At 31.2% G+C, this 72,089-nt stretch overlaps 3 protein-coding genes across 3 annotated transcripts; all 3 read right to left on the bottom strand.

Moving 5' to 3' along the window:
- Positions 1 to 12,144: 12,144 nt before the first annotated feature.
- Positions 12,145 to 12,685, bottom strand: LOC148197754 (uncharacterized). The gene is made up of 2 exons (XM_088091562.1): positions 12,611 to 12,685; positions 12,145 to 12,532 (listed from the first exon to the last, which is right to left on the bottom strand). The coding sequence occupies exons 1-2, from the start codon at positions 12,611 to 12,613 to the stop codon at positions 12,155 to 12,157; spliced, it is 381 nt and encodes a 126-aa protein (XP_087947688.1). The 5' UTR covers positions 12,614 to 12,685; the 3' UTR covers positions 12,145 to 12,154.
- A 7,785-nt stretch (positions 12,686 to 20,470) lies between these two features.
- On the bottom strand, positions 20,471 to 21,502 carry LOC148197753 (uncharacterized). The gene has a single exon (XM_088115626.1). The coding sequence runs from the start codon at positions 21,500 to 21,502 to the stop codon at positions 20,471 to 20,473; it is 1,032 nt and encodes a 343-aa protein (XP_087971752.1).
- A 9,075-nt stretch (positions 21,503 to 30,577) lies between these two features.
- LOC124846570 (putative 2-isopropylmalate synthase) lies at positions 30,578 to 67,052 on the bottom strand. The gene is made up of 14 exons (XM_088091377.1): positions 66,998 to 67,052; positions 57,274 to 57,598; positions 52,042 to 52,254; positions 43,123 to 43,336; positions 42,366 to 42,446; positions 41,651 to 41,743; positions 41,463 to 41,549; positions 40,586 to 40,686; positions 38,228 to 38,261; positions 37,439 to 37,513; positions 36,532 to 36,615; positions 36,310 to 36,444; positions 30,776 to 30,918; positions 30,578 to 30,683 (listed from the first exon to the last, which is right to left on the bottom strand). Exons 1-14 carry the CDS (start codon positions 67,050 to 67,052, stop codon positions 30,578 to 30,580), a joined length of 1,746 nt encoding a protein of 581 aa, XP_087947503.1.
- Between the last annotated feature and the right edge of the window lie 5,037 nt (positions 67,053 to 72,089).

Here is a 72,089-nt window from a genome sequence, read left to right as displayed (position 1 = left end):
AATTAAATGTGCAGCTGTGTGCTATCTCTCCAAAAATGAAATCAGCGTGCGTAGTACTCCCCAAGACGTGACAACGTTCGCTTCAAAACCAAAATGAATGCACTGCACCGAGCTTGCTTATAAAATATAAAGAAATGAGAATGTGCTTCCTCTGGACGTGACATTGCTGGATGAAACATTCAATAAAAAAAAGCATAAAACCAAATGGAAATTTCAATCAACATTCAGCAAAAAGAATAACATTTCAACTCTTCATCCTTTCCATTCAAAGACCACGTTCAACTCTCCAATTGAAAAATTAAACTCCATGTAACAGTAGCTGAAAAACTTGTGCACACCAACGCTAAAAATGTAAACCCGAGAGCCCCCTAAAGAGAACCGAGAGTGTATGGGGCTCCTTTGCAAGTGGCGGCTGTGCTCCTTTTCTAAGGGTCGTGTGTCCTCTTTTTTTAGGGTAGGGTCCACACAATAAAATCCTAGGGTGCCAAGTCACTAACTTCTAATTTTTGGGTCTAAACTAGTTTACCAAAAATTGACCCAAAATGTAAGAGTTGATACAGAAATTCTAAACTACTGAATTACAATTTAATTAATTTCTAAAATGTCTGTGTGGAGAGTCTTGAATTTATTTGGCATTCTTCCTGATGTCCCAAAATATATTTCCGAAATTTTCCTGCACTTCAAAAATGCACTTAATCAGCTCAGAAAATCCAAATTAGCACAATTACAAATTTCCGATCAAATTGAGCACAATTAGGAAAAATGGAAAAATACTAGACAATTAAGTACAATTTCCTGATTTATTTAAGTGCAATAAACTAAATATAATTCAAGAAATAACGACTCATCACACAGTTATTTGCTGAATGCTATAAGAAAAAGATATTGCTGATAAGTAAAATACTGCATACCCTTTTCAAGTGAATGCTTTGATCCTTTGTTGTTTCTAATTTATATATTTAAACCATTTTCTTAGTTTGTATACAATCTCATAATTATGAAAACTTGGTCAAACGTTCACAATAAAGTATATTCCGAAAAATAACATATAGATTTCAATACGAGCATGTGAAATGAAATTATGTAAATAAAAAGTAAAAGATATACAGAAAAATGTATTAATGATGTTCAAATCAATATATTTTAAGGTTGGAATGCGAGAACATATATTTACACATACGTAAACTTTGTGTTAGAAAATAAAGAAGTAAAAATAAACTGTTATATAAATAAGTTTTTCGACTCGGATTTTTTTTATCTTGAAATTTGTTTATTTTTATTTAAGTTAATGATGGTTTGGCAGGTTATTTCACTTGTAACAGAAGGATTAGACATGGAAATTCTCTTTCATTTTCTTTTTTATTTTGTTGAAGAAGTTTTGAATAAGACATCTTAGATATTATTTTTAAAAGACTTAAGCTTCCTATTATTGGTAATTGAAAGATACAATTTTCTTCAAATACTATATTTATTCAATGAGTTTAAAAACTTTCTCTAGTTAATGAATAAAATTAAAAGTCACTTTTACATTAGTGATATTTTCTCCTAAGACACAATTGTTTTAACCTTTGATTGTTAAGATTTGTAATAAGTTTACTTCTTGAAAAGGAAAATTGCTTAGTATGATTGTTGACTTATGGTCTTATAATTTTCAAGTTTACAAATGACCTATTAAGCTTCTTCTTTAGGTGAAACAATGGAGTTGAAGTTTGGTTTAGACTAGAGATACACATAAACAAAGATTGTTCATTGTTCAATGGTTTATCTTGTGTGGTTCTAAGGTGAATGGTGATTTTATAGGTTACTAATATTTAGTTTGAGAACAAAGCATATATGTTACGTTTAGCTTGGAAGTTTGATTATGGCAAATTGACTTAGATTAAAAACACGCATATTTGATTTCTTAAGTATTAGAAATATATGTTCTTTAAATTGTCATCAATTTAGCATGCTATTAAGGATGCATATGATGTTGTTCTTGAAAATACTTTTTTGATACTAAAAAAGGTGATTGTATTAATCTTTGGAACGATATTTGGTGTTCTGACATTTGCATATCTAAATTCGCTAGAGTTCCTTATTTTGACAAAGCGGGGTTATACTTTATTGTTCATTCAGCTTGGAAAGGTACTCACTAGAACTTTCCTTGTTTTGCTATCAATTTATGTTAATTTTCTTCTTTAATAGTTAATGAGGATGAAGATGTACCTAACCGGATTTTTGACGATAGTAGTATGCTTTCTCAAAAAGTTGCAAAAACGTTTTACTCTTTCGGTATGGAATGTATGGATTGGGGGAGCTTAACGTGGTTGAATGAGGTTCCACCAGCTAAAACATTGGTTCTTTGAAAGTTGTTGTATGATTGGTTACCTATTAATTTGGAGGTTAAGAAAAAGGAAGTGATTTTATGTTCTGCGTGTTCTTTGTGTGGTAACAATGTTGAATATTTCTTTCATTTGTTCTTTTATTGTTTTATTGTTATACGATTGTGAGATTTTTTTTATGGCTTAAATATGTTTTTTGTCCTTAAACTATTATGTGATTTTGTTTTTCGTCCCTCTCGAAACCGTGATCCATTTTCATTCTTCCCCTTTTAAAAAGTCCCAGATTTAGTCCTTCATGACCAACGATGTTAATTTTTTTCTTAGGTATTAACGGTGTGCCACATCACATTTTCTTTTTCTAAAACCTGTGAACCCTCTTTCTCTCTATTATCTTCACTAATAAAAAGATTTCAAAAAAGGGTTAATCCAATTTACATATATCTCAAGCCAAGGGGGGGGGGGGGAATTGGATTAACTCTTTTTTGAAATCTTTATGAGTTCTTAACTTCTTGTAATCAATAAACAAAGAATAGTGAATCAATAAGTAGAGAAAGGTCAACACACAAACAATCTATATTGGTTTGGCTCATAAGCCTACATCCTCCTTCAACAACTTTAGTTGAAGGGAATCCACTATAATGATTGAGTATACAAGAATACAGAGACAACCCTCTTAATGCACTCCTCTCACCACTCAAAATCAAAATAGCAACACAAGAGATGAACACCCTCAATTTCTTACAAATACAAAGAGCAATCCTAGCTCTTAAACCTGGTTATCTCCACACAAGTACACAATACAAATTATTTGAAGAACCTGATCTTGAACACACTCTTCAAAGTGCATAATTAATCAGAACTAATGTAGTCCAATTTCCTTGAATGAATCCTTGTAGATTTATCACCAAGAAAGCTTTGTCATTTTATTGTGCAAGAAACCATTATTAATCTTTTAACCATTCATCATAAAAAACAAAGATATAAAGTGACAAAGCTCCCCCTATCAACAATCTCTCCCTTTTTGGATGATGACCAACAAAAATCATGTTTTCCTTTTACTCTCTTCCTTTGGACATTAACAAAAAAATGGCAGAACAAACAAGTAAAATGGTATACATTTATGCTAAAAACATCAAAATCACTTACAAACCATTTAAGAATGTGATGCTCCCCCTGTCAAAAAGAGTTAAAGCAATATGGAAGTATGTGAGCAATATATGAATAATATCAAAATAAAGATTAGCTCAATACAACTAATTCAAAACAATATATCATAGTAGTTTGACTTGTATCAGATCAAGTATATTGATTTCAATTGATATATCAATTGATATCAGGGTCATTTTTCAATACTCATATAAAGTAAAAAATATAAACGGAAGTAACAAGTATAATAGTATAAATGACATTTATTATGCAGTAGAAAATATGATATATGTATCAGCATAGCTGCAGTAGAGATAGAAATACATGGTTTATCTTAAAATGATGCATATTTCATAATATATAATAGATTTCAAAGTGAATTTGTGTTGTATGAAACATATAACATGAATTTTACTCAGCATGTATTTCATGGCATTTTAAACTTGTTCAACAGACTAGAAATGCAGTTGTATGCTTATAAAACTAGATTCAGTCACTTAATCAATTACATTATCAGTGTAACAAATTAAAATTTGCAGTAATGGTCATGGTGGTTTTTCATTGCAGGTGCGTGGAGGAGACATGATATTGTGGTGGTCTTCTCTGGTGACACTATGACGCCTTGAACTCGCGATACATGATATTGTGGTGGTCTTCCTTTTCGATTTAGGGCTCTTTGCTCCAGGTTGTGATTTTGAACAATAATGGCTTACAATGACTTTGTGTTGTTATGTGGTGGTTGACAAAGATGGAAGGTGCAAAGATGCACCGACAACAATGGAAGGAAGCCATGATGATTTGGTGGTGAGGAGTTGAAGATGATGAGGTGGAAAGAACCCTGAACAACCACGTAAAAAAAATGGGTCACGACACTCACTAAAACTCATGTGAATATTATGTCGTTTAAATGTTATTAGGAAAAAAAACTAAATTGAACAGAAATTTTAAAAAATAAACCTATTTTAAACAAAAATTAAAAAATATGGAACAAGTAATTAAAATATATGGAACAAGTATTATATTTAAAATAACTATATATTGAAAGATTACGTGGAAAACAACTTGTTTAAAAAGTTCTTTTCGAAACACGAAATTGGAAACTAGAAAATATAGCAGTAGACAAATTCAAATTGACTTAAAAATCCAAGAGAATGAACAAAGAAAAATTGTCCTACTTAAGCTTACGTTTGAAAACGAGTTAACTTGGGAACCAAGCACATCGAAATCCTCACCACGATGCCAAATCAAACACGTTATACCACAATTATTTATTCTTATTGTACATAGAAGTTTTGCCATATAACATAAAACTCTTGCATAGGAAGAATCAAAGGTCAACACATTTTGAAGCCCTTAAATTTTAATATTACAAGGACCCAGAAAAACATGGTTATTCATCTTTTGCTAATTCCTCGAATATACTTTTGATTAATAGTTGCTCACATGAGATCATAGTAAGAATAATAAACAACAATTGTCATAAGAACTAAGGTTGTAATTAGAGAAATGATTTTAGAAAGAGTAAATGAAAGAATTTGAAAAAAATAAAAAGATGATTGTGATGTTGTTTGGATTAAAGGAGAGATAGTGTGATTTTAATAGATTTTTGATGAAAATTTATATATATGATATGATGAATATAATATATTAAAAAATCTATTTTAATGAATAAAATTAAATGATTACCATTTTACTTGAAGATAAAAATGATATAAATTTAACTATAAATAATAAAACTTATATTAAAATAAAATAAAATTTATTATTTAAAATTACAAAAATATAATTTATTATTATTATTATTATTATTTATTATTATATATTATATATATTGTATTAAACAGTTTTTTCTCATAACGTGACTTCTTATTCCACCAAACCACAAACACATAATCTGGGTGCCTCCTCCATTACTAATGTCCACACACCACAGCTTCATAACAGCAGTGACCAAACGAACTACGTTCATTAGCACCTCCTTTAAACGCATCCACAATTAGGTCTGAAAATTCAAGGAGCATTTTGTAATTTAACTTTCAGACCCTAAAGTCTGCTCAATTCACAAAGGATTATTCCTATTCTCCCTCTCGCATATCCACGCCCGCAATCTCCCCCAAATCAGTTGAAGCAAACACGAATCATGCATCGTTTTCCTTCCTTGCCAATAGTACTTACCCTGAACCAAACACACTCTTAAATATATTTACATTGGTAAAGTAATTAGACATTCAATCTTTACCTTCTTATGAGAACAAATTATGGAGTGAAAAATTGTGTTTTGTAAGTTTCAATGTCACGTTACCTTCAACTAGATTCGTCTTTAATTTAATGAGTTTGATTCCTGTCTTTTTTGGTTTGCCGCCCATGAATCATGTTTTGCTCTCTATTCGGATGAATTGAATGTTCAAGCTATGCATAGTGGTGATTCTGTTTTGAGTCTAAGAACCCCAAAGTGGGCCTTATTCACCAACAAGTCTTCTTAAGTAGAATCGTTCGATTCACCCATTTATAATTCAGAGACTACTAATTCTAAGTACATTCTGCCACTTTAGATTCCATACATGCATTGTAGTTCTAATTCTAAGTACATATTTTTTTTCATAGATCTGAAGCTTTGATCATATTTCCTTACCATTCCTAGAGAGCATAAGTCTGCATTTGCACATTAGTCCAACAGTTGCATACATTCGCATAGATCATCATCACTAGGTTGGAGTTTGACCGTTGGTTTTGCCTTAATGTTCTGTGATTAGATAAGCTCCTTCACATCTTCGCATGAGGGCTAGCTCTTGCATTTGGATACCATACATGTAGGCATTGTCTTTTAGTTTTAATTTTTTCCCCATTTCATATTTTTTAGCAAGGTTGATTATATTATGTAAAGGCTGGAAAAGTTATAGGTAAATTATAAAAGCCTAAACACAACACAGAGCCACCGCTATTAAAACCGAGGCTCAACACTGCTAGGACTAGTGTCCAGTGCACTACTAGCACCTGACACCCAAAACAAACCGTCTGGAGCTACCCAAAAAGAACAAGCCGACAACGAAACAACAGAAAATAGAGTAAGAAAACCACTAGATCCAACCAAAGAAAGGAAAAGAACACGTCTAAGGCAATAAACATCACAAAATGCCGCTCTTAAGTGTCAAATTAAGCATTTTTATAGTATCCAAGTTCATTTCTTTAGGGGTGTTTGTTTGTCCTTATTTTCTTCGTTTAGATCATTTTCATATTTTCTTGTATAAATATTAGTTGTTTTAAATATGTGTTAATAAGATCTTTTTAGACTGACTGTAAGACTCATGAAAAATATTTATAATAGTAAATTTTAGCAATTTATTAGTAATAATAATAATTTTAATGGATAGAAAAATTTAAATTTTTGGATATAAAATTTTAGTAATTCTAGAAAGATAGGTTCAAATTTTTGATAACTTATTTAGGATTTTTTTTAGAAAAGTGAATAGTGAATAGTGAATAGTGAAAAAAAAATTGAAAGGATAAAAATTCCTACGTAGCAGGGAAGGAGTTAGGATCAGAATTGATCAAGTTGATGATTAAAATATTATTTTTAAAATAATATTAAAATAATAAATAATATTAAAAAATTAATGAATAGTAAAATTTTTTACCTATAAATAGCCATGGGAGGGAAGGGTATTCTGCACGAAAAAGAAGAATCAAGTGAGAGCTTGAGAAATAGAGAAGAAAGAGTTAGGGAGAAATTTTTAGTTGCAAGAAGAGTAGAGGTTCTGAAGAGTTTTCGGGGAAACAAATTCGGAGCAAGAGAAGTCTGGAATAGAGGTAGGGGAGCTAACTTTTCTAAGCTTTTATATTCTGATTTAGTACTATTTTATTACTATTCATGTCTTGAAATTCTGTGTAAATACTGTTAATGCTTACTATTTATTTATATTGAATTTCTGTGTCAATATTATATGCTGTTATTTTGAATCTGTAAATAACAAATTTGTTAAAACTAGTTGAGGAACACTTTGGCTAAGGAAAGACTTGGTACTTAAGTTGTCCATTGTGACGCACCTCTCTCTCTTGGAAGTCTACTCGACAAGCTTTTAACTTAAATCTTGTTGAACAGATTATGTACTGTTAAACTATTGTGCAATATATCTCGTTGGAGTGAATTCATGTTATTGTGGTAGATACGAAATTATGAATTTTAATTGTGTTGATTGTAATTTATTATATTGGATTTGAATTTATGCGCCTGAACATGATATGAGTATTATGGGGAGATTTCGTAATGGTATAATGTGAGTTGAGGAATGTGAGCATTGTATGAGTCTCGTGGAGAGATTCTGTAATGATGTGGTAATTGTGTATATGTTGATGTTGAGGGTCCTGTAGTTGGAGGTTATCCTGATACTCTAATAATCATCTAGTCTCAAGTAGAGAAGGATAAATTATGTGGTGAGAGGAGCAGGAAGTCCTGGTCTATGTGCCGTTTTTGGACATAGTGTTGAGGACTAACCTTGTGAATGGTGTGGAGTATTTTGGAAGTGTATTTGTAAGAAGAAGTAGAAGTCATCACAAATGCATAACCTCTCGTGACCGCTCATCAACGTATCATCCGGATGAGTGTCTTTTGGGTATTGTGGAACAAGTGTTTAATAGGAATTGTGGTATGATGGTTTGAGGGTGTATGACATAATTATTATATGATGTTAGTATCAAAGCAATTATGCATGTTTTATAAATGATTTGTTGCATGTTAGCTCACCCTACTTGTTTGTGTTTGGGTATGTACGATGATCGTATAATTCGTTATACGGGAGTAGATGAAGGAATGTCGTCTGATCTAGTACCAATGAAGAAAGAGATTGAAGAATAAGTTAGAAGAATTCGAGTTATATTTAGGAGTTTATAGTTGAAATCTGAGTTTAAAATATGTATAGACATATATCAACTATAAATTTTTAAGTGTGAGATTTCGAGATGTTACCGTGAATGAAATGTTACAATATATAAATTATGAATTATTCAGTGTGAGATATTGGGATGTTACACTGACTTTTGGTTCAATATGTTTTGTATGATGATACTTCGACTCTATTTGATTAAATCTTTCTGTGGCTTAAATAATTTGAGTTATGAATATACTTTTTAATTGACTTGATATAGGACTTCAGAAAATGTAAAACTTAGAAGTGATATTGTAATAAGATTTAAGTATGTTTGAATGGGAATTGCATGTTTTTATAAGATGTGGTATAACTTAGTTGGTGAGAGTTCTTTGATGGGTTAAGTTGTTGTCTTGACTAGAGAATATATTTTATGTTATTTATTAGATTTACGAAGACCTTTAACTATATTATTGCTAAGGGACTAAAATGTTTTTTCCCTTTTATTGTTTTAAGTTTGGAAACTAATATTTAGTATCTAAAGCCACATAAGTACGTAAGTTAGATGAAGTTAATAGGCAGTTACGAACGTTGAACTTGGAAGAGAGCATAATCTAAACCGTAAATATCAATATGTCAACCTATGTACTCCAACCTAGTACGGTTTGGCCTGCCTGATTGTATTCTCTTGTTATTATCATGATGTGTGTATCTTAAAGTAGGGGTTAGTTTGGCATTCAATTTTATAGACAGTGTGGTCTGATGCATTATTTCTAATAGAAGATGTTGTTTAGGTAGGATAAGTTTCCTTGGTTCATGTTATTTGATGATTCTGGTGTTGATGGGTTCCAATAGCTCTTTTGGCAATTCCAATATGATTACTTATGTTAATTTTGTAGGGCTAAGTCAATAAATATAATGTTATAAGGTTTTAGTGTGAAGCCATTACTACAAGGCATATTCCTTTCATTCAGATGGTTGTAGGGTCTAACCCAAGAGCTAGTGTTGTAATAGGGTCGGGTAGGGTTGCCAAGTGAAAGAAAATGTTATCCTTATTACTATGTTCCCTTTTTTCTTCTTTGGATTGCCTACTTCTTTGGTTTGAAATAAGAGCTTCTTGTTCATAAATTAGACACAAAATAACGAGGATTAATGGTATATTTAGATTAGTGTAATCCAAAATATAATTATTTACAAAAGTAAGATAAAAATGAAGACTAACTAGGCTAAAAGTTAGAAAATGGTTAATCTTGTTTATATAAGATAGCAAAAATAATGGTAAAAATTTAACGTTATCATATGTAAACCCCAAAGGTAATTTGTTTGGTAGAATATTATAGATTGTATACAATGAATATGTGTCCTCTAAGAATTGACCTATGTTATGATCTATATAAAAAAATTTAGAGAAACTTAGTACCTTATTCATTCCGACATTGAATATCAGTACATTACTTTATCAAAACCTATTTATGTCTAACAACTTGTCAACTTACCTATTATTTAATGTTTAACCACTATTTATTTACCATTGATCATGTTTCGCTCAGGTTCATTATCTTTAGTGACTCTAGCCCAACTCCATGCTTAAAGCATCTCTTCTTTGATCCCACGTTAGACATTTATAATTTGACCTCATACCTTGATATATTATTTATTGACAATTATCTAAGCATGTGTAGCACGGTTTTCAAAATAGAGCATCTCTAGCTTAATTTCACGCCTTGATAATTTATATCTTAATTTCACACCTTGATCATCATAGCTCAACACTAAGTTAAGGTTCTTTAACTTAGCTTCTCACCTTGATTATTTCAGACCTTCTATCTTGAGTAAAGTGATAAGCAAGAAAATGTGCTTTTATTAACCTCAAAACTAAAGCATCTCTAACTCTACTTTAGGACTTGAGCATCTTTATCCTACCTCTGACAATTGAGGATCCTTAGCTTGACCTTATACCTTGAGCATCTCTAATTCAATATTATGCCTTGATCAATTTTTATTAACAAACACGAAAACATGTTTAGCTTGACTTCTCATCTTGAGCATCACAAGTTTAGCTCCACACCTTGAGCATTTGTATATTAACTCCACACTTTTAGTATTCCTATAGCTTGACTCCATTCCTTAAGCATATCAACCTTGGCCACATTCCTTTAGCATCTCAAGCTTGGCTTCTTGCTTTGAGAATTTCAAGCTTGGTGTCTTGCCTTAATCATCTGAAGCTTGAACTCTAGTCTAAAGCATCTCAAGTTTGGCCTCTTGATTGTAACATCTATAAATCACTCACACACCTTAAGCGGTTTTTCTATCAAAGGAGTATATGAATGCTCTTAAAATACATTAAAAGCTAAATGTTAAGTTATATATAAAAAGTAAACGCTCTTAGTGAGCATTAATAGGAAAAATCCAAGTTACAAATATAAAATGCATAAATGATCTTAGTAAGCATTAAGAGTGTTATTTCCAAATGGGGTTTTCCTTTATCTTCCAAATACACTTTTAAATTGTGATTTTTTGGTTATTCATGTGAAAAGAAAAAAACAACACAAAAAGGGAAATTGAACTATGTTTAAATTGTTTTTTAGTTGTATCGTTTGTATAATCCATATCAAACAATACTTAGAAGGTTGTAAGATGATATATAAAAACATAATTGTACAATTTATTTGAACTTTTCCTTCCTTTTTTTATTTAGTTTATCAGTTAATAACATGCAAGAGATAAGGAAAGAAAAAAAATACTCACAAAGGTTATAAAGTTTTGCCTAATCACACATATCCTACATCTAATTCTTAATCAAAGTTTCACTAAGCAAACTTAGACTTTGAAGTACAAACATGTATTATTTTACCAATATATTTTTGTTCAACAAAGTATTTTTTTAGCAAGGTCAAACTGGAATATTTTTTGATGGCCAACCAATTATGGTTGAGTTTCCTTGAAGTATTCTTTCCATAAGACACTTCTAGCTTAACTAAACATCCTTTTGATAAAGCACTCCTAACTTATTCAAACAAAAGATTCAGTGATCAATATATTACAATCTAGCTAATGAGAGAGGATAACATATTTTGACGTATACATTGGTTGGACTGTCTCAACTTGTTTGTTGGGTGAAACACACACTAGTGAAGAATCGGTCTTTAACGTCACTCCATAAACGTCGGATCACAAAATAATCAATGTAAATTATTGACCGGTGGCATTGTCGTAAATAACTTGGCATATAGACGTCGGTTAGGGGGGTCCCCGACGTCTATAATATTATAAACGTCGGTGCCCCTCCTAACAGACGTTTATATGTCTGACAGGTAGATGAAAAATTCTTTTTTTTCGCAATATAGATGTCTTATCCCTCCATCCCCGACGTCTATATACGATTATCGACGTCGACCCCCTGTCACAGACATCTATATGTCTGACAGGTAGGTGAAAAGTTTTTTTTCGTCATATAAACGTTTGATCCCGCCATTCGAAGTCTAAATGGCCTAACAGGGTAGGTGAAAAGTTGTTTTGGACGTCGGCACCCCTTACGTCCGACGTCTATATAAACCACAAATATTAATTTTTAAATCGAATAGACGTCGGCAAGGTTGTCAAACTCGAGAGTTTACGTAAACTTGTGAGAGTCCAGTAAACTCGACTTGTAAACTCGACTCGTAAACTCATAAGAGTTTACTTTGTATGAAAAAAATATAAATAACATTCTAATTCAAATAAGATAACAAAATTATATAAATTGAAATACATAAGTTCATAGAAATATTGTTCATAAAGATATAATGTAAAATATAAATTGAAATGTCAAAGTCTCTATGCCTAATCCTCTAATCCTCTAATAATGGCATCATCATCTCCATCATCATCATCATCTAACTCTTCCTCTAATGAATGTTGTGCTTGTGCATCCTCATTGTTCTCAAATGTTATGTTATCAAGATCAAGAGCATCTAAAACAGGATCTGTTGTTGCTCCATCTAAGTGAACATTTTCACTATCATTTTCACCTTCAACTTGATCAATCTCAACAACATCATCTGTCTCTTCAGCTATCCATTCATCATCTGATTCTATGTCATCAAATGGAAGAGCTATAGTTTTTCGAATCTGTCTACTTTTCAGCTTGGAGTTATACATCACATAAACTAAATCATTCATCTTTTTTTGATGTAAACGATTCCTTCTCTTTGTATGAACCTAAAATGAAAGATAATATTTTTAGTGAAGATATAAACATAATAAAGGAATTTATAAATTAAAAATAATTTAAATTACCATTTCAAATGAACTCCAATTACGCTCACATCCAGAAGAACTACAAGTCAAGCTTAGAGTTCGAATAGCAAATCTTTTCAACTCTGGAGTTCCATTGTAACATCCCAATAACTCACGCTGGATAATTCATAATTTATATATTGTAACATTACATTTACGGTAATATCCCGTAATCTCACACTTATAAATTCATAATTAATATATGTCTACACATGTTTTAAACTCAAATTTCAACTATAAACTCATAAATATAATTCGAATTCTTCTAACTTATTCTTCTGTCTCTCTCTTCATTGGCACTGGATCAGACGACATTCCTTCATCTGCTCCCGTATAACGAATTATACGATCATCGCACATACCCAAACAAAACAAACACAAACAAGTAGGGTGAGCTAACATGCAACAAATCATTTATAAAACATATATAATTACCTTGATATAAACATCATATAATAATTATGTTCGACACCCTCATACCACAATTCCTATTAGATACTCGTCTCACAATACCCAATAGACACCACAATACCCAATAGACACTCATTCCACAATACTCAATAGACACTTATCCCAACGATATGTTGATGAGCGGTCAACGGGAGGTTCCGCACTTGTGATGTCATTCTTAGTCCCCTCACTATGTCCAAAACCGGCACATAGACCAGGACATCCTGCCCTCCATACCATTCACAAGGTTAGTCCCCTCACTATGTCCTAAACCGGCACATAGACCAGGACCTCCTGCCCCTCTCACCACATAATTCATCATTCTCTACTTGAGACTGAATGATTATTAGAGTATCAGGATAACCTCCAACTACGGGACCCTCAACATCAACATATACATAAATACCATAACATTACTGAATCTCTCCACGAAACTCATACCATGCTCACATTCCTTAACTCATTACGAAATCTCACCACAATCCTCATACACATACCATAACATTACAGAATCTCTCCGCGAGACTCATACCATACTCACATTCCTCAACTCATATTATACCCTTACGACATCTCCCCGTAATACTCATACATGTTCAGATGCATAAATTCAAATTCAATATAATAAAATGCAATCATCACAATTATAATTCATAATTCCATATCTACCACAATAACATGAATTCATCAGACATTTCCATTCCAACCAGATATATTGCACAATAATTTAACAGTACAAAATCTGTTCAATAGGATTTAAGTTAAAAACTTGTCGAGTAGACTTCCAGGAAAGAGAGGTGCGTCACAATGGACAACTTAAGTACCAAGTCTTTCCTTAGCCAAAGTGTTCCTCAACTAGTTTTTAACAAATTTCTTATTTACAGATTCAAAACAACAACATATAATATTTACACCGAATTTCAACATAGATAAACATACAGTAAGCATTAACAGTATTCACACAGAATTTCAAGACATGAATAGTAATAAAACAATACTAAATCATATTATAAAAGCATAAAAAGGTTAGCTCCCCTACCTCTATTCCAGACGTCTCTTGCTCTGAATTTATTTCTCCGAAACCTTTCAGAACCTCTACCCTTCTTGCAACTAAAAATTTCTCTCTAACTTTCTCTCACTTGATTTCTCTTCTCTTGGTGCAAAATACCCTTCCCTCCCATGGCTATTTATAGTAAAAAAAAAATTTACTATTCATTAATATTTTAATATTATTTATTATTTTAATATTATTTAAAAATAATATTTTAATCATTTACTCACCAAATCTGATCCTAGTTTCTTCCATATTAAGAAATCCTAATTTCTTCCATGCTAAGGAATCCTAATGCTGAAAATTTATTTTTACTATCCACTTTTTACTATTTACTATTTACTTTTTACTATTCAATTTAAAAAAATTTACTAAATAAGTTACCAAAAATTTGAACCTCTCCTTCTGAAATTACTAAAATTTTATATCCAAAATTTACATTTTTCTATCCATTAAAATTATTATTACTAATAAAATACTAAAATTTACTACTATAAATATTTTCTTTTTCATGGGTCTTACATTCTCCCCAACAACAAAAATTTTCGTCCTCGAAAATTCAATACATCAAGAAAATAGTTGAGGGTATAATTGCTTCATTTCTTCTTCTAACTCCCATGTAGAGTCACGTGTTCTCCTATCCCAAACTACCCTGACTAAATTGATAATTTTTTTTTTCTAAGTTCCTTTGTCTCTTATAGAAACAGGTTGTACTTCCACTGAGAGATCTTCTCGGATTTGAATATCTTCTATTTCTAAAATGTGTGAAGGATCAGGTAGATACTTTCTCAGTTAAGTAACATTAAAACTAAATTAATGTTGACTAATGTGCTTAAGAGAAATTTCCTCATGCGAAGAGCTTCTCCCATGGTTGAACTTACTAACAAGAAGATATTACTCTAACGGTTTTCTCCTAAAATCAACATATGACTTCTACCTACTGACATTCCTAAGTCATAATTGACTTAATAATAGACCCAAAATCTCCTCCTTTTACAAAAACTTTTTAATTTAAAATCTCATCACCTAAATACAAAACAAAAATAATCAACCATTAACTTCCATACCAGATTTATGTAACCTAACCACTTATGCCAAATCATCACTTATAGCTCAAAACTTTCAATTTACCAACTTCCAACTTTGTACTCTAACCTATAATTTCAATATAAATTTAGTATATTGAAACTTTGTACTCTAACCTATAATTCCAACTTTGTACTCTAACCTATAATTTTTTTTTTTTTTTGAAAGAAGGATGACCAGTACTGTGACAACAGACGGTGGCAACGACCGAAACTGTGGTTACAGTTGAAAGCTTTGGCTATAAATCGAGCGCTCCTCCGTGTCGGCCGACATTTCAGTCTGATCACTCTCTCTCTCTTGCTCTCCCTTTCTCTCTCTATCTTGAGTGTCTAGATCTGCGAGGAGCTTCTGTCCCTGCGTGCCTTCGAAGGCGTCCGAGTCCTCCGACGAGCTTCTGTAAGCCCTTCTTCTCCGGGTAAGTCCTTTTTCCTTCTTTCTTTCCTTCTTTGATGTTTTTCCTTTCCTTCCTTCTCTTTAAGCTTTTCCGCTCTTCTTTATGCTTTCTCTCCTTTTCTTCCCCTCTTTCCTTTAAACTTTTTCGTGTTTCCCTTTCCTTATTCCCTTTAAATTTTCCGTTTGTTGTTCTTTCTGCCTTCATGTTGTTTTCTTCGTTCCCTTACGCTTTCCAGTTTTTCTTTTAAGCTTTCATTTGCTTTCATTTTTTTTTTTCAGTATTATTTGTCCTCTTCCTTTCCTGCCTCCTTTATTTGCTTTCTTCTTCTTTTTCTTTGTTCCCTTTTTATTAACTTAAAAATAATAACACACTGTCTTAAACTAAGGGGTATATAGGCTGGAAACCAGACGTTAATCTCCCTTCGTTTGAAGGTATGGTAGAGACAATCGGGTAGAACAACGCCACGTACCCCATAAAAACAGAAAACTTAAAAGAGAATTTTATTTGTATGAACTGGACATGGACAATATGGACAGAAGATTTTATTTGTATGAACTGGACATGGACAATATGGACTTAGATCCGTTTAGGAACCTTTGCGAGGTCCATGAAACAGATCACAAACTGGACAATAAGACTCGAAAGACCCAATACAAAGAACAAAATTAGCTTAAAAGAAACAGAATGGAAGAAGACATTAGACTATGAACATAGTATTTTTGTTATTTATGGTTTGTTTTTTTTTATTTTTTTTTTATTATTATTTATTTAGACAAATTATAGAAGAGAAATAAATGAGAAGGGAATGGAGATGGAGAGACAGACTTGCCCAAGGTGGCGTCCGACACACGACCAAATCAGGATAATGACAAACATTTACGATTACGGAGTCTCCCACCCAAGTCGAGCTCAGATTTTTGAGATCGCTGCTCGACTCAGGGCATTCGGAGAAGCGGGGGAGTACAATGTCCAGTGCTGGTTTAACAACCATGGGAATAGAGTAAGACGTTGGCAGGCGGAATTGGACCCTACCGACACTATCTTTTCTTTGCTGCCGCGATACATGTATGGTAAGACCCTAACTTCATCCCTGTCTTTTTAATTTTTTTTTTCTCTCTCTCCCTTCTTTTGACACAATTATTTATTTATTTATTTATTTTTTTAATTTTTTTTTGGAGAAACCGATTGGGTAGTTATGAGGGCACCGAAGCTGCTGGATCTGTTCCCCATTCCGATCATCATCGACGACGAAAGAGATGAACGACAAATCCCTCCACCCATGCCTCCTGCATTCCGTACCAGAGCTCCCTCGACGGAGCTTACCCTAAGATCACCACCCAGTAACCACTTTCCATTTTAAAGTTTTATATTTTTAGTTTTTTTTTTTTTTTTTTTTTTATTTTATTTTATTTATCCCTAACTACTATTATTTTTGCACCACCAGAGATCTTTCATGGGTAATTCCACAGGCTCCAAGGCTCCTAGATCTCTTTCCCATCCCCGCTATATATAAAGAAGAAGAGAAAGTTACTCAACCCATGCCGTTTCGTATCAAAGTCCCTTCCACAGAGCTTTCTTTGAGATTGTTGTTTGCCGATCAATAGTTTCCTTAAGGAGACTATTTTTATTTATTTATTATATTTTTATGGACTGTACTCTTAACGGTCACTTGTGGCCGACACTTGAACATTTTATTTTTATTTATGTACTGTGATCTTTATCTGCTTTGTTTTATATTCTAGTTAATGATTTTTTTTTTCATAATGAAATTAATATTATCTTATGTTTTTCCTTGATTCATTTAGTCTAAACATCTTCTTATTATCTTTATATGTGTCTTAGTCGATTTAATTTGCAATGGTAGTTATTACTTAATTCACTTAACTGGTATCTACACTTAAAATTTTAAGACCTATTCTAATATAATTTAGTACACTATCCAGAATTACTTTAGCCTTATAACTCGTAATCCTATACCCTAAAATTATAAATTACACAAGTAAATGACAAATAATAGTTGAGAATGCATCAAACATGTTTATAAATTTGAAGTTCACTCAAAACAACCACGAATCGCTATACCATAAAATAATAACAAGCAGTATATGTTCATCATATGAATTATGAAATCATGAGCAGTCGTATACTAGACATAATATATGTAAATTTCACATAAACTAATAATAAAAGATAATATCATGTGAAAACCAGTAGCAAAAGATTGACTTCATTTACTTAATTAATTTATAATTCATAAACATATACGCATCGTAATTCCCTAGTAATTAATTTCAATTTTCTCATTCGGTACACATACTAAAAACTAGATGAGTTCACTCCCCAAACCCTTGCCAAGCTAAGTATATTACATGTTTCACGGTTGGGTTGGGTGCGGGTTATTTCTCTGTTCACACAGAGAATTATTGTTATTACGTTTTATAATGAGTTCGTAGGATAATTTCACTCCTCACACCACTGATATACAGAACATGATTGATTCCTTTAACCTTGTTACACTAATGCTTTCCCAAAGCTCTCTTTATTCTAGCCTTTGAACTCAACTCTTCTTGTGTAACGTAAGATATCTCACCTCTTCATTTTGTTCTCGAAAACTTCCTAAAACATTACTTCTAAACACTAACATCTTCACTCATCCTTTGAAACCTAAACTCTGGTATTATATCTCCCTATTTTCGAAGGCTTTAACTAATTGTAATATCTTTCTTCAAACCCTCAGAATTAAGAAAGAAAAATCATCTATGGTAAAAGTCATGGTAGTTAGACACAATACTTTACTATCTAGATTTGGAGGAAATGGTAAATTATACCATTTAGACTCAATTCTTCATAGAGAAGACACGGAAGACCCACAACACAGAGGTCATCCTAAGGACGAACTGCTCTGATACCATTAATGTAACATCCCAATAACTCACGCTGGATAATTCATAATTTATATATTGTAACATTACATTTACGGTAATATCCCGTAATCTCACACTTATAAATTCATAATTAATATATGTCTAGACATGTTTTAAACTCAAATTTCAACTATAAACTCATAAATATAATTCGAATTCTTCTAACTTATTCTTCTGTCTCTCTCTTCATTGGCACTGGATCAGACGACATTCCTTCATCTGCTCCCGTATAACGAATTATACGATCATCGCACATACCCAAACAAAACAAACACAAACAAGTAGGGTGAGCTAACATGCAACAAATCATTTATAAAACATATATAATTACCTTGATATAAACATCATATAATAATTATGTTCGACACCCTCATACCACAATTCCTATTAGATACTCGTCTCACAATACCCAATAGACACCACAATACCCAATAGACACTCATTCCACAATACTCAATAGACACTTATCCCAACGATATGTTGATGAGCGGTCAACGGGAGGTTCCGCACTTGTGATGTCATTCTTAGTCCCCTCACTATGTCCAAAACCGGCACATAGACCAGGACATCCTGCCCTCCATACCATTCACAAGGTTAGTCCCCTCACTATGTCCTAAACCGGCACATAGACCAGGACCTCCTGCCCCTCTCACCACATAATTCATCATTCTCTACTTGAGACTGAATGATTATTAGAGTATCAGGATAACCTCCAACTACGGGACCCTCAACATCAACATATACATAAATACCATAACATTACTGAATCTCTCCACGAAACTCATACCATGCTCACATTCCTTAACTCATTACGAAATCTCACCACAATCCTCATACACATACCATAACATTACAGAATCTCTCCGCGAGACTCATACCATACTCACATTCCTCAACTCATATTATACCCTTACGACATCTCCCCGTAATACTCATACATGTTCAGATGCATAAATTCAAATTCAATATAATAAAATGCAATCATCACAATTATAATTCATAATTCCATATCTACCACAATAACATGAATTCATCAGACATTTCCATTCCAACCAGATATATTGCACAATAATTTAACAATACAAAATCTGTTCAATAGGATTTAAGTTAAAAACTTGTCGAGTAGACTTCCAGGAAAGAGAGGTGCGTCACAATGGACAACTTAAGTACCAAGTCTTTCCTTAGCCAAAGTGTTCCTCAACTAGTTTTTAACAAATTTCTTATTTACAGATTCAAAACAACAACATATAATATTTACACCGAATTTCAACATAGATAAACATACAGTAAGCATTAACAGTATTCACACAGAATTTCAAGACATGAATAGTAATAAAACAATACTAAATCATATTATAAAAGCATAAAAAGGTTAGCTCCCCTACCTCTATTCCAGACGTCTCTTGCTCTGAATTTATTTCTCCGAAACCTTTCAGAACCTCTACCCTTCTTGCAACTAAAAATTTCTCTCTAACTTTCTCTCACTTGATTTCTCTTCTCTTGGTGCAAAATACCCTTCCCTCCCATGGCTATTTATAGTAAAAAAAAAATTTACTATTCATTAATATTTTAATATTATTTATTATTTTAATATTATTTAAAAATAATATTTTAATCATTTACTCACCAAATCTGATCCTAGTTTCTTCCATATTAAGAAATCCTAATTTCTTCCATGCTAAGGAATCCTAATGCTGAAAATTTATTTTTACTATTCACTTTTTACTATTTACTATTTACTTTTTACTATTCAATTTAAAAAAATTTACTAAATAAGTTACCAAAAATTTGAACCTCTCCTTCTAAAATTACTAAAATTTTATATCCAAAATTTACATTTTTCTATCCATTAAAATTATTATTACTAATAAAATACTAAAATTTACTACTATAAATATTTTCTTTTTCATGGGTCTTACATCCATCACCAAACATGTCCCACCATTCCCCAGGATTTAACTCTTTCCTACACTCTTTTGCATCTTCCATTCCAAACAGGCCTCTAGCATTATGAAATTCAACAATTTGTAACAGTCCATCTCTTCATAAATGAAACCCATTGCAGGTTTTACATCTAAGTCCACTAATCTTAAGACAACCATGAGAGGGGCAGCAGCTTTCAAGTATATAGAGACATTCTTCCAAAATCGGCTATCTAATACTACATGTGCTACTTTTCTCCCCTCTTGTGAAGTTCCAAACTTGCTTGTCTTCCATTCCTCAGAGATGAACATGGTCAACAACGATGCCTTCAATTCATGAAGACAAGCAAGAGTTAAATAAGTTGTGGCAAATCTAGTCACACCCGGTCTTATAAGGTCTCTACCTTTAGTAAACTTTTTCAATAAGGAAATCAACATTGATCTCCCATAAATGTAAGTTGTAATTTTTCTTCCCTTCTTAATGGTCAATTCATGGACCTTCAAATTTTTTTCAAAATCTTCGAATATCAAATCAATGCAATGTACTGCACATGGAGTCCAATACAATTTTTCCCTCTTTTGCATCAACAACTCTCCGGCTGCCTTGAAATTTGCAGCATTATCAGTGACAACTTGAACAACATTTTCTTCTCCAACAAACTCGACAACATCATCCAACATTTTGAAAACTTTATCAGCTGTTTTTGAAATGTTTGAAGTGTCAAGTGAATAAAGAAAAATCGTCCCTCTAGGACTATTCACCAAGAAGTTGCAAATAGAACGTCTTTTTCTATCCGTCCAACCATCAGACATAATTGTACATCCAGTTTTCTTCCACTCCTCCTTATATTCCTCAAGATTTGCATCTGTTTTCTTCACAGCTTGTTTCAAGAGCTTCTCTCTAATATCATGATAAGATGGTGGTTTGTATCCAACTCCATACTTACCAATCATTTCACACATCTTTGCAAATGCTGGATTTCTAATTACATTGAAAGGAATGGCACTGGTGTAAAAGAATTCAGCAACTTGAGCATCAACTTCTTCTTTGTATCCTTTTTTCATCATTTGATTTATAGTTGCTTGAACTCCCCCCTTACTAGTAGTAGCAACTTTTTCTTTTCCTTTAAAACCGAATACCTTGTGTCCTCCTTCAAAATTTTCACTTTCTTCCTCGTCTTCACCGATATTTATCTTTCTTTTCTTTAATGAAGCATTCTTAGCTTCTGCAACTACTTTTATCATCAAATTTTTTATTTCATTCGGAACAGAAGCACAAGGCTCAGAATCTTCTCTAGTTCCAGCAAGATGATGCTTAAATCTAAATATGCCTCCACTTACAATCTTTGAGCAATAGTTGCATTTCACTTTTCTTCCATTACCATTAACATCAAATCCATGTTTCCATCCAATATCAGATCGGTTTCCTGGAGCATTTTTACTTCTACTTCTACTAACTGATGAAGATACACTTGGATTAACTTCTCCTGAATTTGATGCGTTTCCCGACATAGTGAGGTAAGCTTTTTCACTACAAATATAAAAAATAAAAAGTCCAAAAGTTTAAAAATATTGTGGCAGCACGGTTTTTTAACAATGCAGTATGCAACACTTTATTTTTGAAAAAAATAAAAGGAATGATGTTGTAAAGTGGTGCAGTGCCCGTAACATACTATTATGTTGCAGCTGGAAAACAAAACAATATTTAAAATACGTGTTGTTGTTGCATACCAATGAACCCCACATAAAATTATTAAAAAAATATTTGCTGTAGTACAGTGCTCGTAACATCAACTTTGCTTAAAATCAATAAAATATTATAAGTTGCAGTGCCCGTGAACTCAACTTTACTTAAAATCAATAAAATATTACAAGTTGCAGTGCCCGTGACGTGAACCCAAAGTATTGCAGTGCCATAAAAATGTTTAAAAAATATGTTGTTGGCCCGTGACATCAACTCAACTTAAAATCAATAAAAAAAATCATGTTGCAGTGCTTGTGAGTGCCAGAAAGTGTTTAAAATATATGTGAGGGAGGTAAGGTCGAACGTGATAGAGGGTTTGCACTTACAGAACGATGAGAACGAAGGTGCGACGGAGGCTGAGTTCGAAAGTCGAGATCGACGACGCGACAGACTGCGAACCTGATGGACGAGAAAGCGACGAAAGACGAGATCGAACGAGATAGAATGCGAGAGTGCGAGAAAGAAGATGAACAGTGAGTGAATCTTTTATAAATCCTAATCTGATGCGTCCTAAAAACGTAGCCGTTTTGCGTTTTCAAATTTTTTTTCCAAACTCGCAAAATCGGAACCAAAATCGCGATTTTAGGCGAGTTTAGCGAGTCAACAACCGAGTCTACCGATCCTACTGTAAAAACGAGTTTGCTTACGAGTTAACTCGAAAGCATTGTCTGAACTCGTAAACTCGGTCGAGTTAACGAGTTAACTCGCATTTTCGATAACCGTGGACGTCGGTGCACCCTGTGCCTGACATCTTGGTTCCTGTTAAATCAGAAATCGAACCCGTGGTTACGCGCACTTCATCGTCTTCCTTCTCGCCTTTTCTCTCCGCGACATTACATTGCCAGGTGCGTTTTGTCTCTTTTGATCCGTTTAAACTTACTTTTACTCCGATTAAATTAGTCTTTGATGGATTATCTTCCATTTGAACCAATTAAAATGAGTTTTCGTTGTGTTTTGGTGTAGTTTTTCTCGTGTCTTTGGGTAGCATAGTAGTACCTTCTCCCTTTGCTAGTTTCCTCGTAAGAAAAGCTTGCGTCTTTTGGATGTCTTATAGCATTTCAACCCAAAACCGAACTTGGGTCCTTGCCTAGTTCTCATGTCACCGTATTCGTTTTCATTGCAGGTTGGAATCGAACTAGGCAAGGACCCAGATTCGGTTTTCGGTTGAAATGCAATAAGAGATCCAAAAGACGCAAGTTTTTCTTATGAAGAACTAGCAAAGGAAGAAGGTGCTACTACGCTACTCAAAGACACGAGCTGTAGTAGACGTCAGTTAATGCCATGTTCGACCTTTATAGAGCCCTTAGACGTCGGTTTTGGTATAATCTGACGTCTATAAAGACGTCGGACCTGTAGAGACTGACGTCCCATTAACGTCAACCATAAAGACGTCGGATCAAAATTTGACGTTAAAAGCTCAAAATAACAGACGTCTAAAGCCCTTTCTGCACTAGTGACATAAAATATCATTGTAAAGCTTTTAAAGCATATGAAAATTTTAGTAGAGTTTTTACTCTTGTGAATAATAGCTCTTTTATTTTGATATTTTTCTTCAAAAGATGTCTTTATATAGGCTTAAGAAGAAACCACCTTTATTAAAAAATTTCTTCCCATTGAGTAGCTTTGAAGTCACTTGAATATCTTTTTCTTGCTATCATTTGTTGAGAAAGAAGCATTTAATGTGTTTCATGAAGCATTAATTTTTCTTTGTTTCTTTATATAATTTTTCTGATAGTTGAAAGTACTTACCTTTGTAGGTTGCATTTTTTTTAATTTGAATGATAAAAATGCAAATTATACTTAGGAGATAATTGAGTCAAAGTTGACATATGCTTATGTTAGATAATTTAGGAGATATTTCAACTGTAATTTAATAAGAGACATTTGAATGAAACTTGAACTTTTAATACGAATCTCAATGAAGATAGATAATGAAGGCATTCTCTACAACATAACTTTAACTTTACCATATTCTTCAAGTATGCTAGCTTAACGTCTTGACTAGGGATGGCAGAAAATCTGCTACGAGTATTTAGTATCCGCGGGTAAGAGGTACCCGCGGGTAGCGGATATTTTAATGCCCGCTTGTTAATGGGTCGGGTTCAGGTATTACCCTATCCGTACCCGCAGGTACCCGCTACCCGTTTGAGAGATGAAATTACAATTTTATCCTGTTAAGTTTTCTTACTTTCATATACTCTCTGCTGTCAATTGTTCAAACCCTAACTTTCTTGTGCGACGGCTCTAGAACTTCCTCCTTTGTAAGCGTATTTGTATACTACGCTCTTGTTTGTCCACAACCTCCTTCGGAGGCTACTGAAGAACAAATTAGGGTATACAAAGAAGTAACGGAACCTTCGGTATTGTGCCAAAGAGCTTCTATCAAAGGCAAAACTCTGCGAGAGGCACAGAAAACTTTCCGTATAACTCACGCGGATCAATTTGTTGAGCCTGGAACGTATTTGCGAGTCCATGTGCACCCAAACGCTTTCCTAGGTACACTCAGAGAGTTTGTTGGAATGAATTTACATTTTAGATTATTTTTGGGAATATGTTATTTGACATTTTAAAGCCTTTTTTAGGTGTTATGAGATTGACTGGAGATCAAGGATAATAGCTGTGGCGGAATCCTATGTAGTTTTGGATAAACCTGCTGGTACATCAGTATGTAATCAATTCCACATTACAAACTCAAAGTTTATTAATTCTCGTATATGTGCATAATACAATGTTTTTGTAATTATTTATGCTTGATGGTGTCGAATCCTGTAGTGAGTCAAAAATTGATCTTTAGATCAGGCTAGATGATTATCGACTGCTTTTTTTACTCATTGTTTGTGTCAGTCCTTAGCTTTCACTGCTTGTTCTAACTTTTTGGTTTAACTGAAGTCTCAGATTCAACATACTACAATCGTAATTGCATTGCGTTTAACATTAAGATTGGCCAGACTAGTTGAATTTGTTGGTGGTAGGACACAGTTGGTATTGGAATTTAGGAGGCTGAAATTTGGAAAATAGGTTTTCAAATGTGATTTAAGGTTTGAGGGATAGTTAGTAGAAAAGAACAAAGGTAAAAATATACTAACTTAGACTAAGTGAGAGCTAGCTAGGTTTGCCTTGTGTGTTTTCTGTATTGCTTTAACTGTGCTCATGGTATAAGATTATAGGGAAAGGAAAAAGGACCAATCAATCAGTCACTTCATGTGTTGTCGATGAAGAACTAGTGTGCTGGAGTTGTTGATTTATCAGCTGTTTTGAATTTTTCAGTGAATAATGTGTGGTTTACTTATTGCTTAATGCATGGCCATGAAATTGGAATTATATGTGTGCTTCAATGTATGCTGCTGAATATATATGTATTTTAAGATAGAAAACTTTAATAGATAACTTATAGTTATGAGGTTAGAGAGAATTAATATATTCTAATATAGACTGTGGATACTGATCTATTTGTTGTATATTTAAGTTGAAATGGATTTCATTGTTAATTTTGATTAATATATTCTAATGTAGACTGTGGATAATGATCTTGTTTCAAAAATATACAGCAAAGCCTGAGCTACTCCAAAATTGTTGTTGCTTTTATTGAGAGAAGGGAATTTGACAAGATTCTAATATACTCTAAGCAGGTATAGGCTTGTTTATTAATCAAATTGTACTGATTTTTTCTCATCAGATTATTTGGTGCTTCTTTTATTAATTTCTTTGATACTGTTCTGGCCTAGACTATTTTAATTGGTCGCTTTTTTGTGGTTGATAATTCTGTTACTTTTGGGCTACAAGTTGGCTGAATACCTGACTATCTCTTTCTTTTGCAAACAATTCTCCAGACAAATCCTCAGGTACGAGAGTGCCCCTAAATTTGTCATCCTCCAAAAATTTCTAATAATAATATTGTTATTTATCCTCACTTGAAATGGATTTTTCTCATCAGATTATGGATAATGTTGTTGCTTTATTATTTTTATTTATAATAATGTCTGTTTAATAATAAATTAAGTTAAGTGTTAAAATTTTATGTTATGTTTTTATTTTTACTTTATTAGATTTTGTATCTGAGCTCATAACTTTAAATTTTTCTAGATTCAATTAATTATCTTAAAAATATTCTACAAAAGTATTTTAATATGAAAATAGTTTACTATAATTTAAACTTCACTCCCCATATTTTAAATTTGAAGAGTATTTTTATTATCCAAGACTTTGTCTCGCATTTGATATTTGGACTATCAATATGATTATTTGGATTCTACATTATACAATATAATAATCAACTATAAAAGCAATTCCCCAGACAAATCCTCAACTATAAGAGCGATGAATCAGTTTTGTAACTTATTCCACCCCCTGAAAACGTAGCAGTAGTACTGAGTAACTTATGTTGATCAATTTTTTTTAGGATGTCTACCCAAGATACATTTTCTTCTATAGGAGATGACCAAGAAGGACAATTTATAGAACCTAATGTAGGAGATTCAAATCAAAATGATGTTCCTGTAGATTCAAATCAAACTGAAAGTTCAACTCCTACTGTTAACTCAAGAAGATTATTGTTAGATGTTTGGAATCACTTTAAGAAACAAAAGGTAGATGGGAAATGGAGAGCGATGTGCAATTATTGTTCCAAAAGTCTTCTAGGTGAGGCAAAACAAGGTACGTCACATTTGAGAAACTATTTCAAGAGTTGCAAGCTTCGAACAACACGGGACATCCGACAATCATTTTTAAAAACACATAAAGAAGGTAGTGAAACCGTAGTTATTGGCAATTATGTGTTTAATCAACAAATAGCTAGAGATGCATTCTGTAAGATGATAATTCTACATGAATATCCAATGTCAATGGTTGATCACATAGGCTTTAAAGAATTTTGTGTTGCTGTACAACCTCTATTTAAAGTGGTTTCTCGAAACACCTTAAAAAAGGATATTATGAAGGATTACATTGCCGAAAAAGAGAAATTGAAATTATTGTTGTCAAGGATTCAAAGTCGAGTTGCAATTCAAAGTTGAAATTATTTTCGCCTAACATTGTTCTTTTTCACTAAATTAATAAAATATGACTTTCAATTTTAGGTTTATGTATGTGTCTGCTCCTCATACTAGTTAAGTTCTTGCTGAATTGTTGGTTGAATGTTTAATGGATTGGAATCTAGATAGAAAAGTTTCTACTTTGACAGTTGATAATTGCACTACAAATGATGCTATGATTGATCGCATTTTAGACAAGATTTCACCTAGGTCTCTTATTTTGGGTGGCCAATTGTTTCACATGCGATGTTGTACACATATATTGAATTTGATTGTGAAGGATGGTTTGTCCATAATTGTTAATGTCATTGAAAAGGTCAGAGAAAGTGCTAATTTTTGGACAGCTACACCTAAAAGAGAAGAGAAATTTATAGAGACATGTGCTCAATTGAATATTCCATTCAGAAGAAAATTAGTTGTTGATTGCAGAACTAGGTGGAATTCTACATTTTTAATGCTTCAAGTAGTCATACAATACAAAGATGTATTTGATCGTTTATCACAACGAGAGAGTCAATATAAAGTTTTGCCTAATGCACATGATTGGCAAATGGCAAATGAAATTTGCCAAAAGTTGGAAATATTTTATGATGTGACGCTCTTGTTTTCTGGTACCTCTTATCCAACTGCCAACATTTTCTTTCCAAAGGTATGTGAAATTAAGTTGGCTTTGATGGAATGACTTAACTCTCCCAATTCTATTATTCACCAAATGGCTGCATCTATGGTTTTAAAGTTTAACAAATATTGGAGTGTGATCAGTGGAGTGATGGCTATAGGAATTGTCTTAGATCCCAGGTACAAAATTGATTTGTTGGATTATTTTTTCCCTCAGATATATGGCAATGAATCTAATTGTGAAATTGAAAAGGTGAAAATTCTTTTTAAGGACTTGGTAAGAGAATATGAAATGTGCATGAAAGGTAAGAAGTCAATTTCTTCAGGTCAAAATTCGAACATAAATGTAGGCCAAATTGTTGATGGAAGAAAAGATGCTTGGAGGAGAGATTTTGCAAAACATCAGATTGTAAAAAAAAAATGAACCAACAAATTATAAGTTAGAACTCAATTATTACTTGGAGGAACCGACACTACGTACCGGATTCAGATGAAGGATTTGACATTTTAATTTGGTGGAACACTAATGGATTAAAATATTCAATCTTACAAATGATTGCAAGAGATTTTCTAGCCATTCCTATCTCAACAGTTGCTTCTGAGTCTTCTTTTAGTACCGATGGTCGATTTTTTACTCCACATCGGAGTAGATTACACCCAGACACTTTAGAGGCATTGATGTGTGTTCAAGATTGGCTATGGAGTGACATACAAGGTAATTAAATGAACAATTCAAATTACATATTTATATTCATTCAAATGATTGGCTAGGACAAATGAATTTATTTTCCTTTTTTAGGTTCTTCAAAATTGAAAGTGGATAACAAGAAGCTTAATACAATACTAGAGGAGATAATTGATGATGATGTTAGTAGTTTTGTTTATAATATTGTAATCTAATTTTATTAATAGTGTCACTTTGTCATTGATTGATGACTTTATTTATATTTATTTGTTTCAGGAATTAAGTGGTCAAAATGAAGATGTGGGAGAACAAACATAAATCTTGAAGTGTTATTTTTAGAACAATTATTTGAATTTATGTTTTAATTTGTACTAATTTGAATTAATTTGTATTAATTTGAATTAATATGAATTATTTTTACTATTAATTTGTATTAATTTGAATTTAAGTTTTAACTTTTATTTACTTATCCATTGACTTTTCTTGGATATATATTTTAAATATTATTTGCATTTTTTTTTGTAATTTAATTTGAATTTTTTCATTAAAAAACTTATAAAATAATTATTTTTAAATATTTGTGGGTTGAAAGCGGGTATCCAACGGGTACCCGTGGATTGAAAAAAATCCACAGATGTTTTTAAGACGGGTAGCAAGACGGGTAGCGGGTACAATTTTACTCAGCGGGTCGGGTTGCTGGTAGACACTATCCGTGCCCGACCCGACCCGTTGTCATCCCTAGTCTTGACTTGTAGTTATCATGTAATTGATTTCCATAAAAGTGAAACTTGACATTATTCTCCATTTATCAAATGAAGCACGTAAGCTCATAATCTAATAAGCTTTATCATATATTCTTCATGTTTTGAAGCTTAAGCTCTAAGCTTCGTTGTATGTGAGCATTCAATAAAAGCATTTAGGGCGTTGTATTTTTTTTCTAATAATCTTTATCTTTTTCATGGTGCATAAAACAATAAAGATAAATACAAAAATATTACATCATCAGATAAATAGATCGTGAAAACAAAAGATAGTATGGTTGATTTCGTTAGTTTACTAAACGACATCATTGACATTAACCTTAAGTTCTAAGGTTTACAAGAGTCTGCAACTCTTTTAACAAATGTTGTTTTTAAGTTATACAAGTTGGTTGTACGATGAATCCTAGATATAAAATTTAAGACTTACGTTTATTAAGTTATTCTGTGTTCAAAGATTCTTGTGTTAAGTTATTGGGTGTTTAACCCTTGACTATTGTTTGAATTTTCTTTGTTTAAATTTTGTTAAACTATGTAACTTTATTAGTCTAAGCTAAATAATGTAGAGACCATGTTATTAGAAGAGTGTATGAAGTTATTAAAAAATAATTAATTCATTCGCGAAGCATTATGCATGTATTCTAATATTTGTATGTAAAAAATTATGTAATACATGAATCTTAATTTGTTTATGTTTCCAGTTTATTGGAAAATCCTAGAGTGAAAAAGATTTCGGATAAAGAAAATTGGGTTGTGTTGGGAAATATGTGAGAAAATTGTGGGAAATAAGAGACACATCACTGATATACATAAAGACAATAAAAATTATTTGCATACATTGGATGAATTAATTTAAACATAATGATAAAAATATCTAATTTGTGGCAAGATATCAATGACCTTAAGTTATCACACTAATGTTGTATAATAAAGTTTAGGAAATTTATCTCAATTAGAATTTTAGGTGAGTAGAATATACTCACCCTTCCATTTATTTTACAATAAAAGAGTTTTATTCATCAGATTTATCATCCTACAAGGGTTTTATAGTACGTAATCTTTAATTAACGTTAGAACCTAAGATTTTCATCATTCACCTTGATAATACTTTCACCAACAATAAAATTAATCACCATAATACTTTAGTGCTATATTGTAATTAAAAGACAAAAGCAAACAAGTGTTGACATGTTATTGCATAGATGAGTGAAACTTTAAAAAAAAAATGGAAGAAACATACATCTGTTTATTCTTCACATTCTGTTTTAATCTAACACAAATTCAAAACAATTTAAAAACTTGAATTCATTTTGAATGTATAAATGATTCCTTGCATCGTAACAACTTGTTCACTGCAACAAGATATGCTTCAACACTTGCAACAACAACATCCATTTCTGCTCCAGTTCCACTATATAACAAAATTAAGAATTAAATAGTATAAGCATAAGATTATTAAAAGTAAGATAACACTAAAGAAATAAACTTGTGCAATTAGCATACCTAAATGTTGGATAAGTAGCATCTCTTGTGAAAGCATTAGTAGACGAATGATTCTCCCTACAAATTACAACACGTGCAGTGGCACTTATACCAATGCCTTTTGTCATTGAATTCAATGAGTATTCCAAAACTTTTATAGGTTCCTACATAAAATAGAGTAAGATGTGAAAAATAAAAGAATATAAAGTAATGTAAAGGTTGATGTGTGGGAAGACTTGAAGGCTTTTGATTTCTTTGAGTTTTGATTGTGGTTTTTATTATTAAATCATTAGTCCTACGTTGTTTTTTTCTTTTTAATGATATCGTTTATGTGCTTTAGCGAATTATAGCATCTTAGAAAAAAAAATATTACCATTGGACTGTGTGAGGACAATTTGTATTTGTTGTCATTTGATTTTCGTATTGTTTCGGGTTAGAAATAACCAAATGAATTCTGAAAACATAACTATGTTAAATTATTGAAAACTCTTTTCAATACCAAAATCAATGATACACATAATAAATCAATAAAAAATTATTCATTTGTTAAGTAATCTTTTCTGTTTTCGAAAGTGGGAGAAAAGAAATAACTTGCTAAATTTTCTTTTGTAAATTTATTTTAACTGATTAAAGGAGATTATGATTTTTTTTATCTTACTTTTAATTCAGATTTTTAAATTTTGAATCAGGATAATTAATTACCAGATATGATGAATAACCAGAAGACTCATTCATTAAAAACTATTATAACAGATAAATTTAATCGTTTATTAATTCTTGAAACTTGTTTGCTGTTATCCTCTAAGCTACACGGTAGTTTGTCAATTACATTGATAAGTTGAAACGTAGATAGTCTATCATTGATTGATGAAAAGAAAACTTGAAGTAATAAATAATATATTAGTAATACAAACCCAAAAATAACATAATAACAAATCACGTCTCTATTAAAGTCAATTGTATCTCATATAAAAGTGTTTTATATCAATTCAATTATGAGACTCATTTTTGAGAAAAAAAAATTATTCTTTTAAAGATCGTTAAATTTCAAGAAGATTAAATTTTATTATTGGATTTCTTTTCTTAAAATCGAGAAAATTTAAGTTTTTAATTCAATATATCAATCTATTTCATTCTTTATGTTTTGGACATAGGGTTTGATAAATGCTTGATTTAGCACTTATCTTATTTTTACTGTGTGTAAAATCTATGATAATTAGTTCAATTTTACTTGTTTTGCAAGATCACGTGAATTCAAGAAGTTAAATTTGCATTTTAAAGACAATAAGATAAAAAAATCACAAATTCAAAGGAATTTGTCACAATACAACTATAATGAGGACTTGAGTTATGAAGAAAACCCACTTAAGGTTTCCTCAAACCTTGACCTAAAACTCAAGTCATAAAAGAGTTCTTCATTTTAAGTCATTTCAAGCAGCTCCAACGACTTCACTACTTAAGCCATAAAGGAAACTCAATAAGGAAAAAAACCTCAAGGCTAGAGCCGTGAATCACTACTTGAGTCGTGCTATGAAAGTTTATAAATACAAGCACCTTGGACAAATTACGAGAGGTGAAAAAACAGAGAGAGAAGGACTTCAGTCTAGGCTTTCTAAGAGTGATTTTAGAGTGAGACTCTAGTGAGCCTTCTCACATCTATCCTCTGTAATTAAAAGACACATCTTTAGAAGATTAAGAGATGTTTCCTTCTTCATTATTTGTACTTCTTCCATCATCTATGAGGAACTAAATCTCCCTAGTGTTGGAGCATGATGTTAACATATTTAAACTCTTGTATTTGATTAAACTTTCCATTTATGAATGTTTTCTTTTGGCTTAAAGTTTGTTAATTGATTTATGCTTGTTGTTCGATGAATTGATCCCTTATCTTATCTAACTGACTTAAGAATGGATGGAAGTTAGTCTTAAGTTGTGGTCTAATTAGTTTTCTTATGGGATTTTGGATGCTAGGAAAAGATCTAGGGTGTGTAGTTAGAATAAAGTCTTAATCGTAATGTAGGTGAGTCGTACGCAGTCACTAACATATTTCACACCTGACAATTGGCAACATACTAGGCTTTAGGCTCCTAAAACTTGATCATTTGAGGCTTCATATTTGGAGGTGGATCTAGTACAAGAGAGGAAAAATCTATGAACTCAAGCTTTAACATGATTCAATCATAAAGTTACTCTATTGATAGTTTAAATCAAGTTCTAAAGTTGATTTTACAACACTCTCAAATTCCACACTCACATTTCTTACACATAATGGGTTTACAAAAGATCAAGCTAGTTAAAACATTGCAATTTTCGTCAAATCCTTGTGGATATAACACTTGTTTACTACAACAATTCAATATACTTGCTGGTATAATTTGAGTTGTAACAGGGTCAAGGTCAAATATTCGAGTTGTGCTGTGTAGTTCAAGTCCAATTGTTGTCTAATGAGCTGTCACTCATGCATCCAAACACGTCGGATGGTACTTACAGAAGGTAGTTCGATGCTAAATTCAGTTTAACGTTTGACAGATAGCAATTAATTCAATAGCTAATGCATGTATCCTACCTTCTTACCTCAAATATTCATTTATAAGTTTTGTTGTGAACTTTTGATTAATGTTGGTCTAATTATAGCCCAATTATGAGTAATTACACTTTAACCTTAAGTTGATCAGTTTTTAGGATTAATTTATTTTGGTGTCGTTCCCGATCAATCAAATTAAAGGTCAAATGGTCTGATTAGTGATCATTCGGGCTTTGTGACCCGCTTTCTGAGCTGATGGTTGACTTATTCAAGTCGGTGCATAGTCGGCTAACCTATTTGGTCGGTCGAGCTAGGTGGCTTGCTCATTGAGCTAGTGTTTGACTATCTAGGCTGGTATGTGGCAGGCCAACATGTTTGGTGGATGGTTGGCTCAGTGGCCGACGCTACAGGCTATGGATTGACTATCTAGGTTGGTTCATGGTTGGCTGACTTGTTTAGTAGTTGGTCAAATTTATTGATTGATCACCAAGGATATAGTTGGTAGTCCGAATTATGATTTATTGAATGATAATAAGTAGACATCCCATGGGTTGTACGTTTGTGAAAATATTTTTTTGGAGAAGTTTAAAGAAAAGGTTTGCGTAGTGAAGAGAGGTATACTTATATTTCTTGTAAAACAAGTTTACAAAGTGAATAATTCCACAATTTTTTGTTGGGTACTAAATATAAGTCGTAACAGTGGTAACTAAAATAGTATAAATCTTTTTTCTTTTCTTTTTCTCTTACCTTGAGTGTTTTAATATTTTTGATATGGTTGATATTGCTTCACCTATATGATGTATGTTATCATAATAGTAACATTGGAATATTCGAATTGTATGATCCTACTTTCTATATCTTAAGAATCTAAGTCAATCGGATTCATATTTCCAAAAAATATTTTCAAGATTAAGGAAAACATTTTGCGTCAGCTTTCTTTTAATTTCAATTTACCTTTTTTTTTAATTTGTTCTACGTGGGAGTCATTTATTATAATATTAGTGATTACAGATGATAAAAAATTTGTTTTTTTTATACTAATAAAGAATTCCTATATTAATTGAATATAGGTATGAGTATAAATAATATTATATTGTTTTAAATTAGCTATATAGACATGGATGAATATGTACATGTGTCTTGTTTATGCTCTATACTCATCTCATTTTAAATTACTAAAAAACACATGATATATTAGGTAACATGAAAATTTATATCCATTGTTCTCTTTGTCATTAATTTTTTTTCATTTGGATAATTTTTTTTTTGCCACACAATTTTTTATTCTCCCTAAAAAAGTTCTCTAACATCCTTATGATATTTTTCCTTGGTTATTATTGTTTTTCCTTTTTCCTTTGTATAATTTTATTATTTTTTTAACATGACAACATCTAACTCCCAATTTCAAGTAGTCAATTTTGTAACCCTTGATTTATTTGGTAACCTACAAAACTTATTTTCTCTGTTCCTTTTACTATTAGTTTTGTTTCATTTTGAAGAAAAAAAATTTCTACACATTTTTTCATTCTTTCTCTCAATGGTTCACTCATTTTATATCCATCAATTTTTTTCAGGTATTTAAGGCATTTTTTCTCTCATCATACCTTGACTATATTTTCTTTTATTTTCTACAATTCCATCAGTGTATTGTATTTTAGAAAATGAAAATCTTAAATTCATTGAATCAAATCATTTATATGACACACATTTATTTTTTATTGTTTTTTAATATTTTATGTGTTGCTTTTCTTGTTACTTGAAAATGTATAACATGTAGGTAATTATTATTTAGTATTTTATTTTGATATTTAAACAATTAAAATTTATTCTTTGATATGTGACATTAAAAATAGATATTTAAACAATTAAAATTTATTATTTGATATGTGACATTAAAGAAAAGAAAATGTGTGCCCTTTTTTATATTGATAATGTCATATTTTATTTGTGATTTTCTTAAAAAGTCATTTAATTAACATTTGAAACCATGGAAGGACCTATAGACTATACTTATTGGCCAATGGAGATTGGATCGGACACAAATGTCAGACCCCTTAATAAGAATGATAAAAAAGAGAGTGTTACATATCCCATTAAATAAATAGAAGCAAGAAATATTGAAAAACCCATGACATTTTAGAACATTAAACTCTCTTTTGAATAATTGTTAGATAGTTTTTATGGCAATATGTATCTACAACAAGAATTATTTTAGTTTTAGGTGTCTAGATAGACTTCATTCCTTTCTTAACAATGCCTCTCCTAATAGATTATTTATTTAAATTAGTTTTCCATTTCATGTTTTTGTTGTTGCAATAACTAATAATCATACATTATATAAAAGTAGATAATACTTAAGTTTTGATAGCCACTTGAATAAATATAGAAGAACATTTTTTTAAACCTAAATGTGTATTCGAGTTAAATATTATCATATTTTTTATTTGTGTAATATATATATATATATATATATATATATATATATATATATATATATATATATATATATATATATATATATATATATATATATTTGAATGAGTGGATATCAATTTTATTTAGATAAATATAAAATAGTCCATAATCCTTTATATTCTTAAAGTTACATTCAAAGATAAGAAAAATTAAGTGTTTTGTGTAAAAAAATGACCACGATTTTAAATAGAAAACTTTCTCGTCCTTTATATATTTTTCTTATAAAAATATATTTATAATCTTACATAAATGGAGAAAATACAACAAAAAGCTTTCATGTTTTAAACTTAGTTTTTTTTTTATATAATTAGATTACAAGAGGAAGTATATACATTCATGGTTAAAAAAATTCTTAGTAGTAAAAATCATGTGTTTCATAATTGTCTTAATAATCAAAGCTACACAATTTTTGTTAATTAGCAATTATGAAATTTTTGTGTACTTCTAATTCACACTGTGGGTTAAATGTTTATATATATATGTTGTAAGATGTCTGGTGAAATATTTTAAAATCAAATGAACATAGTAGTGAAAAAGGTGGTAATGAAATTCAAACCTTTACAATGATGTTGATAGCCTTGTAAGCTGAATCTACCAGTCCCGTACCCATTGAACAAGCAACATGTGTAGTACCATCAATATTAACAAGTTTTACTGTTGTTGTTGAAAGACCCAAAGTCCCACAAGTCACCTACAATGGTAAATATTATTTATTTTCACGTTAAGACATTACATCAAGCATCTTTTTCAAATTAAGCATATTTAAATTTAAGTATACTTGTAAATCACCAAGTTTCCATATCGGTTCTGCATTGAAAACTTTATATGATACCAATGCTTTGAGATCAATATCAGTTACAACCTATGAACATCAAAATGGAAATCAAACAATAAGAATTTTAACAAAATAGATTTGTAGACATATTAACATGAAACCTACAAGAAGAAAGTACACTTATAACTATTGTATTAAAGTAAGTAGCATAGCATGAAAGACTATGAATTGTAATCACCTATATTATTAAATACAACAAATCATAAAAGAAAATATTAAAATAATTCAATCTAGTTTAACGGTTAAAAGAAAATATTTTTGGCTTTTGCATTATCATTATGGTCACTTATTATTTTGGAGGATTAAAGTTCTTCAAATAAAAATAAATGGTAACCACTGGGACTAGACAATTTACTTTTTGTACCTCTCTCAAATTTCTTTCTGCACCCCATCAGTTATGTGAAATACCCAAACTAACCTTACGCTTATTCAATTAAATCCTAATTTTTTTCATCGCTTTCTTCTTCATCGTTCAGTTGTGTATTTTCCCTTTCACCCACTGCGTACACAATTGTGTTTTCTCATTTCCTGTGAGTTTGTTGGCTTTGCTGAGATTTTAGGCACACATTGCTAAAATGGGAAATTTTTAATACACATTATGTTTCCATTTCTTGAAAATCTTGTCCCAAGGTTGAAAAGCTTTTAATAACATGTCTTTTCTTGTAAGAAAAGATATAGTTTAAAATAAAAATGCATTGAAGTTTTTAAATAGTTATGTACTGTTTTAATCTTAATCCTTCATATAATTGTATAACTTAAATTTATAGTTTTTATTTCTCGTCACTAAATATGCTTACACACACACACACCACCCATTTATATAGAGAAAATAAAATCACTATATCTTAACCTTTTTCTTCTCAGCCATTGCTTTGAAGGGTAGAAACAAACTGTCAACTTCTTCTTCCTTAAGTTCATAACCGAGCTGAAACAATAAAGAATAATAATCTATGTAAATAAGGTAGCATTTACAGTGTGATTCAATAAAATAATTGAAAACATTTTAAGGAAGTTTTTATTAATTGATGTCCTTGGTTCTACTTTTCTTTGTAAAGCATAATTGAATTTTCTTCTTTTTGAAAAAAATAAGTTATTGTAAACCCCCATTTTAATATATCATGTATAAAATTCACTCTCATAAAATTCCTTTTAGAAAAATAAGATAAATAGGTTGTTTTTGTCATGCAATAACGATAATTGCTAAATAAGAAAAGGTCAAAATATTTTTTTTTTCAAACATAGAATAGAATAAGACATTCTTTCCTAAAAGTATATATATACACACACATTAAGAAAGTATTATTAAAGTGAGTTTCATAATGAATCCTATGTACTACGGTAGTTGAGTTCTAATCGACGCATGAAATGCTTAAAAAAAGTTATAGTTGAAAAGATCATGAAGTAAGAAAAGGAAATTATGAAATAAATACGTATGAAACAAACAAAGAAAACCATGGTATGAAAAACTTTATACTACCACCTATTTTGATAGAATTTAAATTTAGCGTATTTAGGAAAAGAGTTATATAATGAGATTATAAATATGAAGATTTAAATTACATTTGGGTAGAAATCTAAACATGATATTATTTACCCTCCTAAAATTTACACTATTCACAGTCTAAAAAAAATTGTATACCTCTTCTAGTCGCTTTCTCAAAGCTTGGCGTCCACTGCACGACCAAATATAAAAAAAAAGAATAGAAATGGATAGAACACAGTCAACAATAAGTTGCACAATATCTAAAATACAAAATTAAAATGAAGAAAAGTTATAGGTGAAGTACTAAATTAGTATCCCATTAAATTTTAAAATACTTAAATTAGGTTGGACAACTTCATGCAAATATCACTATCATTCAATATACTGTACTCATATATTTATAAACTAAACTAGTATTCCATTTATTAAGATTAATTAATTACATTTTTTAGTTGATATGTAGAAGAAATATCATGTAAACTACATAAGACACATATATATATACAAGTATTTACAAATATACGTAACATGACCTATAGATATAATATGTGAAATTTAAAATAAGTTAACTAATTTTTGTATGAATATCTTAGTCTATTAGTTATGACACATGATTTTAAAGTAATTAAGTTTAAAATATATTTTAAATCTTTTTAAAGAAAGTTTTCATTAAAGAATTTTGATTATATGTTTTTGCATCAACGAATAAATTAAGAAAACGCTTTGTTTAAAATAGGTAAGTTTTTCTAAACAACACATCTTCAAGATGCAAGTGTATCGTCTAACAGACATGACAACATCTTGTAGTCTTTACTTTATCTAATAAGCTAAGTCTAACTAAGAATGTTGCACAATACAGAATATTTTATATGTTTACTTTATTGTTTGTAAATAATGTTTTCATCCCACATCTACCATGAAGATCTCATAAAGCTCACATAAGTAATCATCCTACCACACCTCTGTGTCAACTCTAGAAAAGTTATCTTTCATGTACGATCTTATGTTTCACTCAAGTTTGGATATAGAATCATTTTGACCTATGCTTGATAAGTCATGTCAACTATCGAAATATTGCCTAAAGAAGAGATAAATATTCATATTGCTTGAAGTGCATTTAATGTATTTCTATATTATGTGTGATAGACATAAGCTAAAGATAAATATCATTGTTGAAACTTGTCAACAAAAAAGAAAGTGATATCAAAGTTCTAAACAAAAACCTCTCTGTTTATAAAGTTTCTTAAAAACATTATTTGCGTTCATTTACAACCTAAAAGGTTCAACCTTATATTGTATATAGGGATGTCAAAAAAATCTACGTCCACGGATAAAATCTACGACGAATAGTTGATACCCGCGGATATTTACTACCCGCAACCTGCGGGTAGCGGATATTTTAATACCCGCTTATAAACGGGTCGGGTGCGAATATTATACTATCCGTACCCGTGGATATCCGCTACCCGCAAAAAATAAAAATAAAAATTTAATTTATATTTTATTAAGTTAAATTTAATTAAAATTAACATTAATTTATATTTTACAAGATTAAATTTAATTAAATTTGAATTTAAATTTAATTTAATTTATATTATATTTTATATATTTTTTGTAATTCTATTTAAATTATTTTAATAATTTATTAAAATATATGTTTTTTAAATATTTGCGGGTATCCGCGGATATCAACGGGTATCCGCGGGTTTTAAAATACCCGCGGATATTTTTTAAGCGGGTATCCGTGCGGGTAGCGGGTCGGGTAGCGGGTGAATTTTTTTTTTTTGTCGGATCGGATTGCGGGTAGGCACTATCCGTGCCCGACCCGACCCGTTGTCATCCCTAATTGTATCCATATTAATATGTTACACCTCTATTAATTGAAAATCCAATGACCTTTTAGATCATTTTATTTTGAAATCAAAACAGTTAGATTCCAAACAATACTCAAGTTTGAGCCAAGAGACTATTGTCCAAATAATATTTGAATTGTTATTGCATGTCCAAATAATACTTAGTTTTTCATTTAAGAGTATCATATATTCAAATAATACTCGTGTGTATTTCTGTAACATTTTTGTACTTAGTGAAACTTGATTAAAAATTGGAAATATTTTGGGTAAGTATATATTGACAAACCAATATAAAACTCAAACATAAATTCGTCTTTTTCTAACTTTGTTTATATTGCATGTTCTTAAATTTATTATAAAAAAGAAGTTATTTTACAATTAATTTTATAAAAAAATTTGATAAATTGTCCGTCAAAGAAAAATTTGTCTTTAACTACATATCATCAAATATTGTATTTTCTAAAACTGTAAAGAATTTTAATACACAATAACCATATATTATTTGTAAGGTACAAAGTGTCTTTTCCTTTTTTTTTTCATTCTAATAATAATTTGATTATACCAACATTAAAAATCAAATTTGTGAAAAAAGAATAGTTTTTCAATTCATCCATATTTTATATATTGAGAGATATTTGAAGAAAAGACTTAAGTTACATACCTCAGCTTTCCCAGCACAATACCAATTTCAGTGGTTATTTTATGCCCAATATCCTCAGGAGATAATATTTGATATGTACCTTTATGTTTTAGCATCCCATCCTGCAAGGTACAAATCAACAAAGGAAAAAAAATTGAATAAAATTAAAACTAGTTTCATGTAAGTTGACTCTAGAGAGAAAAATGAGAAACCAACGTATAAAAAGAGCTTCAATTATGCAAAAAGAATCAAAATAAAATTATAGTTAAATTTGATTTTGAATTTTACAATGGTTGCATAAATGATGTTTAAAAAGTTTTAATCATGTAATTTGTTTATTTTATCAGCAAATATATAATTTATTGTTATTATAAATATTTAACAAGAAAAAAATTCAACAACCTAATAATATTTAATGGTTAAAAATTTGTATGTTCATTTTCGAATTGGAAATTAATGAAAATATTTAATACATTTTCTAAATAATTTTCATTGTAATAAAAAAATACCTTAATGTTCTTTTATACGCTAATGATAATCCTAATCTAAAAATAAAAACCAAGTATATATTAGGGTAATAGATTCAAAGAACATGAAGCAGGTCTTCTAACTCATCATGTAAAGCTATAAATTTGTGAATATTTAATTACAATATAATGTTTTAATTTCACAGATTTATCAAAGGACACAAATTATTATTCTAACATTATTTTTGAAATTTGGCTTTTGCACTAATTAAAAGGTTTACTAATACGTGTTCCATATTGTCAAGTAACTTAAGTAAATCAAGTTTAAAAAAAATGTAAATTGGAATAATTATAATTAATAACATAAAGCTTTAGTCTTTAGGGATAATTTACAATTTTATGTGGTAGAAAATGGACTGAATATAATTAACCTGATGAATGCCACTAGCATGGAGAAATGCATTAACTCCAACAATGGCCTTGTGAGGTTGTAAATGCATACCAGAGTATTCTTCAACCTATTCATATTAGTTATGAAAATTTGAAAAGGGCAAAGTATAATAAAAAAGAAATGCAAAATATAGAGCAAGACTTTAAATATATAATAAATAAATAAAACCATTTTGCTTGTCTCCAATATACGTCGTGTATTGATTCGTGTATACAGACCATTTAAGACATGATCTCCCTTGCATGCCAAGGCCATCACAACCTAATTTGAAAAAAAAAATAATTATAAAGTAATTTTGTAGAAAGACTAAGGAAAAATTAATTACTAAAATATTGATTAAATATCAATTATTCTCTATATATAATCATTATAAAAGTTGGAATTAAGATGTGTTCATTGTAATAATCAATTAAGTTTTAAGTATTTTATAATTTTATATATTTTAAAAAGAAAACCTAAAGTGCTCTATAGAAGAAAAGATACAAGAAAATGGTGCAAGAGTCCCAAGAAAGTAAAGAAAAGAGTGAAAGGTTTTATTACCATATATATATATATATATATATATATATATATATATATATATATATATATATATATATATATATATATATATATAATAAATACTTCAAATTTTTGATTGAACTCAAACAATTTGTTTCCCACTTAAATGGTCGATAAATTAACAAAAGAAACAAACTTAATACCATTTAAAGATATTAAATTGAAAAATGAAATATAGTCAATATCTTGAAAATATAAAAAAGTATTTAACAGTAATTATTTTAATTAATAATTAAGAAAATGTATTGAGGATTATTAAAGCAACAAAAACAAAATATATTGAATATTCATTTTTTTCACATAATATAATATTGACACTCACCTCTTCCAACGAAGCATTGCCAGCCCTTTCACCAATCCCATTAATTGTTACTTCTAATTGCCTAGCACCTGCACGAGCACCCTGGAAGTAGCTTTCACATTAAAAATTTGCAATCTAGTTTAATTGTTTAAATAAACTACGTAAATATTTTTTTTTAAAGTGTGAGTTTATTTATAAATTACTCGCAAGGTAAAAGGATAAAATCATTTTTTCTCTTTCGAGATTCTTCATATAAAAGATCGTTGAATTGCTTTCCTCAATATATATAAGTCTGATTTGTTCTTCATGTTTATATAATTTTTTAAAATAAATTTTGGATATAAATAATATGCTTAGTATAGTAAAATTTGATATTTCATTTTTAATAAAAATAAAAATGTGATAAATAATGTTTTATCTTTAATAGTTGTCACTTAGTTATTAAAAGGAAAAATAATGCTAATATGTAATCTTCAAAGAATTAAAATTAATTATATATTAACACTAATTTTTTCTTAATATACTCAATGTGATAAATGTTAAAAAATGTTAAAGACGAAATACATGTTCAATTACTTAAATTAAGAGTTGAAATCGAACAGAATTAGTGGAATTAAAAGTTTTGTATTACAATATAATTCTTTCTTATTGTACTAAAAATTTAATATATCAATATTTATTATACTAAGTTGATTATTTACCTATGAATTTTTAAGATCCTAAACATGATTGTCAGGAGTTTACATATTGATGCATGGATATTAAAAAAATAATATACCTCTATGGTGTTAGCAGTAGCAAGACCAAGATCATTATGACAGTGAGTGGAAACAATAACATTTGCAATTCCTGGGGTATTGGCTTTTATATCAGTTATCAGTTTTCCTAACTCAAATGGCATTAATATGCCCACAGTATCAGCTATGTTCACTGTTGTTGCTCCAGCTTCAATGACTACTCCAAGAATTTCATACAGAAACTCTCTCTCCGATCTGCTCTCATACAGATTCAATCATACAAAAATCAGACATTCATGAATGTAAAATACTTACAACAGAAGATTCAAAAGTTACTACAACACACATGGAAGTTGCGTGAGATGCTATTGTAATTGGGAGGAAGACTAACAAGATATACATATCAAATGTGTTAGAACTTGTGGCAAGGGAATAATAATTGAATATTCCAATTATTCACTTATTGAGTCTTTGAACTATTTTTTATAGTAAATTATTGTATTTAATTAAATACTTATGTTATATAAATTATTTGCTTTTAGGTATATGTTTGGAGTGAGTCACAATACCGGATTAGATGGTGGGTGTGAATTAATGAGCCCTATCTCCTTCTATATTGGATAATAAAATAAATGACATCCAAACATATATCATCAATTGTTTAGATCAATGGGAAACATATATATTTTGTTCCATACATTCATAAATAAGTGTAGTTTCTTGTCTTCTAATTATAATCTATCATTTTTTGTTTTAACAATTATTATTTTCAATTCAAGCATCACTAGCAACTAATTGTGATTTCAACACAATTGTATAGTTTTTCTCATTGCATAAGAAATTCCCCACACATCTAAACCAAATACTTGATTGGTAAGGACCTTAAATTTATGTACTTTCATTTTTATATAAGAAGACCCTAATTGCTATGTTTTTTTTTTTACAGTGCATTCAATAGATATAAGATGTTGAAAGGTAAATTAATTGCAAGATCAAGAAAACTAACATGGTTGTCTCTCAATGTTAGTTATTTTTGTCCAATTATAATTGTTTACTTTTTTTATTCCTCAATTATTTATAATTGCAGCTATGTTATACAATTGATACATCCATTGTTCATGTTGATATTCACATAAAAATAGTCTTTTTTATGTACTAATTGAAGTTATAGTGTTTTGTCCAACATTTCGACAATCCTCAACCATTGCATCTAGATTCAATTAGTTACATATCTTATAAATTTGTACAATAGTTTATGGTAGATGACTTGTAATTATCTTTTTCTATGTAAATACACAATCTATGTCCCCACACATCTAAGATTTTTAGATCATAATAATTACATTCAAGAACTGTAGCCTATTATTATTCTAATAAACTATGATTACATTAAATAATAATAGCCTGTTTGAATGCTACAATATGTTTGAAATCATATAGACTACGGGTTCAAGGAAATCGTAGCCTATTTGAATATAAATAGACTACAATTCTTTGTATGCACCATATTAAATGATGAAAGATAGACTATGGCTGGAAATTGTTAGATATATTATATCTTTTAGTTAGTTAGTTATTATTTCTCTTGTATTTTGGGCTTAGATATATACCAATTATGTGAATGTACACTTGTCCATTGACAAGTTAGATGGCACAAATTATGCAACATGGACGTCCGACATCAAACTTTGGTTGAAGAGTCAAGGGTACTTAAATCATCTTACTCAAAATGTGACTACTGCTCCCATAGATGACACTTCCCGCTGGATGAAAATTGATGCTCAGTTATGCATTGTTATAAAGTCCACCATTCACTCCTCACTGAAACAAATGTTTCGATCCTATGAAACATGTTCAGAAGTATGGGCACAAGCGAAGTTGTTATACACAAATGACACTCAACGTCTTTATGGTGTTTGTCAGGACCTATTAACTGTTATTGGTCCGCGCAATCCTGGTCCCATGGCAGAATATTTGGGTAAAATTCATGCCCTTCTTCATGACTTTAATGATATATTACCTCCTGCTTCCACTCCTGCTGAATAATTGGAACAACGATCAAAGTTCTTCATGTTGTTGGCATTATACGGACTCTCTGATGATGTTTCTCATGTCCGTGATCAGATTTTGGGTTCTCCTGTCATACCCAACTTTACTTCTACTTGTTCTGCTCTTTTGCGTATACCGAGCAAACCCGTCACTGAGACATCCCCTCATACTGATGATTCCTCTGTTATGGCTGCTCAACGTGATGATCGAAGTCGGTCTCGCAAGCCAAGTAAAGGACGTCCAAAATGTGACCATTGTGGCAAGTTAGGCCAACAAATTGATAGATGTTATGCTCTCCATGGACGTCCTCCTCGACCTGTAGCAATGGCAAATTCTGATCCACCTCCCCGATCACCGTCTGCAGACCATCCTACTTCATCTAATATCGTAGACAAACCTGCAATCTTCAACGAATTTCTCAAATGGTATGAGGATCATCAGCACTCTGGTTCCACTACATCTGCATCTGTTGCACGTACAGGTACACCTTTTGTTGGTCTAACTCACTCCCTCGGACCTTGGGTCCTTGACTCAGGCGCCACCGATCATATCACTCGTAACAAGTCCTTGTTTTCTTCCTTGTCATGTCCGAATAATTTACCCTCAGTAACAATGGCTGATGGGTCTAGAGTCTCATCTCATGGTATTGGTACTGTTAATATTTTTCCATCCATATCCATTGATCATGTACTTTATGTCCCTGGGTCTCCCTTCAACTTATTGTCCATTAGTCGTTTAACTCGTACTCTTAATTGTGTTATTTCATTTACTAAAGATTCTGTTTGGTTGCAGGACCGGAGTTCGAAACACATGATTGGCACAGGATGTGAGTCTCATGGCCTTTATCATCTCAGCCCTTCTCCACATGTTGGCGTTGTCATGGAGTCACCATCCCTTCTTCATGCTCAGTTCGGTCATCCCAGTCTTGCCAAACTACAACAACTTGTCCCGAGGTTGTCCACATTATCAAGTTTGTCGTTTGAGTCTTGTCAGTTAGGGAAGCATACTCGTAGTTTCTTTCCTCGTAGTGTCTCACAACGGGCGTCGTCTCCTTTTTCATTGGTTCATTCTGACATTTGGGGACCTAGTCGTGTTAAGTCCATTTTAGGTTTTCAGTATTTTGTTACCTTTATTGATGACTATTCCAGATGTACTTGGTTGTTTTTAATGAAGAATCGTTCTGAGTTGTTTTCTATTTTTCAATCTTTTTTCAATGAAATAAAAACACAGTTTGGGGTTTCTATTCGAAATTTACGTAGTGATAATGGCCGTGAATACCTTTCTCAACCGTTTAAACAGTTTATGGCTTCTCATGGCATTCTTCACCAAACCTCATGTGCTTATACCCCTCAACAAAATGGGGTGGCTGAGCGCAAGAATAGACACCTTATTGAAACAACTCGTACACTTCTTATTCATGGTCAAGTACCCTCACGTTTTTGGGGTGATGCAGTTCTCACAGCATGTTATCTTATCAACCGCATGCCATCTTCCGTCCTAGATAACAAAATCCCTCATTCTATCTTATTTCCTCAAGATCCTCTGCATCCATTACCTCTTCGAGTTTTTGGGTCTACATGTTTTGTTCATGATTTTAGTCCTGGTCTTGATAAGTTATCTCCTAGGTCTCACAAATGTGTCTTCTTAGGATTTCCACGGTCACAAAAGGGCTATAAGTGTTTTTCCCCTTCCCTCAATCGTCATTTTATCTCTGCTGATGTCACTTTTGATGAGTCTTCTTTTTACTTTTCACATCTATCTTCTAGTTCTGTACCTCTCCCTGTTACTGTTGATATTCCTCTTATATGTGATCCTCCTGGTGATGCTCCACCCATTTTGTCTTCTCCTTCTTTAGACTCTCATTCACCACAGGATCATCCTTCACCTCCCCTTCAGGTTTATAGTCGCCGTAATCGTGTCCCTCATGACTCACTTCCGGTGCCGCCTCATGTGTCTCCTCCGGCTCCACAACTGAGTCTGACTTGCCTATTGCCCTCCGTAAAGGTATACGCTTACCCGTAACCCTTCCCCCCATTATACTGTTCTTAATTACCACAATTATCTCCATCTTTTTATACTTGTCTCTCATCCATTTCTTCTGTGTCAATTCCCAAATCTGTGAGTGATGCCTTAACTCATCCTGGTTGGCGTCAAGCTATGCTGGATGAATTAAGTGCTTTACAGGAAAATGGAACTTGGGAGCTGGTCCAATTACCATCTGGAAAGTCTGTTGTTGGTTGCAGGTGGGTGTATGCTATCAAGGTTGGTCCTGATGGCACGATTGATCGTCTGAAAGCTCGACTGGTTGCCAAAGGCTACACACAGATTTTTGGTTTGGATTATGGTGATACTTTTTCTCCAGTGGCAAAAATGACCTCTGTTCGCCTCTTCATTGCCATGGCCGCTCTTCGACAATGGCCTCTTTACCAACTTGATGTCAAAAATGCTTTCCTCAATGGTGATTTGCATGAAGAAATTTATATGGAGCAACCGCCTGGCTTTGTTGCTCAGGGGGAGTCATCTGGATTGGTATGTCGTCTTCAAATCCTTATATGGCCTAAAACAGTCTCCTCGGGCCTGGTTTGGTAAATTCAGTGGTGTTGTTCAACAATTTGGTATGTCTCGCAGTGAAGCGGATCATTCAGTGTTCTATCGCCACTCGAGTGCTGGATGTATCTACTTAATAGTGTATGTCGATGATATTGTTCTCACAGGAAGCGACTATCTTGGCATCTCTCAGATGAAACAACACCTTTGTCATCATTTTCAAACCAAAGATCTTGGCAAACTCAGGTATTTTTTGGGTATTGAAGTAGCACAATCCAATGATGGTATTGTCATATCTAGAGGAAGTATGCGTTAGACATCTTGGAGGAAACAGGGTTAATGAATTGTAAATCTGTTGAGACACCTATGGACCCTAACATCAAACTCCTACCAAATCAGGGGGAGCCTTTCTCAGATCCTGAACGGTACAGAAGACTAGTTGGTAAATTAAACTATCTTACTGTTACGCGTCCTGACATTTCCTTCGCAGTTAGTGTGGTGAGTCAATTTCTAAACTCCCCATGTGAAGACCATTGGGATGCAGCTGTTCGCATACTGAAGTATATTAAAAGATCACCTGGAAAAGGTTTGCTATATGGCCCTAACAACGATACAAAAATTATTTGTTATTCAGATGCTGATTGGGCTGGTTCCCCTTCTGATAGGAGGTCTACTTCTGGATATTGTGTCTCTATTGGTAGCAACCTGATATCTTGGAAAAGTAAGAAGCAAAGTGTTGTGGCAAGGTCCAGTACAGAAGCAGAATATAGAGCTATGGCATCAGCTACTTGCGAGCTTGTGTGGCTTAAACAATTGCTTAGTGAATTGAAATTTGGAGATGTCACTCACATGATACTTATATGTGATAATCAAGCTGCTCTCCATATTAGCTCTAACCCTGTCTTCCATGAGAGAACCAAACACATTGAAGTTGATTGTCATTTCATTCGAGAAAAAATCATATCCGGAGATATCAAGACTGAATTTGTTAACTCAAGCAACCAGTTGGCAGACATATTCACTAAGTCCTTACGAGGACCTAGAATTGATTATCTTTGTAACAAGCTTGGAACATATGATTTATATGCTCCAGCTTGAGGGGGAGTGTTAGATATATTATATCTTTTAGTTAGTTAGTTATTATTTCTCATTTGTATTTTGGGCTTAGCCCATATTTCTTCTATTATAAATAGATAACCCTATGTGTGTATTTAACACAAGGGGATATTCTCTCCCAATCTTCTCTATTTCTCATAGAAATCATAGTTTAAAATGCTTATTTTAGACTATGACCGCACAAACTATAGTTTTTTTAACCGTAACCTAAGACCTAAAGTGATGTAGTATAAGGCCCCTAGTGTAGGAGTGAGTTTTCGTATATGGTAATTTAGGAATGATGGTGATATTTGAATCAACTTATTTTCAGTTGTATATCAGATTTGAGATAACGATTTTGAGTAAAAGTTATTTACAACAATTATTGACTATAAAATTAGAGTTTGGACAATTAAGACATAATATAATTGGTAAAAGTATAGATCGTATAACTTCCTCCACTCATGTGTTAATGTGACACTTAAGGGATGTGAAAGGAGGGATGATAGTTGAAGCAACAAGTACTTGAGCGATAAAAGATCAGAACAATTTTATCTTTTGTAGGTTCTTACCTTTCAAATGATGTGAAAATCTTCACACAAGCAAGTTTGTCTCGTTAGTGTAGGGAATGGATTTGAAACTAGTTATTTTAGATGTGTGTTGTGATTCAAGAATCAAAACATATCTAGACGAGGTAAAAAATGGTGGATTTTTTTTGCTTCGGTTATGAATTATAGCCTAAACTTTTATATTAGGCGTGAATTATTAATCTCCCTCCATTTTTCCCATTATTTTGAGCCTCCTCTCCCATTCATTCTTTTGTTCTTCCTCATCTTCATCAACCTTTATTTTCTCCATCATATTTCCACCTCCGTAAAAAAAATGCAAGCATGAGATCCATCATCTTCATCTGTACATTGAGAAACCAATTCACACCGCAAAAATCCATATTTGCAAAAATATCAGTCCAACAAAAAATCTCAATCGGCGAAAATTAAGACAACTAAAAATCTTAATCGGCAAAAATTAGGGCAACCAGATATCCCAATCAAAGCCCAAAGTCCATGTAGGTCACCTTCACTATTGAGGAGTCCCAACGAAAAATTCAAACCCGACAAAAAATGAGGGAAAACAAATTGAATGGCGAAGAAAGAAAACTCAATCACTATTCACTCACGTTGAGCAATAATGACTTGAGTTCGACGATATTTGGTGGAGATGCTAAAAAACAAAGAAGAAAGAAGGAAGGAAGAGTGATGTAAGAATAAGGAAAACAACTTTTGTAGGGACGAAATGTTTGGCACGAGTGTAAAATTTTTTAAAATAATAATCCTAAGGGGATGTCTAGGCTTCATCTCTAAAAATAACAAAAGCCTAAACCTTTATCCAAAAATTAAATACAAAAATATTAGTAATATTTTTTAAATTAATGGAAACTTTTAGACAATTATTTTGAGACAAACCGATGTCGAAACGTGTATATGTTTAGATTTTTATTAGAAGCGAAACCTAATCGTTCTTAATAATTTAAAAATTATTACCGCTTTGAAATATTTTGGTTTTCTTAAAATCTAGACATATTAAACGAAATTAAATGAACTTTTTTACTCATAAAATGACATAAGTTTTATTCAAATATTATAATATATATATATATATATAATCTAAGTCGTTAGAGTAAATAGAAGTGAATATGAGGAGAATGAAAACAGATAATAATTCTCAACTTCCTTACAAAATTTAAAAGTCTAAAATAAACTTTTTGTTAACAAAAATACATTCATTTAAAAGAAAGCAATAATAACATATTGGTTTAATGTCTCGGTAGGTCCTTATTTTCGTCCAGAATCTTAAATAGATCCCTTTCTTTTTCGACGTCTCAATTGAGTCCTTATTTTTGTAAAATTGAATCAAATAGGGACTTTCCATCAAATTGAGAAGACACCATTAAGAAGGGGTGTTACATGGCATGCTGACAGTGTTTTTTTAAATGATGTGGCATTAAAAATGTGTCTCAATTGTATTTATTTTATTTTTGAATTAAAAAATAAAGTTTACAGAGTGAAAATATAATATAAGTAAGGGAAAAGTTGGGAAATCAAATTAAATTAAGTATCCAATGGGGGCTTGCCACGTGGAAGCCCCTTTCTCACCCAAATTAGGGTTTTGGGATTTTGAAGGCTTGCTTCTGCCTCCTCTGCTTGCGCCACGAACTGTGTTGCTGCCAATTGCCATGGAGATCTCTTTGCGTGAGAGAAAATTTTCTCTTGTGGTTGCATTTTGATTTTTACAAGTGCTTCACGATTCTAATTATCTCTCGCAATAATGGTGGAAAACGAAGGGAATCACGCTCTTGAGTTTTGTCTCCTGAGTCTCAATAGTGCTTGCGCGACAAGGGTTCGCTGATTTGGGGATTTTTTCTACGTTGTAGGGTTCCTCTGTTGTTTCTGGTTTTTCTGCGTTTCAGGTTGCGAAGACAGTGGAGATCGAATCACGATTGGGCGGCCTAGCGAGTAGCTCGTGAAGAGGCACTGGTGTTTGGGTGGTCTCTACGGCGGCATTGACGAGGTGGTCAGGTGAAGATGCTTCACAGTGGCGGTTGATTTGGGAATTTTCGCAGATTCAACTTTTTTTTGTCAATTTTGCATCAGTTCACATACATCTTTTTTTTCTGGTTTTTGATTTGGGAATTTTCGCAGGTTCTGGTTTTGTCTCGCAGTGGTGAAAATGTTGGGCAAACTCGCGATTGGGTTCCTGCAACTTGCAGTTCTGTCTACGGTGGCTGCTATGGAAGCGTGATTTGGTTACCAGAGAAGATGAAGGATGGCATTCCAGGAGCAATGTTTGGTGCTGGCAGTGCTTTTGGACCTTTCCATGTGTTCTATGAATTGCCCTTATTTAAATTTTACTTTCCCTCTTTGCACTACATTTTTTAATTCAAAAATTAAAAAAATACACTTCACACACATTTTTAATGTTACATCATTTAAAAAGACACTGTCAGCATGCCATGTGACACCCTCCTTAACGGCGTCTTCTCAATTTGACGGAAAGCCCCTACTTGCTTCAGTTTTACAAAAGCAAGGACCTAATTAAGACGCCGAAAAAGAAAGAGACCTATTTGAGATTTCACACGAAAATAGGGACCTACTAAGACATTAAACCTATCATATTAAGAATATTTTTCTTCTAAAACCTAAACAAATTATTAGGAATGTTAAACATTAAAAATTTTAAATGAAGTGTGAAAAAAAATGAAGAAAACTTACCTCGTGGCATCTTCAGCACCGAACTGAATATCATTGCAACCCAAACTCCTTGCAAAGGCTATCATATCCCTGGCTATCCCAATAACCTCATTCTTACTCTTTTGCAACTTGTGCTTCATGTGAATGTCGCTGGTCGCAATGGAAGTACAAATGCGAGGCCTCTTCGCGTGTTTCACAGCCTCCCATGCAATGGCAATATCCTTTCTAACACATCTACATATTGATTTAACACAATCTTGAAATTTCACTTAACACGTATAAAAGTAATTTAACTCCATTCGTTAACATAGTTAGGTTAGTAACAAGATCAATTTTCTAAATAACATACTCTAAATGAATATTTTTATTAAATATGACAAGATATAAATATTTAAGGCTTAAACCCTTACTTTGGTTCCATGTTAAGAGATGAATTTTTGTTTAGTACCCGGTTTTAAAAATGAAGACATTGGATCCCCATGTTATGAAAATTGTATGACTTCAGTCCTATTCCTTTAACGACGTTAATTGAAAACGTTGAACTGACTATGGATGTGAAGTGTGCAAGAAATTTCATCGTGGCAATGAGTTGAGCTACATTAGTTGACGTGGCAGCCAAAAGAATACATTCTGTGTGTTTAAATTGGGGAAATTAAATACCCTTCATTGGAAATCTTCATCAGCTTGGCTTGTTGTCGCACCGTTCCTTGCAAGCCCTCTCTCACAAGCATGGCCCTCTCATCTTGCTACAACTGGGGCAGATCCCCACGTTCATCGTTTCATCTGTTGATGTGGCCGGAGAAATATTCAAAACCCACGACCTCGTTTTCATTAACCCGCCAAAAACCATCGCCGTGGGAATCTTTCTCTAGGGCTACAAGGACGTGGCTTTCACCCCCTATGGCGGTGATGAGTGAAGACAACTATTGAGAACTATTGTGAGAACTATTGTGAGAACTATTTGTGATTGATAATTATGCTGCTCATAACTAGAAGTGGAGAAATAGACAATTGTTTGCCTTTTTGTATGTTTTAAATCAAGTTATTTTGGTTTACTTTTTTGAACAGGTACAGAATGGTGTCGAATCAGACAGCTTCTACCATGGAAATTGAGACTGTAGCATCAGAAGCCAAAGTTTTGCCACCAAAGCCAAAGTTTGAGGCGTTGAAGCCTCATGAGATGTATCATGGACAAATTCAGTTCCGTAAGGTGAATGTTCCACCTCATCGTTATACCCTTTTAAGAAAGCTTGGATGGATATCTATACTCCCATTTTTGAACCGATGAAATAAAATCATTAAGGTTTTTAAATGGGGAAACCCTTTTTCATTTCTTCCCCTGTTTCCCCATGTCCTTCACTCCTAGATTGGGGTTTCCTTTTTGCTTTTTCTTTTTTGTTTTCCTTTTCGATTTCCGAGAGATTGAAATGGTGGTGGCTTAACACTGCCTGTCCGGCGTCAGACAACACGAGGTTGTCGTTCTTGAGGAGGGAGAGCAAGGAGCGTTTCCCGTTCATTGGAACGTCGCGGTTGGCCATCCACACCACTATGCCTCTTCGCCTACGAGAACGCCGAAACAGTACACGTTCTCCCCCACGCTCCTGAACCCCGCCATGAACGTCCCCTTCGGCAACGAAACTATCACGTCTTCGTCGGGTCTCTCCACGGAAAGGGGGAACATCGTTGAAAAGTGGAAGGACAAGACACATGTGGGTGATTACGACCTTCGTTGGCTACCACGTTAAATGATTCTAAGTCAACTAAATGCCACGTCTTCATTTCTTACACAGGTCACGTCACAATAACTTCAATGTTATCAATTTTAACACCGTTAAACGAATAGGACTGAATTGATACAATTTTAATAACGTAGGAACCCAATCCATGCACTTTTAAAATCGGGTACTAAACAGAAATTCACCTCTTAACATGAGACCAAATAAGGGTTTAAGCCAATATTTAATAATATACTTCTTGATGGGACACGAAAGGACACCATAACATCTAATTTCGGATATATATTATCGTTAATAATTTTAACTGTAATTTTATTTAAATATCTTTAAATATTAAATAATGAAAGAAATATTAATTATTTAATAATTTTATAAAATTGATGTTTATATATTTTATTTATTTAAATATATGAAGTGGATGTTATTTTTAAAATTTATATTTTTATATAACTTATTCATATTTATTTGAAATTATTTTAAAGTTAATTTTATTTAAAATTATATATATATATATATATATATATATATATATATAGTATAAAAAATCCGTATGGTATTTTCTTTCATAGTTGACAAATAATAAACAATTTTTTTGAGACAGACAGTAAATAAACATTATATAATAGGATGAATATTTTAAGTGAAAAGGTTTAGTTAATATGTACCAAATAGTTATTAACCCTAATAATAATAATATAATGTTTTACACCAGCTTAATTAAACTACTTTCAATCTGAATTATTCTAATTAGTTGTTATTAGAGTGTTAATTAGTTGGATATTCTAATATGCATAGAAAAGAATTAGATAAATGTTATATATAAAAAAGAAAAGAAAATGAGTTATTGTCATAGTTAAGATCTTTGTCTAAAAGTCATGTCATGTTTTTATATAATTTCTAACAGAGCTGTTCATAAAATATTGGGAGTTGTTTATATATTCAAGTTTTTCTGAGTAAAATTTACAATAAAATAATGTTTTAACTTCAACCTTTTACGGACTTCAAAGTTAATTTGGTTGAATTGTTCAGGAAGTACGTCAGTGTAATATATTTGGCTTTAGCTAATGTATGATAGGTTAATCCACAATGAAAAAAATATGAGCAGAATGGGACATTTTAGTTGATTCCACATAAGTTGTACCTGTAGTTTTATTTTATATTTTTTAATATTTTCTTGGTGTACTACAATTGTTTATGTTATGAAATATAACTAAATCTTTTTTATTTATATTTCACTTTTATTTTACTTTATTCTTAGTCAGATTTCTTTATTTGTTTATCAGTAAATAATAAATTACTTAGAAGTTTTTCTATAAATTTTCATATTTATGGTAAATGCTTAACTCTTTTTTTTGAGAACGAGCTGTTTATAGATTTTTTTCTCAAGTATTTTGGTTTTGAGTAAAAGTTTTTACATGGCATATTATTTATCATATTTATTCAAATAGTATTTTTTTTATAACCAGAATTTGGTGAAATTTTTATCAATGTAATATGATTTTAAATAAAATTTTCTCAAATAACATATTACTTACAATTTTACTTCAATAATAGTATTCAAAATCAAAATTTGGTTGAAAGGGAATTCAAACCCTTATTTTTATACATAATTAAAATAAGTTATACCCGAATTGGATTTTTCGAGGATTAAATTTTAACTTACTTTTAAGAATTAAATTAAGATTTTTTTTAAATTATTATTTTTAATAAATTTTATAAACTATTATATAATTAATATTTGTTTTATTATTAATAAATTTATATATTTATTTATTAATTTTGTAGATAGTAGTAATTTGTTTTTTCTAATTTAATATTATATATTTTCTTATCATTTTAATAAATTATATATTTAATATTTATTTTAAATTTTGAAAACAATTTTTTTAATTAATTTAAATAAATTTAAATTTAGAAGAATATTTTAAGATATAACTTAATTAATTTTCTAATTTAATAATTTTCATTCCCAAAACTAAAAAAACCCTAAACCCTTACTCACCTCTCTGATTCCTCTCAACCATTTCTCTTTCATCTCTCTCACTTCAACCTTTTCTCTGTCATCGCTACTGTAGCCCCAATTCAAAAAATCAGAAACACTTGTCGTTAAACAATCTTAAAAAAGAGGATTTTATAATGAATTTTTTATTTTATAATCTTATCTAATTTTATCCAATTTTCACAAGAATTGGTAATTGACCTGGAAAAAATCATATATACTCGCTGTTAAATAATTTCTTACAAAAAAATAATTTTATAATGAGTTTTCATTTTATAATTTTTGTCTTATCTAATTTTATCTAATTTTCACAAGCATAATGACATCAAAGGAATTGGTAATTAGCTTGAAAAAAAATCAGAAACACTCGTTAAACAATTTCTCACAAAAATTGATTTTATAATGAGTTTTCATTTTATAATTTTTGTCGTATATAATTTTATCTAATTTTCACAAGTATAATGACATCTGAAGGAATTGGTAGTTGGCCTGGATGATTTTTTTTAGAGTGATGATTCAATATATGCAGATGATGAAATTAGAGAGGTTAGTGAAGATGGTGAAATTGAAGAGATCTTCAATCAACCTTTGCCTAAAGGTAAATATGTCAATAACTCAACTCTTTACAAAAGCAAATTGTTTAACCTCAAGTGTGTTTGATTTTTTCAAAGAGAAATGGTTAAGAGGAATGAGAGAGGTGAGTAAAGATTTGGGGTTTCTTTTTTTTTAGATGAAAATTATTAAAATACCCTTAACCTTAAAACTTAGAATCCATGATATAAGGGTATTTTTGTCTACTAAAACCCTACCAACTGAAAAACAGGCGTATGCGCGTTAGCAAACCCATATATATATATATTTACAAATCTTATATATCTCATGTAAAAGATCAAATATAAATCAAAATAAAATAGAATGATAGATATTCAAAATGGATGGACATGAGAGTTAATTCGATTTATCATCATTTGAGTTAGATTAAATTTGAGTTAGATTAAAGTTGATTGACTTGAAATCTATTAATAATAACTATTCATTGTATTTTTATTATTTTTTATATATTTTTATTATAATTATTTAATTACTTCTAATTATATAGGTTAATACAATAATTTTTAATTAATATCTTTTGAATGATTTTTTGTGAAATATGTACAAACTCTAATTAAATTGGTATTAAAAAAAATAAACCCAGTTTACGATGCTGTCTTAAATATATAAAATAAACTTAAAGAAAAATATATTCAATTGAATTAAATCTAAAATGAATGCTTGACTAACATTTCTAATTTCCAAAAGAAATTAGATTCATTTTATTTCAATCTCTATAAACGAGACGAAATATGTTGTTGAACTCATAATTTCTTTCACAATTTTTTATATTTTTAAATTGTTAGTATGGAAAATTGAATGCAGAACTTGTCATACGCTCCCCTTTAACTTTTAATTATTATCATTTAAATAAATCTTAAACCACATTTTTTATGTTTATAGTTAAATACAATTTAATAGTGGTACCTGCAGAAGCCAGCAATGACGGGGACGTGTCCGTCGTGACCGGCGGTGTTGCCGACCTCTTGAGCGATCATTTTGACGGCCATGAAGTCGTCGTCAGAGGCAGAGGGGAAGCCCGGCTGAATGACGTCGACGCCCAGGTTGGCCAGCTGCCGCGCGATGCGGAGCTTCTCCTGAGAGGTCATGGTGGCGCCGGGCGACTGCTCTCCGTCGCGGAGGGTGGTGTCCAGGATGCGGACGTAGGAGGGGTCAGGAATGTGATGGGGGAAGTACTGAGGGCGAGCGCGTGGAGTGGAGCTGTTGGTGGCCATTGATGCGAATTTGGAAGCTTTGCTTTTCGGCTTCTATTTTAATGGGAATTTGTGTTTCTTATTACTCCCTGTTTTACCATACCAGCTGCATGCACAGAAACCTGGGATCATTTCTGATGTACTTTTTTATTATATTTATCTCTTAAATATTGCCATTCTCCAATAAAAAAACAAACCAAGCGTTTCAGTATTGCCTTTTCTGCAACGTTTCGTGGCAGATACTATAATTACATATTTCTCTATTAGAATGAGTCTCTCGTTTGCCTAGAGGGTTAATATTATGAATATGTTCTAAGGTGCAAGAAAAACGAAAATCCAATTCATCATATTCAATTATTAGTTATTTAAATATATTATTTTTAGTATATTTTAATGAATTTATTTTAAATTTAAATTTTTAATTTTAGTTATTATGTCAAATTTAATTAGATTTGGAATTACGTTAATTAAACTTTTAAATTTTGAATATCTAAAAATAGAAAGATTTTAAATCAATTTAAATTATGAAATTTTAGGTCTGAGTTAGGTTTGTGTAAGATAGAATTAGTATGGGTTGGTCCAACTCAGGTAGGACAAAGTTGAGTTAATTGGACTCAAATAATGTAAAATTTAATCAGACTTGATCTAACACAAATCGATTTGGGTCATACCAAAATCAAACTAAGTTATGTCCAATCAGATAAAAAATTATATTGAATGTTGATCATGCATGGTTTAATTACAAACAATGATATACAATTAAGATCCTATAATCATGGTAATATAGACAAATACTTTCTTAAATAGGATGTTGATGAATAACTACAGTAATTATTGTAATATTACACCATAAAATAAAATTAATATTGCAAATCTCCAAAATCAAGAGTCATAAATGTATGATATTTGACAAAATATTTGATTTTGTCTAACTCAATCAAGTTAGGTTAAGTCTTTTGAATATAGTGAAAACTATATATGAGATTAATCTCTCTTGTGTTGAATATCCACATAAAGTCTTCTATTTATAATAGAAGAAATATGTGCTAAGAATATGGGCTATGCCCAAAATACAAATAAGAAATAATACCAAATTAACTAAAATAAAATATAAAGATAAGACACAAATAATATATCTAACACTTCCCTCAAGCTAGTGCATACAAATCGTATGTATCAAGCTTGCTACTAATATGATTCATAAAGACTTAGTGAAAATATCTGCTTCTACACTTGAGTGACACCAAGTTTTGAATGATTTGGAAGACAACATAGAAGACGAAATATCAACCCAGAAAGACTCCCTTGAGCAACAATTCTGGGAGATTGCTCAATGGAAATCTCTTCTTGCAAATCATCGTTGAGGAATGCATTGTTGACATCTAGGGGATAAAGATGTCATTGTTAAAGAGTCACCACGACTATAAATAAATTAACAAATATCATCTTTGCCACGAGAGAAAAAACATATATAAACGGATCAAACACAATGGTGAAAAAGGGAAGTCATAAGAGACAGCAGCGGAAGAAGCCATGGATAAACAAAAAAGAAACCTTAAAAACCTTAGATTCTCCAATATAGGCACCTGAAAAACAAAAAGAGTGACATCGATGCTCTGAATAGTTATCTGAGAGACGAGACATGCGACCACGCTTGACGAACCTAAAAAAGGGAAAAGAGCGACCTCGAAGTTCTGAATCGCTGTAAGATGTGTCATTATGCACGACGAAAAATGGAGCAGATCCATGACTTCAAAAGGTGGAGAGTGCGTAAGAGCTTTGATGAAGGCGTATGATAACACGATGGTTGCCTGGTCGAGACAATTAAAATTGTGCAGTTGTCGATTGAAACTAGAACTTCAATAGTAACAATGGTAGACGATGGTGTCACCGACAACGGTAGATGACGTCATCGTTGGTAGCGACAGGTGTAGTGACAGATGCAATATAAATATTTTTTTCTCAAAAGAATGAGACTCTAATACCATGTTGAATATAGTGAAAACTATGTAGAGAAAAAATTTTCAAATATAATGAAAATTATCTACGAAATCAACATAGAAATCCTAAATATTAATTCCACTTACTCAAAAATATACTATAACATCGCTAATTTCTTTCACTTTCTACAAGAAGATCTCTATTCATAACAGCAATGTATTTAATTAATTAATTGTTTTAAGTATGTAACCAATTAAACTAGAAGGTTTCATAATTTAGGGTATTTAATGGATGGCTTCTAGCATACCCAATTGAAATAAGTATCTGAAAAAGTTCGAATAAACCTCGTGTAGATGATAAGTAGACTAGTGGTAATCAATTAAAATAAAAAGTCATTTTTTTATCTCCAATATTGAGTTTAAGGAATTGTAATATAATCGATTAGCCTATATGCAAAAGCCATATTTTCAAATACATAATTATAAAAAATACTGGTATAATCCACTATTTTTATTGATTGAGATACATTTATTTATATGAGCTTGCTTAGTTTAATCAACTAGTGTGAAGTATATAAACATCCATATTTGTAAAGACATTCTTTTGATATTTTCTGAGAGTTATGGATACGTGTCATAAAACTTATGCTTAGGATTGTCTTAATATATTGTTGATTTATGAAAGCATATAAAATACTTAACAAAATCAATTATGTTTTATGTTTTAGTTGATTTGGCTTGTGTTTTTCAACTTTTGATTGTTCGACAATCTGGCTCAATAATGGAGAGGAAAGTGTTGACCAATCTTCTTTATTGAGATCAGTAATATGTCACATTGTATGATTGTTGTTGTTTTAGAATATAATTAGGCACAACGAAGTAGCTTAGAATGTATATGTTTTTATAATATTGTTATAAGTTTTAATTTTTTTAATTTAGCCATTTGTTATCTCCATTGATAAGGAAGAAAATAAATGAAAAAACCAATTAATTTTTTAAAAAAATGGTTTTTGTCATATTGGTGTTATTATAACTGAAGTGATTAATCACTTTCACAGATTATATATAACTACAATCCATGCAAAAAAGTTAGAAAATTTTAGCTAAAATTGTTAATTGCTGAATCCATTTTAATTGTAGTTAATTAAGAAATTAGGATTCATTCATCCTTTCTCATCACTTGAATGTTATTTATATGGCTTATTTCTCCATTAAGAATATACCTCCGTTAATAATGTCATTAGTTTTTATATAGGAGAAGTGAAATCTAAAGTGACCATGATAAATGGTCTTATTCACATACCATTTTCTTTTTATTTGACATTTTTTAAAATATAAAAATTTATTTTTTATGATCATTTTATCTTATCATGTGTTTCAAATAAATGTAGATATATGTCAAACTATCATTATTTTTTTATATTTCATAAAAGAATGAGAAAAACATGTGGATTAAATTACTGGATCTTGCAAGATTCTTCTATGGTTTTCTAACTTTTCAATGTGTCATTTTGGATTTGGGAATCAGATTATTTTTGAAACAGAATAATCCGTTAGTATGCATAATGGTGGAAACTAATTTTATAAGTATATATTGGTATGAATTGAAACAAAAGGCAAGAATTAATGCTCTCAAAATGAGTTGAGTCAATCCGGCTCACCACGAGTTTGAACTGGAGTGAGTTTGAAAAAATTATAATTTTTTTTATGCGGGCTAGTTTTCAACCCGGCTCATTTAGAACCCGGCTTACCGGGTTGAATCCGTGGTGAGTCGGGTTAGCTCACCAACCTACCTAATTTAATTTAATTATTTATTATTTTGTGTTTCAATATTATTAGTCAGTATTTTTTTATTATATTGTAGATAATGAAAAAGAAGAAGATGTTTCAAAAGAGAAAAATATTATAAATTTATCTATTCAAGACTTTAATATTATAAATGGATAAGTGATACAAAAATTATCGATATTAAAAACTTATTTGTTCACCTTTTGTACATATTTTTGGATTATGCTTGGATTGTATGATACTTTTTTTAATTGTCTTTGGAGTTATTTAGTATGACGTTTATTTATATTTGAATTAAAAATAATTGTAATTTTTTTATTTTTAAAAAACTTATAATTAAATGAGTTTGTGAGTCCATCTGTTTAACCCACCAACTCGTGGTGAGTTGGATCGGGTTCGAATTTTTTCAACTTGCTAATAAGTAAGTCGGATTGGGTTGACTCACTAGGTAAATAATTCGTGGTGAACCAAACCGGATCAAGCCGGGTTACCGTTTTTGACAGCTCAAAAATTAAACCCAAGCAAGGAATGACATACTTCTTCTCCTTTCACCATCAAGTAAATATGTGAGTGAGAAGTAAATCTCTATATTAACTATATAAGTATTTATACCTATAAAATTAAAGTAAAAGATCATTAGATTTCGTTTTCTTAGAAATATATCTCTATATAACTACTTATTACACAAACAACATTCGAATGAATTCATATACGCACAGCATTCGTATATAATTATACCTCTGCATAATTATATGCATATTTAATCTATATTAACTACCTACCAAATAAACCCATAAAAAATATTATATTCAGATTGTTTGACTTTATATATAGTAAATATATATCATGTACATTTAAACTAATAATTACTATTTTATGTTATTCTTATTATTAGTTTGTTACGTTATTATAATTGATGTTATATTATTTTTTTACAATAATTAAAACTATATTATGTAAATTGTATTTTTATGATATATTAGATTACATCTCTTATATCACCATTTTATATTTTTGTTAAAGGAAAATGCTTTCATAATTTTTTAGGAGGAATTACTTTTATAATTTTATTAAAACGAATGCTTTGTGTTTAGATTTTGTTCTTACTATATTTATAATTATAGTGTAACTAGTAATGAAATAAAAATTATAAAAGTAAGCAAATATAAAACTCTAAAAACTAAAAAGTAAAAGTATTACATCATTGCATATGGTAGTGTTGCATTATGTTTTTAGCACTAGTCACTTGCCGGTCAATTTATAGTTCTATCTTTGAACCTTTTAGCTTGATATAGTTATATTTGATTAGACCATAATATTTTAACATGAATATTAGACTATTAAACTATTAGTATATGAACATTTATTATTTCAAAAACAGTTAGAGATAATTCTATATGCCTATTTATTGTAAAATTAGTATGTTATATATATTGTTAACTTAACAAAGTCAATTCTGTTGCGTAGAATTTATTTTGAAGGTTGGATTTATGATAGTGGATTTCAACTGCTAAAATCTCTCTGGAAAACCAAAATCCAATTGAGCTACGACTTCCCTCTCAATATTCCTATACCTCAAAACAAGTAACAGTGATATCAAAACAAAAGTCAACAAATAAAAAATCCAAAATGTAATTATCTTTTATCATTTTTTTTAAAAGCCATGTAAGACCAAACCAGATTAACAAAACAATAATAATAAAAAACAAATTTCATTTGAAGGTGAAAGTGTGTCATCTTTTAAGAAAACATACCGAGAAGCATAATAGAAACTTTTTACTCCCCACTATAATACGCTCTAAATTCCCCTTCCCCAAATTTTGTTTAGAAGTTCAAAGCAAAGGAAGAAAAAAGTAGATTAAAAGCTAATGAAAAATGATTTTATGTCAAAGGTAAATATATCATCGTTACCAAAATCATGTTTTAGTTCACCAGGTGTATATCCTTAGTATATATATAATTCTATTTGTCAAGGTCTAATCCGTGGACTTGGTATTAGAATTGTAGAATTAAGTCCTAATTATTATTTACTAAAAGCTAGGTGAGGAAAATGAAATGAATTTTAAAAGAAAAGAAATGTATGCATGTATCTGATTATCTCTAATTAAAGAATGAATGAAAAAAATTGGAAAGTAATATATGACACCTATCCTAAAATGATATACTAATGCAAAGCCAAGAACCTAAGCTAATGAACATTCTTACTTAATAACAAAATCTAAAATCTGAACCTATCTATTCAAGAACACGTAACAATAAGAAATACCAATTGGGTACTCATTTAATGCATGAAAGAGAACAACATAAAATCTATAAGAAACTAAAATTGCAACAATGAATTGAAAAGGTAAAGGAAATATGGCAACCTGATAGTAACCAAAGAAAACATAATTGAAATCTAATCCTAATCATATACCAAATGAAGCACAACAAAATTGAGATAAAAGAGGAAGTAAAAGTCAAACACAAATTGGTTATTGAATTAAACTTGAATCCTTAAAGCAACCTATGTCCTCAAGAAGACATCTTGAAAAGTTAGGCCCTCTTTGGGTCCTATAGTGTCTAACCTAGACACTAATAATGTGCATGGTTTTCTTTAAGTCTCAAGTCAAATTCAATTATACAAAAATACACCTAACAATATTCTGACATATCAAAAATACCATAAACAGATTACCCAGATTGAAAGAATTAAAACCTAATATCTACTATGTACAATCAAAGTGACACAATCATTTCTCTACACTACTTCAGTTAAAGGAACAAAAAAAATGAACTTCAAAAAGAACTTTTTACAAGGTAATGGGTAATGAGCATCACTAATGGAAATGGACAATTTAATCAATGCCAAAGGTAAACACAATATTGTATGATAATAACAAGAAACACAAATTCATAATTCATAATATGCTATTGTAAATCGTTCAATATTAATAACATATGCATAAATCATAAAGGAAAAGAAACAAACCCAAAAACAACTCAGAATCCAATACTGAAATGCAAAATCAATGAATGTCAAAGTTGGGAAAGGAAACTCAAGTGCAAAAATGTACATTGAATTAAAAGGACAATCAAACAAAATGTAATTTGAATGAAATCGAAACATAATAATTTTTATTGAAAACTGAAATCACAAGTACAATTGATACCCAAATCTCAAGAAAGGTCCCACAAGTCTGTCACCCAAATGAGCCTCTCCTTGAATTCCTGTGTAGAGATAATTTTTGTTATTCTATGAAATCCAAGAAATCTAAAACTAAAGGATGAAGAACTGAATCAAAAACCTAATCTATGTGTGTGATGTTTGTCACCCACCACACTTCGGAGTTCATCTATGCCTTTTATCACAAAACAATTCATGCTTTCTCAATCCTTGGGTCATTTCTTCTTCTCCTTTCTGTCGATTCAAACCCTGCACGTGCCTCCAGTCATCCTCTGGTCACATTCTCTGGAATCAATCTTCTGGGTTAGCGTCCTTTGGGCCGTGGAGCCTTTTTCTCTCGTGTCACCCTAGAATAACTCTCATGAACCTTAATATACTAGGTGAAATAATTGGGGGAAAACCCCAATTAATCGAGCTCTCAAGTTTGCCTTCACCACTGCAGCATGAAACATTGTGTTTCATTAATCCATACCAAGGGCTTCAGCTAAATCCAACAATGGCTCAACGGTGCAATTAAATCAACGCTAGCCCAACCCAATTTGGCCCAATTCAGCACCAGTCAACTTTGCTTCTACTGTTGACTTTCCAACCTACCTAACCAAGGGCTAACCTGCAAAAGAGAGAATTTAAAGAAGGTTTAAACATTAAAAAGAAAGAATAAAAGCCTATAACTACAAAAGAAGTTGTTATCATAGAGTTGAAGAGAAGAAGTTTTGATGATGTCTCAAAGTCAAATCTCAAGTGCTCTTGTTGCAAGAAAATCTTCATGAAAACTTGTTTTATGTTAAAACTTTTGTAATTTAGTAGATTTATGTATAGGTTGTAGTTTATCTTTGATTCTATGTATTGTTTGCCTTAGGTTGAGTTAAAATGTGTTTTGAATCAAAAGAAAATCTTATTTTATACTCAAGATAATCAATTATCAACTTATAATAATCGATTATCAGTAATCAATTATGATTTGTCATAATTGATTATCACGAGCAATTATGAGAATTTTTTAGCAAGTTTTTAGTTGTTGTGCATTCATTAAATGCATAATCAATTACCATAAGTGGATAATTGATTATCACACGTTAATTAGTTGACAACGAATTTTTGGAGGTATCATTGAGTGAGATCTCTATAAATTAGATTGGGACTCTCATTCTAAACTAGAACACACAAAATAAGTGTATTTCAAAATTCTTATCTGCAGTGTCAGGTGACAAGTGTTATGGGGTTTGTGTAACCCTTGCGTTGTTGCTTTAAGAACTTGACGTGTTGGCATAGAGTGAGAACTTTCATTGGGAGTGTGATTGAGTGTTGTTGTTGTTGTTAAGTTGAAAGTCTGTCATCCTTTGTGAAGATTCAAAGGAGGTGTTCATCCTTTGTGAAGATTCAAAGGAGGTGGTCATCCTTCGTGAAGCATTAAGAGGAAGTGTTCATCCCTTGTGGCTTACAGGAGAAGTGAGTTTCATCTCTTAGGGTAACAAGAGAGGTTTTTTAACCTTCAACTTGTTTATTTTCTTTGTGATTGTAACAGTCTGTTGGTTTGTGCTAGTGAAGCATTAACTCTCGATTGAGATTAATAACTGAATGTAGGATCTCTGTGATCTGAACCAGTATAAAATTACCTGTGCAATTTTCTCTCTTCTTTATTCTTTAAATTTGTTTAAATTGTTTTAAGGAATTTTTATATTTAGGAGAAAATTATTAAAAGAACGATTTGCGATAAGAAACCAATTCACCCCCCTCTTAGTTTGTTGAACGCGTTAATCATTCCGCTGCATTGATATGACAATTAGTAGTAGAGCTTGCTTTGATAGTAATTCAAAATGACGGGACAACATCAAACATTTGCCGAGGGTGCCTCTATCAATAAACCTCCATTGTTTATTGGATAAAACTATGCTTTTTGGAAAGTGAGAATGCAAAATTTCATGGAATCTATTGATAGTGAAATTTAGGAAACTATCAGAAATGGTCCTTTGGTTCCTATTGTGTTTATTAACAATTTGCAAGAATCTAAACCGTGAGAACAAATGGAATGCTGATGATAGAAGAAGATCCCAACAAGACGTAAGGGCTCGTAACATAATATCATCTACTTTAATTGTTGATGAAATTTACAGGATCTCAACTTGTAAGACTGCTCAAGAGATGTGGGAGATGTTGAGAGTCATCCATGAAATGTAACTGATGATGTTAGGAGAGCTAGAAGAAATATTCTAATCCAAGAGTATGAGATGTTCTGCATGAAGTAAGGAAAACTATTGTAGATGTTCAAAAGCGCTTCATGCATATAGTGAATCCTCTCATTGGGTTAGGTAAGTCCTTTGATAATGATGAATTAAATATAAAAATTCTTAAATCTTTGGTTAGGACTTGGCAACCAAAGGTGACTGCCATCAGTGATTCACAAAATCTCAACACTATGTCAATGGTTGCATTGTTTAGTAAGTTGAGAGAACATGAACTAGATCTCAGGAGATTGAACGAGGATGAAGAGAAAGGAAAGAAAAAGGCTCTGGCGTTCAAATATGAGATTGATAAAAGGAAACATCTTAATGAAGAAGAAGACTCTAAAGAAGATGAAGAAAATATGAGTCTCTTCATTAAGAAATTTAACAAGTTCATGAAGTTCAAGGGCAAAAGAAGACTTAAAAATGGGAAGAAGGAAAACAAGGAATCATCATCAAACTATCGTTGTTATAGTTGTGGAGAAAAAGGATACATGAAGACAAATTGTGCAAATCCAAATAAGGGAAGAAAGAGGCCAAAAGAACTTCTTCAAGAAAAAGAAGGCATATATTGCTTGGGGAGAAGACAATGAATCTACAACAAGTGATTGGTCTACCAAAACTCAATTTTATTAAAGACAAACTATGTGGTGCATGTCAAAAGGCTAAACAAGTTAAATAATCTTTTAATTCGAAAAATATTTTTTGTGTGAAAAACCCTTAGAACTCTTGCACATGGATTTATTTGGTCCTTCAAGGATAAAAAGCTTTGGGGGAAATTATTATGTTTTAGTTATTGTTGATGACTATTCAAGATATACATAGAAATTCTTATTACTCTAAAAGTGAAACTTTTAAAGTTTTCAAAAAGTTTGCGAAACAAGTTCAAAATGAAAAATATTTGAAAATTAACTTTATTCGTAGTGAATGGAAGGAAATTTCAAAATGAATCATTTGAAAATTTTTGTGAAGAACTTGGAATTTTTAATAACTTTTTTGCATCTAGAACTCCAGAACAAAATAGGATTGTAGAAAGGAAGAATATATCTTTAAAAGAACTTACAAGAACGTTATTAAATGAATCTAAAATTCCAAAACATTTTTGGGCTGACGTTGTGAGTACTGCATGTTATGTTTTAAATGGAATGTTTATTCGTCCTATTTTAAAATGTACTCCTTATGAATTATTTAAAGGAAGAAAGCCTAACGTTTCCCATTTAAGAATATTTGGATGCAAATGTTTTGTTTTAAATAATGGAAAACAAAATTTGGGTAAATCTGATTTAAAATCTGATGAAGTTATATTTCTTGGTTATTCTGTAACTAGTAAAGCATATAGAGTTTTCAATCGGAGAACGTTTGAAATTGAAGAATCTATACATGTTGTCTTTGATGAAATTGTGGATCTTGAGGAAAAACCTCTTGAGTCAAGTGAATCAGATGCAGGTTAAACTAACATTCTTCCCAGATCTATGTTGATGAGATTATATTTGGATCAACTAGTAAATCTCTTTGTGAGGATTTTGCTAAGACTAGACATGATGAGTTTGACATGTCAATGATGGGTGAACTAACATTCTTTCTTGGTTTACAAATCAAGCAAACCAAAGAAGGTACGTTTCTTTCTCAAACCAAATATTGTACAGAAATCCTGAAGAAATTTCAAATGGATAAAGCTAAGGAAGCATCAACTCCTATGGCAACATCATGTTATCTCGACAAGGATGAATCAGGTATGCCCGTAAACCAAACTTTGTATAGAGGCATGATAGGTTCATTGTTATATCTTTCTGGTAGAAGGCCAGATATCATGCAAAGTGTATGTGTTTGTGCTAGGTACCAAGCTAGTCCTAGAGAGTCTCACCTTACCACAGTTAAATGTATCCTTAAGTACCTTAAAGGGACTGTGTCTTTTGGGTTGTGATATCCTCTGGGGCTGAACCTAGTCTTGTAGGGTTTTCTGATGCAGACTATAGCGATTGTAAGATAGATAGAAAAAGCACTAGTGATACATGTCACCTCTTGGGTAGTTCCTTAGTTTCCTGGCATTCTAAGAAACAAGCTTGGGTAGCCTTTTCCACCACAGAGACTGAGTATATTGTTGTAGGTAACTATTGTGCCCAAATATTATGAATGAAACAACAATTAAAAGATTTTGATATATACCTTGACCATATACCTCTTAAGTGTGATAACAAAAATGCCTTCAATCTTACTAAGAATCCCATTATGCACTCTAGAACCAAACATATAGAGATTAGGCATCACTTTCTTATAGATCATATCCAAAAGGGGGATTGTAGATAGAGTATGTTGACACCAAGCATTAATTAGCTGATATTTTCACCAAAGCATTGCCCAAAAAGAGATTTTATGAGCTTAAGAAAGACTTGGGGATCCTAGAAATTGCTTGAGGATTTGGTTTGTTGCATTTCTTTTTCCGATTTTTCAAAAACCTTCATGTCATGTTTTGTTTTGTTTTAATTCCCTTAATCAAAATTTACCTTAATGTTTATCTTGTCTTATTTTTTTTTGGCTTATATTAAGGGGGGGTTGTTTTAACGGGAGAAATTATTTAATCATACATAACTCTTTTTAATAATGATCAAAATGGGGGAGAAATATTTTTCAGGACTTAATTATATTTATCTCTTGTCTATTAATCTCTTTTCTTTAAGTTACGTATGACTTACAGATTAATACAGGTTAAAAAAGGATTTAAATCAAAGTAAATCAAAGAGTTTTTTATCATAAAAAAAAGGGAGAGATTGTTAGCATAAAACTGAAGAGATGAAGCTTTGATGATGTCTCAAAGTCAAGTCTCAAGTGCTCTTGTTGCAAGGAGATCTTCATGAAAACTTGTTTTATGTTAAAGCTTTTGTAATTTAGTGGATTTAGGTATAGGTTGTGGTTTATCATTGATTCTATTTATTGTTTGCCTAAGGTTGAGTTAAAATGTGTTTTGAATCAAAAGAAAACCTCATTTTATACTCAAGATAATCGATTATCAACATATAATAGTCGATTATCAGTGATCAATTATGACTTGCCATAATTGATTATCACAAGCAATTATGAAAATTTTTAAGAAAGTTTTTAATCGTTGTGCATTCATTAAATGCATAATCAATTTCCATAAGTGCATTATTGATTATCACACGTAACTTAGTTGATAACAGATTTTTGGAGGTATTCTTGAGTGAAATCTCTATATATTAGATTGAGACTCTCATTCTAAAATTCAACACACGAAATAAGTGTATTTCATAATTCTTAGCTGTAGTGCGTGGTGATAAGTGTTCTAGGCTTTGTGTAACCCTTGTGTTGTGGCTTTGAGAACTTTGCGTGTTGGCATAGAGCAAGAACTTTCACTAGGAGTGTGATTGAATATTGTTGTTGTTGTTTAGTTGAAAGTTTGTCATCCTTTGTGAAGATTCAAAGGCGGTGTTCATACTTTGTGAAGATTCAAATGAGGTGGTCATCCTTCGTAAATAATTCGGGAGAGGTGTTTATCCCTTGTGGGTTATAGGGGAAGTGAGTTTCATCTCTTCAACTTGTTTATATTCTTTGTGATTGTAACAGTTTGTTGGTTTGTGATAGTGAAGCGTTAATTCTCGGTTGAAATTAACAATTGGATGTAGGATCTCTATGATTCGAACCAGTATAAAAATTACCTGTGCAATTTTCTCTCTTGCTTGTTCTTTAAATTTTTTAAATTGTTTTAAGAAATTTTTATATCTACGAGAAAATTATTAAAAGATTGATTTACGATAAGAAACCAATTCACCACCCTCTTAGTTTGTTGAACACGTTAATCATTCCATTGTACCGCTTTGACAAAAATTTTATTTTTATTTTCTGAATATTTTTCTAAAAGGGAAAATAATCTATTTATTGAAAAACCTATTTTATTTAACTAAAAAGAGAAAATTAACTATATTTCTATTTAAAACCTCTTTTTACCCTATTTACACTAATCTATCTTATTTCTATAAAATTAAAAGCTAAAATGGTTTAAAATGAGAGTATTATCATAGAAAAATGGGAAAAATTGGAGTGTTATCAAGGACGTCGAAAAATGGAATGATAATAGGTGGAGTTGGAGCATGAATTTGGAGGAGAGAATAATTTTAGAGAGAAAAACCTCAAGTATCATCATTTTTGTTATAAGTTTTACGAAACTCATTAAGCATGGAAGGATAGGATATTTGTGTACGAAGAGATGAAAATGATGAATCGTATATGATTACAACAACTTATACAAAACTATAGGATAATGGCAGAGGATAAGATAGAAATCTATTTAACAAACTTTAGAGAGTGAGAGCTTATTCATCAACGCAATATTTTTCATAAGTAATGATGTTAAACATAGTGGTTATGAAAGAAAACCTAAAACGTAGGGGATTAACTAGGGGAGTGATTTATGTGTAATGTTTGAAAAGAATGAGGAAACAATTAACCACTTGTTTTCTAGTTGGAAGGTAGTTGTTTATATGTGGAACATGTGTGGTAGGTGGGTAGGGTCAAGTAATGTATATCATAGCTAAGATAAAATACATAATTTTCTATAGTTTCGCTTAATGGAATTAGGTATATGACCTGAAGGGTAGTGTTCATAGTTTTTATTTGGAGTCTATGGAATCAAATAAATAATATTGTGTTTAGGAAAGCCAAGATGGTGAAGAATTTTTATGTATGGCTCAGATGAGATTGTGGTTATAGATAAAGTGTAAAATCTCAAAATTGAATTTTTCATACTTTTATTGGTGTTTATGCCCATTATAATGCATCATATCAAAGATATAATAATATAACAAGAACACATTGTAAAGTGTAAAGACAATAATGATAAAGTTTTTAATTAATAAGAACTATAACATATATCATAGGAGATTAATGTGTTGATGAGAAATTGATGGGTGTCTAAGAGTGAGGCCCTTTTTCAACTCAAGTGGTAAGAGATGGTTGATTACAACATTGATGGTTGATTACAACATTGATGGTTGATTACAACAATGATACCTGATTGCAACAATAAATTTTGGGTGTGACATAGAAATGAAATTATTTTATAATGTACAATGTGTGTGTGTGTTCTTTTTGTGGACAATTGCATAGGTTGGCAAGGATAAAAACTTTAGTGAAAATTAACTAACAATATTTGTCTAGAAAAACTTAAGTCACAAAAGTAGACCTTGAACAATAATGACTCAAATGTAGTTAGATGAGAATAGTTGTAATTAGGCTACATGTATCAGTAATTTGTAACAATGGACAAGGTAGTTTTTGAAAAGGATCTTTTAGTCGCATTAATACCAATCAAACCTAAGCTTCCCTATTAATGTAGGATAAGGAAACCTCGGGTATCGAATCCAAGGATTTGTCCTTATTAAGTTCTAAAATTTGCTAG

The sequence above is a fragment of the Vigna umbellata genome, chromosome 5 (genome assembly GCF_029865625.1).
Source record: "Vigna umbellata cultivar VRB3 chromosome 5, Vumbellata_1.0, whole genome shotgun sequence".
In the NCBI taxonomy this organism is placed as follows: Eukaryota; Viridiplantae; Streptophyta; class Magnoliopsida; order Fabales; family Fabaceae; genus Vigna; species Vigna umbellata.
Note: the sequence above shows the minus strand (reverse complement) of the source record. Positions and strands in the feature narration are given on the sequence as shown.

Coding starts and splice junctions, on each gene's coding strand:
- LOC148197753 (XM_088115626.1), bottom strand. CDS start 21,502: ATGAAAAAAGGATACAAAGAAGAAGTTGATGCTCAAGTTGCTGAATTC.
- LOC124846570 (XM_088091377.1), bottom strand. CDS start 67,052: ATGAAGAGACTCATATTTTCTTCATCTTCTTTAGAGTCTTCTTCTTCA. Junction 57,599..66,997: donor GTCTTCTTCTTCATTAAGAT/GTTTCCTTTTAT, acceptor CGAAAAGCAAAG/CTTCCAAATTCGCATCAATG. Junction 30,919..36,309: donor CTATCAACATCATTGTAAAG/GTTTGAATTTCA, acceptor TATTTTATGTAG/GAACCTATAAAAGTTTTGGA.